The sequence below is a fragment of the Podarcis gaigeae genome (assembly GCF_964106915.1).
Source record: "Podarcis gaigeae genome assembly, chromosome: 7".
Taxonomy (NCBI): Eukaryota; Metazoa; Chordata; class Lepidosauria; order Squamata; family Lacertidae; genus Podarcis; species Podarcis gaigeae.
In genome coordinates this window covers 54,446,931-54,507,878 of record NC_139683.1, presented here as the reverse complement: position 1 = coordinate 54,507,878, position 60,948 = coordinate 54,446,931, and the positions used below count along the sequence as shown (strand labels likewise).

At 43.2% G+C, this 60,948-nt stretch overlaps 2 protein-coding genes and 1 long non-coding RNA gene across 7 annotated transcripts; 2 read left to right on the top strand and 1 right to left on the bottom strand.

Moving 5' to 3' along the window:
* Positions 1 to 10,099: 10,099 nt before the first annotated feature.
* TIMM21 (translocase of inner mitochondrial membrane 21) lies at positions 10,100 to 17,506 on the bottom strand. The gene is made up of 6 exons (XM_083747065.1): positions 16,917 to 17,506; positions 12,967 to 13,029; positions 12,763 to 12,860; positions 12,226 to 12,299; positions 10,669 to 10,774; positions 10,100 to 10,576 (listed from the first exon to the last, which is right to left on the bottom strand). The coding sequence occupies exons 1-6, from the start codon at positions 17,215 to 17,217 to the stop codon at positions 10,484 to 10,486; spliced, it is 735 nt and encodes a 244-aa protein (XP_083603191.1). The 5' UTR covers positions 17,218 to 17,506; the 3' UTR covers positions 10,100 to 10,483.
* Positions 17,507 to 18,419: 913 nt separating this feature from the next.
* On the top strand, positions 18,420 to 31,335 carry FBXO15 (F-box protein 15). Of its 4 annotated transcripts, none has more exons than XM_083746944.1 (11): positions 18,420 to 18,724; positions 19,702 to 19,831; positions 19,913 to 20,020; positions 21,131 to 21,235; positions 22,505 to 22,747; positions 23,536 to 23,745; positions 24,630 to 24,759; positions 25,735 to 25,814; positions 27,548 to 27,693; positions 30,099 to 30,223; positions 30,882 to 31,335. In XM_083746944.1, exons 3-11 carry the CDS (start codon positions 19,917 to 19,919, stop codon positions 31,149 to 31,151), a joined length of 1,413 nt encoding a protein of 470 aa, XP_083603070.1. In that variant the 5' UTR covers positions 18,420 to 18,724; positions 19,702 to 19,831; positions 19,913 to 19,916; the 3' UTR covers positions 31,152 to 31,335. The 4 variants fall into 4 exon arrangements, with proteins under 4 accessions (XP_083603070.1, XP_083603069.1, XP_083603071.1 ...); XM_083746943.1 differs by having other exon boundaries at positions 18,420 to 18,811; positions 19,706 to 19,831; XM_083746945.1 differs by lacking the exon at positions 19,702 to 19,831.
* An 8,444-nt stretch (positions 31,336 to 39,779) lies between these two features.
* LOC310848284 lies at positions 39,780 to 45,717 on the top strand. Of its 2 annotated transcripts, XR_014566272.1 has the most exons (3): positions 39,780 to 40,139; positions 44,450 to 44,582; positions 45,097 to 45,717. It is a non-coding gene; the product is annotated as an uncharacterized lncRNA (long non-coding RNA). The 2 variants fall into 2 exon arrangements; XR_014566273.1 differs by lacking the exon at positions 45,097 to 45,717 and having other exon boundaries at positions 44,450 to 44,987.
* The last annotated feature ends 15,231 nt before the right edge of the window (positions 45,718 to 60,948 follow it).

Sequence of the window (60,948 nt, the reverse complement as noted above, 5' to 3'; positions counted from 1 at the left end):
AAAATATTTTGTTATCCAAAAGCTATCTCAATCCTGTCTAAGCCAAGGACAGCAGCACCATATCATTAGCATAACACAGTAAGTTTACTTTAGAGGACACCATTGACACAGGGAAAAATATATATCTTTGCAGTCCTGAGAAAAAAACCATTAACATACAAATTGAATTTTTTAAGAAGAAGAAGACAACCTGGCTCCACTGTTCTTGCAAAAGGAATTATCCTAGAAAAGCTTTATTGTAGTGATTATTAGTATTACAGCAGATGACCCCAGTTTCTATAGGTTTTGTTCTGAGAAATAAAACAAACCATCCTCTCCCTCTTGCTTAAAAAACAACAAACAGAAACACATGAATGCAGCCAATTCCACCCCTTTGTTATAATTACAGCTCACATTTTAACATAACAATGAGCGCCCTCTCCTGACTAAATATTTAACTGAAGATTATAAATTAATGTGTGACAGTAGTATTTATTTTGGAAGTGCAGAGACTTACATCTAAGACAGAAAAATGTTGTCTAGAGGGGAAAGCTCATTTCCCCGCTACACAATTTTTAAAAATAAGAGCAGAGTTCATCACATTATATTTCATAATAACAGAGAAATATAGGGCTGTGCTACAGATCAGTTCTCTTGGGAAGTGTTGGGATGGTTTAATTTGTTGCTGATCTCCAGTTCTGAGAAACCCAGAGCCATTTTCCTCCTCTCCATTCTTTGCATTCATACAACTCAGAGTATAATGATGCTTTAAAATGGACCCTGTTAAAATGCACATTAACTAAAATGAAAGTGTCCCCCAATCTGTTATATTTTGATGGCTACAGTTGTAAAATGGCAACATTCTCCCTTAAAAGGGTGAAAAAAAGATTTCTCTTTACAAACCAGATTGGTCCCACAATACTATTCCAGATTATATTTATGTAGAAATAGAAAATGAAGGGAAAGAAACCACAACAAATGGCAACCAAGATTTCCTTCAGCTTTTTTGGCAAAGAAATTGTGATTGCACAATAGTTCTTAGTAGCCAGGGTTTTCAGACAGCAATGCCAGCATGGTAGCCTCTTATTTAATATGAAGATTGGGAAATGGTCTAGATTAATTGCTGCAGTATAGAGACAGCCAGTTTCTGTGTCCTCAGGGGTTTACTACATCTTCTGTCCTAAATGCTGGGATTATTCAGATTCCTCATGTGTTGTGTGGTTTCATAATAAAGTTGGCCATCACCTAGCAATGAAGATGAAGGCTTGGTAGGACAAATCAATTGATCGGGAAGACAGAAGAACAAATGTACTTTCTTAAAATAGGCAGACCATCAGTGAATAGTCGGAACAGGGAGACTGGGAAGTGTACACTCAGTCTGATCAGCTTCTATCCGAAGAGGAGGCGGGGGAAGTTTCACTCCCCTTGTCTACACCAGTTTTAGGAGGAGAAAGTGAGAGAGAGATGCTATATCTTTCAAGGAGGAATTGCCTAGTTACAAGATAGTGGAGGGAGAGGGGGAGGGGAGAGCGCAACCAGCAGAGACCTCCCTGGAGAGTATAGGGGATCCTCCATCTCTACGGGCCCATCTGTCCCTCCACATCCTAGAACAGAGAAGGCAGGGGGGGTGGGACTACTGGGACTTCCTGCTGGCACTCAGGATGTTGTTGGGGATGAAGAGGCGGGGCTCAGAGTAGCCAACGTCTCTCTTTGTGTGGAGACATGGATTCTTGTCGTGCAACAGATGACTGAATAAAAAGGACCATACAATACGAACTGCTTGCTATTCTTGCCTTTGATGCTACCGGAGGGGGAGAAGACTCTCCATGCCTGACACAGACCAGCAGTGATCTTCTAGCTTTCTGCCACATGCGCGAGTAAGCAATCCAATAACATTTCTATGAAATATCCACAGAGATGCCTTGCTTTTTATCTTTACAACTGAAACTGGGCAAAATGTTTTAGCACAACATAGCTGAGATCTGGTAGGATTAGTGGGGACAGATAAACATGCTTCTTGCCCAGGATATGTCTTCTGGACCAAGGCCTGAACATGTCCATCCATCCCTGATCTAGGCAGATGGAACAACGGTCTGACAGTATAAGGCCGTTTCCTATTATGTGCACTATTCTGTTGTTTATATCTGTTGTGGATTATGTAGTCAACTGTCTATTAGGATTATACATAAGCAAAAATATTGCGTTCCTTATTTTAAAACGGTCTGATTTTCTGACCGGTAGAGAAAAATGCAATTGAGGGCTACAGGTTCCACATCACTGCTTTAGCTGGACCAGCTATTCTGTCAGTTCAAGGGTCGGATCAAGAGAATGCAAACTGCTGAGTTTCACAGGCCTCTTCATCAGGCTTGCATTCAACATCTTTCCCCGCCTAAATCCTTTCCGATTAATTTGTTATGCAAACATTTCCATGAGCATATGCTGTGTTGGAGTCACTGCACATGAAGAATGAAGGGGAGAAAGAGTTTTGCATTTCTAACAGTTAGTCCTCATTAAATGTTTATGAAAATACATAATGTTTACAACAAATACATTCAATAAAGATAAAAGTGCTGAGGATCCTTGTGAATTTTTAATCTGCAAATAATGAAAGTTATTTGAATGCCTCATTCCATCATTAAATATTTAAACAATTTTCTTGTCTAAATGTCAGCGGTAATTAAAATCATGCTTGACTTTTAAATGAAGCTATAAGGATGGCATCTTCCCTCTTAACAATTAATATTATTTGGGTCTGGAAATCTAGGACCAAAGACCCAGAGCCACCTGCACAACTGGGATTTTCTGTACCTGTGTTCCATCAGAAACTTCTTTTGAATTTCAAGGTATTTCAGGGAAAAAATTCAGTGTCCTCTCATTGTGGGAGAGTGTGTGTAAAACAAACACGTACATACATATTTTTTAAAAAATGATATTTATCCTCTCTTTCATAAGGCATGAGAGGCACTGAAGTGACTAACAAAAAGTTCTCAAAATAAAAGTGGTATCTGCTTTCAGGAACAAAAATGTCCTAACAGGATTGTTCAGGTGGAGTTTCCTGCCCACAGGGCTGGTTTTGTCCTCCAAGGCAAGAGAGGAAGGTTGAGCAGCTGAATCTCACTCAGTCATAATATATCTGTGTATGCATGTGTTGTATCCAAGAGTGTCACTCAGCTGACAGAAAGACTTTCATCTATGAAACAGGGTCATGTGTAGCAATTTTCAGCAGGTTCCCAGGTTTAGTCCTAGGCACTGGCAGAGGAACGGGGGGGGGGGGGGAAGAGGTGGGGGGAGTGCACCGCCCCGGCACCATCGGGGAGGGGGGTACCATTGTGGCCACCCCCCGACACGCACCGTGCACCCCCCCCAGCACTGGGTGCCAGCCCCTGGGACGTGCGCCAGCCACACCCCTGTCTGCTCTCCGCCCCCCGGTGCCGGAGCATGCAGCTTCACCACTGGTCCTAGGCATTTTCAGGTAGGATTAGATACCTGTGAAAACTGCTGTGAAAGTCAGTGCAGATAATACTGAGATAAATGGACCAAGACAGCTTCCTACTGTATATATTCCAGCTCTCCGTCTTACACAGCCCAAGGTACCTCTTGAAAGCTTCTTACTTGTTTGGACCAAAGTTCTGCAGTGTCCTTTCCAGACCAATTTTCTATTTTTCGTCTTTCATTACAGGAGCCCCCCCCCCCCCACTGAATTTGTGTTATTGCAGCTATAAATGCCTATGAACTTAGCCAACCAAAGCTCACAACACAGCGATTTCATGGTTCACAAACATGGCAGATACATCATTCCATATCAGTGTCCTCCTCCCTCTATTACTGGCCCCCTTTTGGTATATGACATTAACACTGGGAAGAATATGGGTGCACCTCAGTCACGCAGTTGCTCAAATTATATATGTGTTTACACACAGCATACCATTCAAGGAGGAAATATACATGCATGCACAACGCACACATACTGAGCTGTTTCAGACATCGAGGGATAAAATGAAAATGTGACAGGAATTCTCGAATTCTAGAGTGGTAATAACAGCCTGACTCAATGAAGAGAAAGGGCACACTTAGACACTTTTTAGTTCCCACTAATATATATAGAAAATACTTAAATTCAAGGCTGCAGTGAAGATAGAGAGACTCGCCTTCAGCAGATTTTTTGATTAACATACTTTTGTAAACTCTGTGGCAGAGTGCTGATCAATGACACCAGGAGTTTACCACATTTTAATGAAATTGTTTGTGAAATAGATTTTTGTGGCCAGAAGGTACTTTGTATGGTCAACTTTAACATTTATATTTGGCACAAATGTCTATTTGCCTTGCCTTGCATAGTATGAGAGAGAGAAGTAATTATTCTAGAATAAAGAGGCGGTGTTTGGTTATAAGAATCAGTTGAAGGATTATTGAGTGAAAATAGAACCACAGCACATGAAGAATTTGAGTCTAAACCAAACCACTTCAGAGATTAATGACTCTATCAATAGGTCTCCTCACAACATGCTGGTCCAAATGGGAAATAAAATTAACTAGGGCACACAGTGTCCTGAAAGGATCTGTTATGATTAATCCTCTTGCGGAAGAAACTCCAGATGGAACTGTTGAAATTCACCTTAGATGGGATGCTTTAGATATATGATGGACTTTCCTTAGCAGGAGTTCTGACAGTCCATCAGCATTGCTCTTCTGGTAAAAGAAACGTGCTATAAACTCTGTGGTCAGAACAGTGAAATATGTTTCCTAGCCTAAATGACTCTTATCAATCAAACGGAGAAAAAAATTGTGGCTAGCACATAGCTTTTTTGTTACCGGTTGAGATTTATTCCGTTCCCCTTCCCTTGGCTTGCTGGCAGCCATCCTGAATCTTTATAAAGGTTGGAAGATTGCTCTAAGTTGGCAAGGAAAATAAAAAAAAAACAAAAGGATGTTGAGAGTGAGGATTTTGTTGGTGGTGCTGGGAAGGAATTCTATAGTTCTGGATACCATTCAAGTGCAGAAGTAATCCACATTTACGGAACAGAGGGGCAATGAAAACACACAGAAGCAAAATATTGCTCTTTATTCCTCTTGTAGCTTGCTGTTTGAGATTGCCTGAGCTTCTACAGGCAGGCTATAAATTCTAAAACAACAAAAGATTTAGTATGAGAGTTTAGTAAAGCCTAAATAATAGATGATGGGACTGACTGTATATACTTTATCATACACTAAAGTGCTACAGCAGTTTCCTTACTAAGCGGAATGGTTTGGCTTGCCTGAACATCATGCACCAGGAATGGGTGTTAAGTGGAAGAAGAGGCTTGTGCAGTGGCGTAGCGTGGGTTGTCAGCACCCGGGGCAAGGCAAGTAATTTGCGCCCCCTAACCCGTGGATTTGCGCCCCCTAACCCTAACCCCCAGATGTTGCGCCCGGTGTGGCCGGGCCCCCCTGCACCCCCCATGCTACGTCACTGGGCTTGTGCAAAGCCTCCCACACTTGTGCCAAAGCAGCTCTTATCACGTTGGTGTGTGTGCTATGTAAATTGCATTATTGTTGTCGTAATCTGAGCCTCTGAAAAAACTGTTGCTCAACTGATGTAAAACGCAGTGATCTTGCATTATTGAGGATATGAAGTGGAACCATCTGTTACTAACCCAACCACAATTTTTTGCAGACTATATCTATTCTGTTCTATTACAACAAAATGCTGCTGTTTGTGTTCTTCTTCTTTTTTTAATCAGGCGTATAAAGTTTATGTAAAACAGATGCCCACAAAATGAAACTAGTTAACTCTTGTGCTAGAGGGGCATACCGTGAAGGGCTTTCTGGAAGCTGGTTTGGCAATTAAATGGTTTATTATACTTATTAGATCACATCACACATTAGTAGAGTTAGTAATACATGCTGGGATTGGCAGGACAGCAGCTTTTCTCAGTTTATGAATGGATAAAACCACATTGGAAACTGTCCCCTGGAACCGAGTTCGATTGTCACAGCTTGGCATTACAGCACAACTTCTGTCCAAAATGGCATCCATCTGGCACCACAAATGAATATGAGGGAGGATGATTTGCATCCTTCAAACCAATCTCAGAAACATTGCTTGACTGCCAATTTTTATACAGTCTACTGCAGAATGAAAGCACTTAATGTCTATTTGAAATGGCAGATTCAAACAATCCAGACCAGACTATATCAGCGCTGAGGCAGAATTCATGCGCTGGTGCAACACTGAGCGTGTTCCCACTCTCTATATAATTCAGTGCAGGTGAAGGTTGTGTGTGAATGGTGGAAGCATAGGGATGAGACAAACTCTGTGGGAAAGACCAAACTTATCAAAGTGAGTGCTCATGTTAGTGTTCTCATCCCTAAATGACCGAAAAAATCCCCAAATCTCTGAAAGAAAGGTTCCATCCCTGGTGTTTGACACTTGAGATGTGTATTTTTAGGAGCCACCCTATTCTTTGATTTTAAGTTGCTTACCATTGTTTCCAATGTTGTATTTTAAATTGTGCTGGCTAGGGTTGATGGGAGTTGTAGTCCAACACATCTATATTCTACCACCATGGCAAAGGCTTAGACTAGGAATCTCTGCCTGCTCTTTTGAACTCGCTAGCCAAAGAAGCAGGTCCTTGAGTATATTGACACAAATTGGCAGGTGATAAACTTAGGTTCTTCACCGAGCATGGTATTTTACATTTAGCAAACCGATTTCTTTTTGATGTGCCCTTCAGTTCCATTTATACTGCCATAGATTGTCTGCAAATTAGCAAGCCATTGTCCGCCCTGATCCCGCATGCTTGATCAGGACATATAATGTATTGCCGGACATCAAGTCAATAGGCAATGAAGGGGAAAGCTTAATTCAGCCTCAAAATCAATCTCAGAATCCTGTGCAGAAGCCAGCTCGCCTGTGCTTTATTCTGATAAATTAACTCTGCAACCAGAAACCTGCCCTGTCAAAGCGGGGGGGGGGGGGAGCAAAAGTTCCCCAATGTGCTAGCGCAGGCATCTTACAGAAGGATGGCACACAAAGCAGGAAAGAATTACAGCTGCTGTGATTTCTAGCTCACTTTCTCACACAAAGGGACAAGGCAGTCATCAGGCTGTATAAATATATAATACACAGCACTATATTGTTATGAGTTGGGGAGGAGGGGGAGTAGGCTGTGTGCCGAGACCCTTCTAATTCCTGGGTCCAGCAAATGTTAAAATCTAAGCAAGGATTCAATTTCCTGGAACAGCCAGGCTAGCTTCTTGGTCCTCTAAATGATTCATTAAGGTAACAAAGAAAGTGGCTCTGTGCCAGATATCAGATAGGGGGGCCCCACTGACTCTCAGCTTGCTAGTAGTTAAAAAGATAAATGCTGAAGTTGAGAGCTAAATTATGTGAGTTAGAGGTAGAAGCTGAAGCAAGGCTGTGAAGGCAGAGGGAGAGCCATGCCTGATCTCTGCTTGAATCCAAGGCTGTGGCTACGAGAGAAACAAGACCCTCTTGGGGGTCTTAATGCTGTGAACTCCCCCATTGTAGACTCAGGTTGTATATATGTGTAAATAATCCGTATATCATAAGGACACCCGTCTCTGCTGTGCTTCGTTCTGAAGGAAACACAAACCCTGGGTAAACGCCTGGAACCCCTGGAATCTTGCACCGCTCGGAAGTTGGGTTGGCATTCAACAATATCTTTAACTTTTCCAGGTGGTGCCTCAAATTCATCTTGCAGGTATATAAATTATACTTACTTTAAACCAGGCTCCCAGCAAGTTTTAGCAGCTAATTGATGTCAGTTGCAGAACTGGCCATTTATCACCATAATGAAAGTAGATCAGCATCTCAGCCCTGGGCTGGTCCCTACGGAATGGAAGCTACAGAGCAAGGAAAGACTGGGTCATGCCTTTTATTGGACTAACTAGTCTTTAAAATACTGGGAGTTAACTTCTGGAAAAGCACTGCCCCGCCCCCATGTATTTTTTCAGTGCAAGTATTTAATTTTTTGAAAACTGTGACAACATAAAATATCCAATTTATCCATGCTTTTGGAGAACCCATAGAGACTGTTGGTCTTAATAACAAAGAGACAGGAAGAAGAATTGGATTCATATTTGCTCTTCTGTTCAAGGAAGGCACTCAGATTCAGTGGAGGTTCCTGCTAGAGGAAGAAAGGGGGAGAGATGATGTTCCCTGCTTCCCCCTTCAGCTTCTAATTCCACTTTCCATCTTGTTCCAGATGATCTGCTGACTTGCTACAGGAGCTTTTTGGGGACACAGAGGGAATTGGCAAAAAACAAAACAAAAACCCACCTCCCCTTTCCCCCTGAACAGCAGAGTTTCACCTGCTGGTTATCTGGATCTAACCCAGTGGCTGGCTCTGTACTCAACATTGCAACCTTATGCATGTTTACAATAAGTATAGAATCATAGAACTGTAGAATTAAGGGACCTCGAGAGTCATGTAGTCCAACCCCCTACAATGTAGGGATCTTTTGCCCAATGTGGGGCTCAAACCTATGACCCTGGGATTAAGAGGCTCATGTTCTACCAACTGAGTTATCTTCCCAGGTGTCTGACTTGTGTTCATTGCAGTTTACCTCCAACCCTAGAAGCTATAGCTTGGTTCTTATTTCTATGTGCCATGCTTGCAGGTAAGTACTCTGTGAGCCTGGATGCTGAATGATTTCTTATAGTGCAAGCCCGTTTTATTTTCCTATAGGAACTGAGCTGATCTGCATGTTCATTGAGCACAGTTGGTAGAAATAGTGTCATCTTGGTAAAGCTAGGTGTGTCCAAGTCCAGCCAGTGTCCAAACAGAAGACTGCTCTGCAAGCTCATTTCAACATAGCAGAAAAAGGAAGAACAGTTTACATGAGAGTCCTGGGCAATCTTCCACCACCAACACTGATATCCATTTCTAGCATCCACAGGGTCTCACCGCCTTTGTAAATGAGACATCAGGCAAGATAGAACAAACAGCAATTATATTAGTTAATGTGGAGCTTAAATTTGGAAAACACAACAAGAAGGGGATATGTGCAGGCAAAATTCAATGGCGTTTGTAGTATTATAAAGATGATCTAGTATTCTAAATTGTTGACATTTTATTGTATGCATCTGAGTCTTCTCAGCATGGTCAATAGGCATTAAGTCATGCCTACTGACTTCATTCAATTAACAAAATGGGGAATTTAATCCATAGAACCTTATGGTATTATATAGCATTACCTATTCCAAAGCATAAACCTGAATGGCATGTGATTTGAATGCTATTATAAAAATCAAAGGGTGATACCTAATGACTGAGACGGATATCACCCTAGTTGGTCAGTAACTCAACTCATTCACTATCAAGATTTGATGAATACTTGTAATACAGTGCATTTTATGTTAAATGAACGATGAGCTAGAAAAGGCTTATGTGATGCAATCTGTCAAAAAGCCCACTAGATGGCAATATTATTTACCTTTAGCCAAACAGAGAAACATACTGTACCAAGTTTGTTGGATACTGCAATTTGTTCCCCAGCTTTCAAAGGAAAGGAGAACAGAACAGACCCTGCTAGGACTGAGCTGAAGTTTGGAATGGTTTTTGCTAACATTTTCAGCCATATCAAAACATGTGGAGTTTATTTGGCGGCTGCATTAAGAATGGGTGAACATGTTCTGGCTCTTCCTCTCAGTGACATCAGCATATAAGCCAAGTCCAACTGACTGCATTGAGCTGTGATGTCATCCTGTGCACTATGTGTTCCCTGACTGACTGTGATCACAACCAATCCAAGAGTCAATGAAATCTAGTTGGCTACGGATAGTTCTGATGTCAGCCTGACTATTAATGGTATTGCTGATGTGATTGAGGAAGATGATGCAGCAATAAAAAAAGGGGGTGGGAGTGGCAGCAACGTGATGGCAAAGCAACCAAACTACAGCAGCGTCCATGCCTAAAAAAAGGCAACATTTTTCACAACAGAGGGGTATTCCTTTCAACCCCAAGATTCAAAGTAGAACATTCAGAGGAGCCTTAGATCCTGCTAGGAAACAATTTATAATCTGTGACATTCTGCCTTACAGTCTGTAAACAATACAGAAACAGAAGCCACACACCTCTTTATGTACGTGAACTCTGTGCACAAAAGGACAAAGATATTCTGTATGTTTTGTATGTCTTCTTTATTGTAGCACTTGCATGAAATCCAAATCCAAAGAAAATTCATCCTGAGAAGAGTGCGTGTATAAAACTGTGATTCACCACAAACAATCTTTGCTAAATCATATTTGCCGCTGCCACAGCTGGCTGCCAGTTTATATTAACTGCGTCAACCCAGTTTGCATTTTCTATTAACAACAATGATTACCTACTTCCAGTATTTACCCGGCAGAATTACATATAACCTCAGTGGCTCCACTGCCTTCACACGGGTATGTTGTGAGGATGCAAAATGACCTTTCAGCCAACTTTTTCTTCATTACTCCCATTTTTGTAAACTACAGTATCACGAACTGCAATGAAAGGTCACTTCAGTTGTTTCTCTATCTGTTGTCTTCAACTATTATGGTTCTTCGAGGGTAGACCTCAATATCCACAAATATGTAACGATACTCGTATTTTCCACTTTCTGGATTCTGCAAAGAGAGGGGGTGGGAATTAATTTCCTTGCACACACTAACCTAAGCATTAAGATTATGGTTGATGTAGGTCACAGAGGCTGTCATACCTCTTTCACTTCCAGATGAACTGTTCCCTGCTTTCCTTTTTCTGAGCCCTCAATGTAAAACTTTAGGCGCATGTATTTCAGTCCATCTTTTACATACTCAATGTGGCTAAGAAAAAAAAAGAGAGGAAAGGTTTTGCAAGGCCTGAATGTTAATGCCAGAAAAATTAATAGTTATACACTATATTTCTAAGAAACAAAAACTTTACATGGACAATCTTGTCTTAGTTCCAGAATTCAATTAAACTTGCCTGGTTACAGTTACACTTGGACCACCCTGTCTGAAAGCTTCCTAACCCACAAACAAGTGAATTGGGTCTAAAACTCAATTTACATCTGATCCTGAGCATGTTTTCTCAGAAGGAAGTCCAAGGATGCATGCACAGGATAGTGGCCATAAATACGGAACCAAACAACATCATGAGTCATTTCCATTAATTTAAATGGGTCTACTCTGAGTATGTCTAATGCTAGACACAACCCAATGAGATTAATCCTAGGCATGAAGCAACTTTGAGAACATACTATCAAGGGGCAGCCAACATGATACACTCCAGATGCCACTGGACTACAACTCCCATCATCCCTGACCAATGGTCATTCTAGTGGCTAGTAGTAGTTGGGAGTCCAGCAACATCTGGAGGGCACCATATCAGCTATTCCTATGTTAAACCATGGTTTAGCATAATGTGCATGGGTAATAATGAGCTGTAGTGACCTTAGGATTGCATGCTACCCTCTATCCTCCCACAGAGCCAAGAGGAGTACTTAGGAAGCACTTGATTTTGCTTTTGGTTAATCCTTGTTTGTTATGTTACCTGAAGGGGCAAATCCTGGCTAACACCGACTATGGTTAATTTTAAACAAGCTAACTTCAAACCATGTGTTATGAAGCTGGGTTGTTGAAGCTAGCCATCATTTCATAACTAACCATTACCTCCAATTCCAGATCCAGACATCGCAAGCAACTGTGGTTAACTGAAAACAGGAGCTAAAGTCCCTCTTTTCAGCCAGGCAAGAGGAGGAAAAGGAGAAGCATGAGCCTGAGGTTCATGCAGATCATGCGAACCCATGTGAATGAAGCCACTGTGTTGGATGAGCATAGTCTGCTCCCATGACCAGCTGGTACCTGAATGAAGTTCTTCTGCACTTGTGGAGGAATCATGTCCCACCTCAAGAGTAACGATCGCGGATATAGTGTTCTGAGTGTTGCTGTGGCACATTTGTGTCAAATTCATGTACTATAGGTACACAAAGCTCCACACGGGGGTAAGATGGACCAGTGTCCCTTTAGCATTCTTGTTATTCAGCATAAATGTATGCTGGCAATCGATGTGACTAAGGTGGTTTCTTGGCTATCAGGTGCATTTGCAAGGGTTATTGTAGGCCTTAAATTCAGGCTGCTAGCCTAGGCCCCAAGGTATTTTCCCTTTTACCTTCTTGGCAAGACAAGTGAATATGACACGTGTCAAGTGAGATGAACAGAGTAAGTAACAAATCCACAGAGAATGTTAGCAGAAAGAGAGCTGGTGCTTCTGTAAGCGATGCATTCATAGGTACCTGACCAGTTGTCTTCTCCCACGGCGCGTTGCTTCACCGTAACCTTTTATGGGTTCACCAAAAACACCTATTACCTAATCAGTAAGGACAGGATAGGGTGCTTAGTAGTTTGTCTTCTATCAAACACTAGGTGCACAGTTCCCTCAGTTCAATCAGTAATACTATACGACCTTCTTCAACACATTACCTAGAGAGCTGGTGGTCTCTCTCTCTCTCTGGAAATCTTCAGGCAGAAGCTGCACAGCTGTCTGCTGGGAATGGTCTAGTGCCAGATTTCCTGGGAGTGGATGGCCTACAAGACCCCACCCAACTCTTATGATACACTGAACGCTCACCCACTATCACTGATCTTTCCCTGAAGCACGCAGCAGCAGGAAATGTTAGAAATGTTCTAGGATGCATTTCCAGGGCAGGGGTGCATGGGCTAGTCAGTACCCAATGCAAAGTGAGTGATCGTCCCTCAAAAGATGCCTCAGAATTCTCTGTAATGTGCTAGGGCTCTGTGGTAAGGAGAACATTCAAGACTTGAAAACAAACCTCAGGGTGAGCTCTGCATTTCTCCAGGGCATCTCCATAGATTTTACTGGGGCTGGAGGAAGAGAACAGCTCCTTAAAAATCACATAGAATAAACCACCTGAAATGGAAGAGGAAAAATAAAATGTAGGTGAACTAAGAACCTTTCTGCTGAAGTGGTCAACAATTAAAACAGTGAGGAATATGTTTTCCCCTGTCTCAACAACCTGTGACACTGATGCCGATCACCACCACTATTAAGTAGGTGAAATCTCGCCCAGCTTCTTTCACTGAAAGAGAAAACAAGACCAAAAAAATTAAAATTATTAAACGGTGGTTATACATTATCAGTCTCCTATAGCTCTGTTGGTTAGAGCAAGGTTTCTCGACCTTTTTCCGACCGTGGCCCCCTTCCAACCTTGTTTCATTCCTGTGCCCTCCTCATGGTTGTAGCCAAGGGGGGGGGGGCAGCTGCCCCAAGTAAGTAAAAACCAATACAAATCAATATAAATCTGAGGTTCTGCCCCCTAACAAAAATCTTGGCTACGTCCATGCCCCCCCACTGGTAGAAAGATAGCTTTTTTTTGGTAAATATAAAATGTTTTATTTTTAAAATAATTTACACAAAATACAATGACATAAAATGATAGGAGCATAATGAAATATTGTTGAAGCAGAAAAACATAGAACCATAGAGCTGGAAGGGACCCCAGGGGACTAGATATCCTCAGGGTGCATTCCAACTCGACAATTCTATGACCTCAATCTACATTGTTGTCCTATGCACATATATCCAATAGCTCCTAAATGCTTCCTCTAAAATTGAGAAAGATAAAGACTGAGTCAAAACAGCTGTTGCTTTCAGAATAATGGAACATTAAAAGGATTTTACATCTCTTCTAACCCCTAAAGTCCTCATTCCCGCTCTTTCCATGGGAAATTTAGTGATGGTTTTCTGTCAAGGAACAGCCAGGGTGTTTAACCTGTGCCCCCCCCCAATATGTTGTTCGACTCCAACTTCCCTCAGCATCAGCCTGCATAGCCAATGGTAAAAGATGATGGGAACTGTAGCCCCACAACATCTTGGAGGGCCACAGGTTAAGTGAACAGGTTTTGCTTTCACAAGGTCTATTTAGGCTAGATTTTACAAGACTTTCAGTGGCTTTTTAGTATTGATTGAGAGTTATCATTTATGCAACACGTATTTAATTTATTCTAATTATTATTTAAACAGCTTTTAACAATGGACAAGTGATATACACATATTTTAATAAAATAAGCAACAATTTCATTTCTCATTTTCAAGAAGTACTCTCACAGCTCAGCAGAGAGCCCCAGTGCAGAACTTGAGAATTACTAGAGTGGATACAGTGTTTATGGCATTTGTTTTTGATCCAATTTGCGTTGCCTTCATGCTCAGGGGCATTGGGCCAACTTGTTCTCTCACCACCGATTCTCTGCTTGTTTCAAACACCAATGATCTATTCCTTTTTGTTATTAGTAACAAACATGTTAATGACTGTTGTACTCATGCTGTAAAGTCATTAATCAATATTGGACCAAATCCTTTTGGACTAGTCAAGGGCCTAATTCTAGCCTGTCTCCAGCTTCAATGGTCTCCCAGCACTCAACCTTTCACATGCTAAGCTAAAGTTGAATAAAGATTGTGGAGAAATCTTCCAAAACAGTTTTTTTTTTAAAAAAAATGCTATAGCCAACTGCATATATAGCAGCCAATTTTATGCCTTCGTTCATTAAATCCAGCCAGGCTTTTAATTTTTATGAAATGCCTTACAAAATAGATTATTGTTCATACGGTTGAATGGGAAACCCATAAAAATGTAAAAATGATCAATGAAGTGCTTTATGCATAACATTAAAAACTCCAAACATATAAATAATGCAGTGAGCACAATGTATTTAAATGGTAGAACAAATACACTGATATTTACAGGAAGGTTCTGTGAAGAGTTAGGCATGGAGTCTTTTGAAATCAAGGGCTTTGCACAGGAAACTCTGCATAAGATTGCTGCCTGAGGAACTCATGAGGCCCAAGACATAGTCCTGTCACACATTCTAAGTAAAGGTAAAGGGACCCCTGACCATTAGGTCCAGTCGTGGCCAACTCTGGGGTTGCGGCACTCATCTCGCTTTGGCCAAGGGAGCCGGCGTGCAGCTTCCTGGTCATGTGGCCAGCATGACTAAGCTGCTTCTGGCGAACCAGAGCAGCGCACGGAAATGCCATTTACCTTCCCGCAGGAGTGGTACCTATTTATCTACTTGCACTTTGATGTGCTTTCGAAATGCTAGGTTGGGAGGAGCTGGGACCGAGCAATGGGAGCTCACCCTGTCGCACGGATTCGAACCGCCGACCTTCTGATCGGCAAGTCGTAGGCTCTGTGGTTTAACCCACAGTGCCACCTGCGTCCCTGGGTCACACATTCTAATTAGGTGCTAACTGAACATCCAGCATACAAGAGTCTATTTGTCGGGATGAGTGTGCTAGCACTGCTGTCCCTACTGCCATTCCATTTGCTCACCAGGAGTGACACTATGAACTGGGGAACCTCCCAGTGGCGGACCCTGGGGTCTCAAATTTCAGCTTTTCCCTGTGCAATGCCAAAATTTGGCACCCTCTGCCTCTTGTGCTCTATTCTAAATCACAGTTGCGGCACCCCCAAGTCTCCGCGCCCACTGCAACCAAACCAGTTGCGCTCCCCTAAATCCGTCCCTCAGGCTCGCCACTCATTTTAGAACTCCCTTCCCATATTAACAAAAAATCAGAATGCCTGAAGAGCACTATCTGTACACTAGTTCTGAACGCTGTTGGTGGCATTCAAACCACAATGACATGCAACTGCTTGAATGTCTAGGTGTTTTCACAGAATAACTTAATTTTTGAAAAGAGAAATAGCTGCAAAGACACTAAACCCAGCATGTAAATAAATAATCACTCCCTGGCTTGCCAGTGGCAAAAAATTATTGGCTATGGTGCAGCAGGTTAGTAAGCTTTGTATGCCCGAGAAGGACTGTTCATCCATATGGCACAAATAGCTGACATAGGATCTTGTACATTAATGAGTTATAAGTTCTGATGAAGATTCCATAATTCTGGGGTTCTTGAAAAGAGTTGTGGACTAGGTGGGCCTTGCTATGATCCACCAAAGCACTTCTTATGTTAAGAAGCATAAGCACATATTCAAGATCACTTGATTTGTTTTGTGCTAATTGTCAAGTGATCTTGGGAACACACTCTAGCTTTGTAAATGTAAACAAAAATACTTGTGGATCACAGGGATTCCAGAAAAAAACATGTGTAGACCACACAATACTGCAGTCAGCCCACCATGGTCTTAGAGCATGCATAGACACCCTCTCACTAGGAAGCAATCACAGCCAGCTTGGTGAAAGGACTCCTGAAGCAGAAAATCCCACTTCCACACAAATCTGAGTGCTGGGCAAGCTCTATTATAAATCAAACACAGCTAATGATATTGTACCACACTCAGGGTTGGCGCAAGACACTTTGCTCCCTGAGGCAGAACAGCAAATGGTGCCCCCTGTCCCAAACCAAGGTGCATGGTATCCAAGGCTAACCAAGTTATTGGGTCATATGAGACAGAACGCTTACAAGCATCTTTCCTTAAATGTAAAAATACAATAATAAAAAAATAACACTTTGCTGCCCTTCCATGATAGCCAAAATCAGTTGCCCAAGGCAGTCTCACTCTGCCTGTCCCATTCATCAACTGGCTCCAGTCAAACAACTGTCAAAAATTGTCTCAGAAACAAATCCCCCAATAATCTGAGATCCCAGTAGAACATGAGACTCTTGAACTTAGGGTTGTGGGTTCAAGCCCCACTTTGGACAAAATATTCCTGCTTTGCAGGGAGTTGTCTGTGGTCTCTTCCAACTCTACAATTCTATGAGCAGTACAATCCTAGCTACATCTACTCAGAATTCAATGGGGGCTGACTCCCAGGTAAGTAGGGTTAGGACAGCAGTGCAAGTTTTGTAGGATACTTCAGATTATGGACTGAAAAAACGCCACTAGGCTCAACAGAAACACGTCTCTATATATTCAGATATACCTAAAAAGTTGGAGAACTGAAGTTTGGGAAACGAATTTTACTTGCCAAGAAATCTTGGCAGTTGCTGGAGCCTCCCGTTCCTTACCTTTCTGAGCAGCTGACAGTGATGCTTCTTCTTTCTGGCCTCTTTGCACAGACACTTGCCTGCCGCTGTTTTCAGTTCTCCCAGCTCTCCGGGCCCCTTCGGAAGTCCAGATGTGTCGCTTTGGGCTCGCAAATGCTGCATCAGGGCGCGGGGCTGGTCGCTCGGCTCTCGACCCTTGCCCGAGCCTGATGCACACGCAAGTCCTTAGAAGCGCCTTCCTATGCTGTGCAAGGAGCCCCCACTTCGCGCAGGACCCCAGGAGCTTGCCACTGCAGGGGATTCCTCGCATGAAAGAAAGCATAGCGAGGCGACGCAGGGCTTCACTCTATAACCCCAAATACAAGGTCTATCATACACTGAATATGTTCCCGTCCTGTGCAAAGAATCGGATTCATCGTCCCGCAGTTTCCTCTCGAAGCAAAATAGCCATACCGTTAGAAAGATACATCTTACTCAAATCTTTCCGCCGGGCTTTTACCTGTTGATGCACTTTTAACAAGCCCAAGGGGGACACGACCCCTTCACTCGCTGATGGCAGCTATTTGCCCCGCCATTACGTTTGCAAAGCCCTCTGGGAACTGTAGTTTGCAAGGTAGCAGAGCTGCCCGACTACTCCGGTAAAGTACTACAACTACCACAATGCAAAGCGCCTCGCGCCTAGCCTTGCTGCTCAAAACTACAGTGCCAGAAGCCTCCTCCTTCCCGAAAGCGTCTGTCTGTATATTGAGCGTACGTGCTCTGGGACAAGTCCACCCTTTATCGTTTGCATAAAAAATAAAAGGTTAGGTTCGTGCTGTATGCATTGCTCAGAAATAATTATTTGCCCTTTAAGCAGGGTCTGTAAAACTTAAAGAGGGCTATCGCCATCTGGGAAGGTCAGACTCGTGGTGTGCATTATGTGTGCAGACGTCTGCAAGAAAGACGCGTGCACTACCGTCAACTCAGAATGGCGCAGCTTTCGTGTGCAAGAAGCAAACCTGTATTTGGGCTGCGGATGCTCACTCACGTGGTAGAATGCCCCCCCCCCCAACTGTGCCCGGCATAAGGAAAGCTAGCAATCCTATACATTTATCTAATAAATCAGTTCTACTGAATCCAACGGGGTTTAACAGGAAATAATCTAGCTGGGTTTTAAGGGATTGCGCTGCAAGGATGCCATCCTTTGCACGTTTTAACAACACGCAAGCAAAGCCCCATGAGGGCACAGTGTGGGGCTTGCTTCCGAGAAAACATGCATGGGATTTCCTCAAAATTGAGGTTACCAGTACATTTGGTTGTCTGTGCACGTTTACCTGGGAGTGAGGCCCATTAAACTTATGAGGAAACGTGTATTGGACTAGATCAGGACCAGCCCTATCGGCCAACTCTCCCCGCCCCCAGGACAAAAGCAGCAAAGAACGAGTCTCCGGCCTTCTCCTTTATTTTGGCAACAGGCGACCCCGCCCTACGCGCGTCCGTCTCGCCACGACCCGCCCCTTAGATACTCTACATTGACCCAAATGCGGGAAGGAAGCGGCTTGTGGGGAATAAATTCAGGAGCGCCGGCGGAAGAATTCTGCCCGGGGCTACTTTGTGTTGGGCTTCGTCGCGTTCTTTGCAGACGCGCTCGCGGCCTTGACGGGGCGGTAGCGAAGGGCCATCCCACCCCCCGCCCCGTTTCGACCACCGTTGTCATGGCGACAGGACGCGGTTGGATTCTGAGGCAGCACAGCTTAGGGGTTTCGCACTCGTTGTCCGCCGCGATCCCTTCTCCCGGCGTCGACTCGCGGTCGCCATTCTTAGTCGCTCCTTCAGGCGCTACTGCTGGGGTGGGTGGGGGATCACGGGGCGTCTTGTTTGAACGCCCTAAACCCAGATCCCCCGGTGCCTTTCTCGAGTCTCACAGTTTTAGGCAGGTTTACTCGCTTTCTCTCACAGAATATACAGCCTAAGTCTTCATTTCAATGGAAAAGTGTGTGGGTTTTTTTTTTTTTTGAGGGGGCGCTTACCTATTTTTCTGCTTGTTATGTGACCATTATGTGGCCCTTTTAAGCTGATTGGTAGTGTTGCTGTTTCATTCTTGAATTTGCCTCGTTTTTTAGGAGCAATTGTAGTATAGTGGTACCTTGGTTTGCATATGTCTTGGTTTGCATATGTTTTGGATTACAAACACGTCAAACCTGGAAGTGCGTGTCCTGGTTTGCAACCTTTTTTTGGATTACAACCCATTTTTTTGGATTACGAACAAATTTTTTTGGAGGCCTCATTGGCGAAAGCGCACCTTGGGGTACAACCTGTTTTGGTTTACAAACATACCTCTGAAACGGATTATGGTTGTAAACCAAGGTACTACTGTAATATGATGTAGCGACTCATCCATAAATACTCCCTGGTTGGTTTTCAGACGAAAACCAACAACACCAGCACGACAACATAATTACAATAAGAAAGAAAGATGGTAGAGAAAACGTTAAACAGCCTATGCTTAACAGTTTTTCAAGTGTTGCAAACCTTGGGCCATAATCCTGTACTCACTTGGGAGGAAGACTCATTTAACTTGGTGGGATTTATAAGAGTTTATAAGACAGCAAGAACATGAAAAACCCAACGAACAACAGCGAACAAATAATTTTGCAAGCTTATTGGGCTGTATTCCCCTTGCTGGCAATCTTCTGGGGACCCAGTGGTGGGAGTGTTCAGAGGTAAAAGTGAGTGGAGCAACAGGTGATTTTTACCGTTGGATAGTATGCGACTTTCTACCCAAAAGTTAGATTTCTATATACACCCATCGAATCTTTCCATCCAGGCAGGCAAGAGGCATCATCACAGTACTGTACAGTTCAAGGATGCATCCCAGCCTGGCCAAAATCACTCATGGAGGGCATGAAATAGGGTTGGTGAGAACTGTGGCCTGGGACTAAAAACCTGAGAGAGAGGTTTGGAGGATCACATTGGACCTTGGGCCTAAGATTCCCACCCCTGATGATGATGATGATAATATATGTTGTTTTTTATAGTGCTATGTCAGAATACCCAGCAGCCATGCAACTCAAAAAGACACACACTCGCAGGATGTGTATGAGGTCTACTAGTATCAAGTCAAATTCTGCAATTGATTTTGACAGGTAACATACTTTTGATGCTTTACAGATGCATGCTTACCTTGTATGTAAATCTCACTGAATTCAGTTGTACTTATTATCTAGCAAGCATGCTTAGGATTGTAGACAAGTATTTATCTTTTAAATACTTAGCTGGACATTTATGATTTCAAGAACTGGTTTAATTGTAAACATGTCTTGGTGTGTAACCACAGATTCTTTCACATGACCCTGAAGGTAAACTGAATTCTTTTGGTGATTGTACATTGAAAATGCTAAATCGCTAAATCGTATATTTTCATAATAACAATGAGGCTTGTACCACTTCATAAATGAGGGTAGAAATTTGGAGGCTGCTGAGAAACCTATATGTGTGGTTGAGGCTCAGTGTAGTAGTCATAATGTATGAAATGAAATTGGTCATCCTATGTACAGTGTGGATCCGTGCTACATGATGCAGACAGCTGAGACCTAGTCAAGTGTTTTAGTTTATAACATGATGAGAGACAGTGGGGATGAGCATCCCTATCACCCTACATGAATTGGAGGGATTACTTCTGGGGTGAGGAGCCTTTTCTACTCAAGTAGGTCCCCTATGTAATTTATAACCCTGAGTTCATGTGAGGAAGCCTATATTAATAGAACAGACTCTGTGTTACAGATGTTTGCCTCCAACTTGGGGAGGTTGACAGGGATAGACACCATAGAGTTAGAGCTAGTGTGCTTGTCATATTTCCCCTCACACAATAGGGACCTTTTCTGCACTGACATAGACCTTCCATGGAACAGTGCTGATCCATGTCGTGAACTGTTGGTATATATTTTCACCTGCTAAAACTCTTCTGGACTTCTGTGTGCAAGGCAGGAGTGACACTGATTCTATCACTAGAATGAAAAGTTTTTCCACTTAAGTTCCTTTAAATGAGTGAGAGATGCCCATTGTGCCCTAAATTACATTTACCTTCTTCATATTATGTTTGTGGAATTCTACAGGTTATTTCTGCTTTTGTTTTCACGTAGACAGATTTTTGTGTTCCAGATTTATGAAGCAGGGATAGATTTCATTCTGATATATGCTGCTGTATGTTTCTTCCACTCAAATAACTGCATCACTTTTTCATCTTCATCCTCCAGAATGCCATCAGAGATACTACTGAAGATATTATCCTACCTGAATGCAGAGTCACTGCTGTGTACTGGCTGTGTGAATAAAAGTTTTTATCATCTATCCAATGACAAGTAAGGGACAGTAAAATATAGCCAGAGGTTTTTAACATGACAGCAGTCATTATAATCTAATTTATATTATCCCTTTATGTTTGATCATTGGGAGAAAGCAAGCAAGTACAACTTACTGTACTAATTTTTTCTCATCGTTACAGCAATTTACATGAAATAACTTATATAGTGTTATTAAGCTATGCGGCAGTTTGAATCAGTCTGAATGTGATTTGCCCCAGTTTGGGGAATAAAGCAAGTGCTGCCCTGCATCAGAAACACCTCTGCTTCATCTACTGTTTTGAGAACTGTTATGGTAGAAATATGGTATATAAATATTGTAAATAAATACTACACATTTACATGCTCATAATATTTTGTATATATTTTCTGTATACTGTAGTACTCCCCCTTCCCATCATTGGCCTTGAGGATGTGGTTTGAAAAAGGATTAAGGATAATAAGTGAATAAAAGTATAATAGTAAACAAGGACACATGCGTATGCCAGTAAACTTTTGTTAGGTCTATAAATATCAGATGTTTAACTGCTTTTTAGGCACTTATTTCCCCTCTGTGCATCAGAAAAAATGGCCTTAGTGGGTGTGCAGGGAGGTTATACTTAACAGTGATTATGTATGTGCCATTTGGATCTTAGTGGCTCCCAAGTTGTTCTGGGTACAATTCAAATTACAAACCTCCTTAGGCACTTGGGCCTTTTTACAGGTGCTGCTATGAAAGTAGCGTTGTTTGATGTTGGATTGGCTGGCAGAAGACACGGGAGATTCCCTTTGATATAATTTGTTAAGAAACTGTTGGGGTTTTTAATTTAGTTTCTTAGGTGGTCACCTAATATCTTATTCTAAGGAATCCAGAACAATCATAAATAATTTGTAGTCATTTATGCTCTTTTAATATTGATTATATTGATTGTGTTTGTTAACTTTTCAATTGTTGATGACTGTCCTGAGACTTGTTTTGAAGGATGGTGGGATAAAAATTGAATCTATGAATAAATAATGTTGTGCGCTTATCATCCAATAGTCAATTTTAGTGTTTATTTTAGTCTAACATTAATAGAGAATGACATAAAGCTGGATCATGAGTGCTAATTAACAAAATTTGTAGCAGTTCAGCTACATTAAGATCATTCAAAGTGTTGGCATTTTTTTTGGTAGAAGATAGAATCTGCCTCCTGATACTTAATGATGGCTTAAACATTATCTCAGAACAGCATGCTCTTTAAATATTTCAGTGATTCTTATGTTATTTTATGTTGTATTTTTCTCCAGTACAATCTGGTTCAAAATATATTCTAAGTCTTTTCTGCCTAAAAGAAAAAAATGGAGGATTGAATCTGCCCAGGAATCAGCTGTCTCTCTGAATCTTCCAGAGTTGCAAGATAGAGAGTCAGGATATTGGAAGAAAGAGTACATCATGAAAAAAAAAGCTGCTGGCAAAGCTGATCTGATTCAGCTTCTGAAGCCAATAAATGCCTGTACTGGCCTTCCACTGAAAACCAAAGAAGCTATCAAGTGAGCAGTTTTATATAATGTGTAATATATGGACATTTTAAATATTTTAATGACTATTTATTTGTGAGTAAAGGAAGAAAAAAATGGATCATTCGATAAATATATGTAAAATTGATACTATGATTAATATTTAGTTACCAGGTAGGAAGTTAATAAAACTGAAGGAATATATGGTAGATAATTTTGTTAGCTTTGGATTTTGTTTGTAGAGCATGTTTTGGAGAAAACAAATAGGCTCTGTTTTAGAAACAAAGGGGGAAATGTGGCTCTCTTCTATGAATTTCCAAGCATTTTGATTATAGTTAATTTTAATGTTCTTTATCTGTATGTAGAAGTGACACTCTAAGGGAGCAATCCTACAGCAAGGTCAACTGCGATGAGCAGATCCAGAAGCTCTCTGGATGAGTCAGGAGGTTCCCAGTACAGCCAGGCTACACTGACTTAACTCCATCATCCTCGGCGCAGCCAGAGATATACTGACATATCCCTCCCATCCTGGCTTAGCTAGGACCCTCCAGCTGAGACATGCCTGGTGGACTAAACAGAGAGGATTTAGGCTCGATCCTAAGCTCACCCACCTTGGTCATGTGACCTGACAGCCCAGTGTAAATTAAACCAGCTAACAGGGTAGTGTAACTCAAACAGTATTTTATAGACTGGCTTAGCCAGCAGTAGCCTTGCTGTGGAGTTTGGATCTGTTGTACTTTACACCAGTTTAACTGATGCCGGGCTTGCTTAAGATTGTTACCTTAAACTTTGCACTCTGCCTTTTGCTTTCCCAATAACAGGATTTCTGGTTTAAAATGGATGGTCATACTAAAGGACAGAAATGGAAAGCAACATGTGCTGGAACAGACAGACATCTCTTATAATGAGACATCTGTTACTGTGTATTGGAATTATTTAAAGTGGCCTTGTTTAGACACTTTGTCAGGTTTGCAGATATTTGGAGTGACACCTATACTTCTGAGTGACAGCGAAGTTCATCCTAAGAATAGGTAAGTTAATTCTTTAATTGTGCAATCCTCACCACATCTACTCAGAAGTAAGTCCTGTTGAATTCAGTGGATCTTCTGGATAATGGGGGCTAGGATTGCCACCCAACTTGTGTTCTTAGCATATTGAGCAGTGGTTGCTTGCTGAAGCTTCCTGATGAATAATTTGTTTTCAATTTTCTTAGAATTCTTATTTTCCACTGCTTGTAGTAGAAGGACATTTACCACAGCACTGTACTTTGCAAATCAGTTACCAACCAGTGACAGTCAATTGTGATGTAGTAGCAGACAGTAATATAGTCCAGGGTCATGTTAAGTTCCATATGCAGTGAGTTCTGGACTAACATACCTAACACAGAAGGCAAAGAGATGTATGCATACAGCTATTTATCATAGCAGTATGGTGATTGCTTATTATTGCTTGCTTAGGAGATTTCTGGATCCATGGATTTGGCATCAGACGGTGATTGATTCCAGTGTTCCTCATGTCCTCCATGTACACATTGCTTGTGCAATAAGAAAAGAAGCACAGAAAATGGCTAACCTGTTGCCCTTCGGATGTTGTTGGATTATATCTCCCTTGATTATCGGCAATGCCTGTGGCTGAGGAAAGATGTAGTCCAGCAACATTGAGAGGCCATAGGTTGGACAACCCTGCCTTAGACTTTGAAGCTGGAGGGGACAGGAGTTAACACCCAACAAAGGGGAAGTTGGAAACCCCTTCAGTAATAGTTGCAGTATTGTTCTTATAATTTGTTCCAAAAACAAGTTATGTGCAATAGCTTTTTAGTTGATTATGTCAGCGTTTTGGAAAAGACAAAAACTAATCAAACTTCCATATTAGCAATACCTGTTCTTTTCTTAACTAACTCGATGTCTCTTGAAAGGCCTTTGCAACGTTCCTTAATTTCTGAATATGATCTGGCTAACCTGACAGAAAATGCAAAGATGATTGGCTGTGATGCCCTTGTTGAACTTTACTGTTTTGATCAAGGACTCTTGGTGGGAGTTTGGAAGGTAAGATTACTCCCCCAATAAGATGCTTTCTGCAGTGGCTCTTATTTTGTTTTGTTATATGTAAACTTACATATCCCCCTTTACAAGATGAAAACAATACTGCAGGTCATAAAACCTAAACTAGTTTCAAGTTTCTTATTCCATATGCTAATTAGCTGTTAAGGCTTTGTTTTAAGATTATTCATTTCTTTATTTTCTGCCTTCTTTATCTGTTATTTGGTTAATAGTATGGCTACTCCAAAATGTACTGATAAATTATACAAAGTGGCTGCTGCTGAAAGGTGTATGAAGATTGTGTTATGGTAGATGGAATTACTTCTAGAAGTACAAGGAATTCAGGGACAACATGTTTCCTTATACTGGGGTTGAACAAAGCTGCTTGCCCTTCTAGTTTTACTTTGCCATTGTAGAATAATTCTGGAAAGGTATATTTTTAATTTTCTTAATCGGGATTTCATAGAGTTCCATTTATTAAGGCAGTAGATTTTGGATCAGATTTCCAGTTTATTAACACAAAGAACTCTAGTATTTTCCTATTTTTAATTCTAATTTTCTTTTTGAGTACCAAAAAAAGGACTATCACCAGAGGGGAGAGTGCTGTTGCACTTGATTCCTATTTGTGGGCTTCCCCACAAATCTGCTGGACCACTGTGAGAACAGGTTGCTGGACCAGATGGGCCTTTGGCCTAATCCAGCCAGGTTATTATGTTATTATGACACTTTGCATCCTTCAAAGGCTCCTTCAAAGGGCATTTAAATAATAGATGGGAACTGTGTACAGCAATTGACATGAATTGTAGTCTGTTGTTTCTAAGTTATAAAAATAGTATATTAAAATGCCAGTGATACATGGTTACAATCTGGAGTAGGACAAGTCTTTCTATGAGCTTAAATGGATTTTACTCTTCAAAAGTCCTTTTGGAAAATTAAATACTTCATGCTGAAAATATATGTTCTCTATAATTAACTTTTTAGAAAAGTGAAATTGCTTTTGTTATGGCATGTCTTCATTATCATCAGCTCATTGAAAGAAGCACCCTTGGCTCTGCCACAGTGTAAGTACCGATTTTAGTTGTCTTATGGATGCTGAGTGTAGCTCTACGACTTAAGTTCTCTTGAAACATAACTTCCCTTAAATATGATTCCTTTTCAACAAGAATGTGAATTATGTTGGGCAGTGCCCAATAATTGAATTACAAAGCACAACAATCTGTGGCTTTAATGGTGCATATAAAATGTTTAATTAAATTACTTAAATTATTGAGGTTCCATTAAACATTTGCCTGATACCTTTAACTATAAATGATTATAGAGTTGAGTTTTATATACTCAGTTCTTCCATTTTCTAGAAGTGTTTTCCCTTTTATTTTGGCAGAGGATTTGAAGAAATCGCCTTTTAGAATGTGTTTGTTTAATATATAATGTATTATTTGGGGCTATGTGAAAGGTTAAGTTTGAAATAATGATTGTCTGTTGGTGGCTGGCAGTTAATTGTGTAAGATTGGTCTGAGAAAAGCTGGGTTCTTTTTATACTGAGAGGATTGTAAAATTTCACTTCTGGTTGGCTTACTGGGTAGAAATTCTAGGTCACCCATTGGACCTGAAAAGTGGTTTGAAGACACAGAATTCTATGTCACTCAAATCTGATTGATTGACAAGTAGGCTGGCTGCAACATACAAAGGCCAGTCCTATCACTGTTCAGAAATAGTGAAACTGACTGAGACTGTGAACCAGAAGAAGCGGCTGGGAGAGAAATCTGAAGTCTAGAGCTGAGACAAGTGGAAGATGGGCTATTGAGGCTAAAGAAAGCCTGGAAGTATAGTCTCCCCCAATAGAGCTGAATCAATGGCTTAAGCTGAAGATTGGCAGAGAGGCTTGGTTGTTAACAGAGAGAGAGCAAGTTGCTTCTGGAGCTGACCAGAGAGAGAACTGCCTGCATGCCCGGCTCATAGCAAACCAGCATAAGTCCTCTGTACCTGGCAGTGGAGAGAACTGAGTGACTAAGGGTATTAAGTTTGATAGGGATGGGACCTATGCTTTCCAAGTCAGTCTTATGTAAGTGTATGTATTTGCAAGCAACTGTCATTTATAAAACCTTATTTTCCCTTTATAGTTTATACATAAAGAACATCTTGGTTTTTATTTACTTAAAAGCATACCTGGCTGGTTTTGTACAATGTATAAAGCATAACGACTACCGGGTTATAGTTTAAGTATAGCTATATGGTGGCAGCTATTAGAAGGTTTTGTGTTGGGAGTGGGAGTAAAACAGAAACCCTTCCACATATAAATCAGCAGGGGTAAATAGAAGCTGTTCTCCATATTTAAGGACAAGTGACCCTCCACAGAGAATATGTTGTCTTCTCTTCCTGCTGCTTTACAGTTTAGTGTGTACTAGAATTGAATACAAGAACGACCAAACTACTGTAACAGACATTCAAGCAAAACCAAGATGACAGTACATGGGATAACACCATATGCATTTTGAAGCTGATTTCACAAGGAAAAGTATTTTAGAAATTAATCTGTGTTACTGGGATCTTGTTATCCAGTTCAAACATGATTGAAAACTGCCAGAGAAATTCACTTACAAATATGTTTAAATCAAGGCTGTTTAAATGTGCTAATTTCTAAAGGCTGCTCAGATGATAACACAGCCTGAGTAGGAATATTTGAAGCTGAAAGTAGCTATGAAAAATGGGAAGAAATTTACAAGCATTTTGTTTTATGTTTTCTTAACTTATTTTTATACACTATGCCTTATTTCTTTCCTATTCTTTGTTTCAGGAGATATGCTGCAGCCCCAGATAAGGCTATCTTGGATGATATTGACCCAGAATATGGCATGCATGGCTATCAGCTGCACATTGACTTACACAGCAGAGGAAATACTTACATGTGTGGCACATTTCGTAGTTTGTTTTGTAAAAAAGGTACTTTGAAGGCATCCTTAAGATGGTTTCTGTTGATCTAATTTTAGTATGTGTTCCTAACCACAAGAATGATCCTTCTCTGTAATTATCCCCCCCCCCCCAACCTGGACACATTGTCTCTTCTTGGTCTGCGTGGAGCAAGATTGCAGCTGCCTGGGGAAGCCAAGGGGATCCCTGCCCAAGGCAGGAGTTGTAGATTTCTCTGGCTGTTCCCTGGGGGCGAACAGGAAGGGACATGGACAGGAAGGGACATGAATAGGAAGGGACATGGTTATGATAGATGTGACTTTGGCCAGGTACTGCTCATTTGATAGTAGCAGTTAACTATTTTTGTTTTACACAATGGCTTCTTAGCTGACCTCTACCCCTTGATTGATTTTATTAGAACTTTTGATTGGCCTTGCAGGAAAACTTCTTGACCATTGCACATTAACAATTTAAAATTCCTTAATTGTTTGCTGCATGTATCTAATAAGTTGGAAGGATAGGCCAAGTGTTAGTCAAATAAATTATTTTCTAGAACTACTGACTGTGCCTTTCTCAGTAGAGAGAAGCTGAGTGGAGATCTCAATGTCTGATACCACACCATTATTTTAGATAAGGCTTCCTCAACTGTGGCCCTCCAGTTGTTTTGAGACTACAATTCCCATCATCCCTGACCACTGGTCCTGCTAGCTAGGGATAATGGGAGTCGTAGGCCAAAAACATCTGGAGGGCTGAGGTTGAGGAAGCCTGTTTTAGATATTGTTTCCTTTCTTCTCATGATCCCTCATCAAGCAGAATATTCTGTTCCAATTGCTCAGGTATCAGAAAATGGTGACTAGTGCATTGGGGCTAGACTGAAGGAAATATAATAGGCAGGAGACACAGTTAACTCTATATTTTGACATTTTATATTCTCATATCTACTTACGGCAAATTCAGTTTTGTGATAATGAATCTTTTATGTAGCCAAAATGGCATCATACATGCACAAGATGGGAGCATCAGTAGGCTTGCAGAAACCTTCAGGTTTTCAGACATACAAAATAGTGCTGGAGGGGGCAGCCTAGGGTTGGAAATAACTCCCAAAGCAGCCCAGTGAAAATTGAACTTTCTTTGCGGCTATCTGACTGGTGGTGGAGTAAATAATAGAGGCTGAGGAGGAGAGGATATAAAAGAACGGAAAACAGAACAGGAATGTTTCATACCACACAGTTTCATTGTGGTTCCTCTAAGTCATGTAATTCTGAGGTTGGCAATAACCTAAAAGATAAGGTTACATCTTAGAATATAACATGTCAGCCAAATATGCAGGTGAACCTGAAACACTGTGGAAGTATCAATAGTGATATTTATAATAAGAAATATTTTGGGTAAGGATGAATCAGCTGATTATCATGCAGATTAACTTCTGAAAACTTTTGACATAGACCCTCATCAAAGGTTATTAACAATTTTAACAGCTATAGCACAAAAATCATCTTGGAAAATCAGTACTGTAGATGAATTGATAAAGAAACTGAAGTGGACATAAATGGTCAGTTTTCATAGTGAAGAGGGGTGATTAGTGGAATTTCTTGTTCAACTTGCTATCTAAGAGCATTTAATATGATGTTTGGAGGCCATTAAAAGATGAGCAGTGTAAAGATTATTAGCAAAGGGGTAGAAAATAAATGTAGAAGATTGCATAATACAGTTTGATCACTTTAGCAGCCATAGTGCCCTAGGAATCTTTCAGGCCTCAGGACATCATCTTGAGCATCCCTGACCTTTACAGTGTTAACAGTTGGAGTAATAATAACAACACATTGTTGTTGTTGTTAACAGTAATTGGAATGTGTTAGACGCTTTATCTTGCCCTAGGCAACCCAAAGCAATGGACAACCAACCAAACAGGCAGACAAAAACCCCAAACATAGATACATTAAAACCAAGAGGAAAAAAGAAATACATTAAAAACATCTCACCCACTTCTAAAAGGCTACAGATACTAAAGGCCAGAAGCCTGGTTATAGAGGAAATATTTAATGATGGTGCCAGGAGAGCCTCCCTGAGGAGAGCATTCCAAAAATGGGGGGGGGGGGGGGCAGAAAAGGCCTGTTCTTGTGTTGCCACCCTCCGGGCTTCTTGTGGAGGTGTACACAAAGAAGGGCCTCAGATGATGATCAGAGGGTCTTGGTAGGTTTATTTTGGGAAAGGTGGTTCTTGAGGTATTGTGATGCTGTTAGTGTTGTCTTAAGTTATACACTTTTAACCTCTATGTCCATGTCACAATCAGAAAGCTGTCTGGTGGACTGGCTGTGACTCATTTTGGATCTTGTATTCATAGATGACATAAATCTTATTTAGAGGAGAGTGAAGAATGTTCCACTTACTGTTAATCTGATATGAGGTATCTTTTTATGGCTTGCTGATTGTTACAGATTACATTAGAAATGGATACCTGAGGTTTACTGTGATAAGTTACAAAAAAACGGCCCAACATCTACCTCTTGTTGGAAACATTGGCTTATCTTGGATGACAGGTGTTTTTGAAGGCAATATTCAGGTAAAATGCGGGGGAGGGGGGTGGGAAGAGAGAGAGAAGGGAAAGCTGGTAAAGGAATTTAGGGATCCGTAATGTGGTAGATTGGAGTTGAGGGATATTTTTAGAAGTTAATCATTGGTCTAGCAAATACTGCTAGTTTTGTTTTTGGTGACACCTTTGTGTAGCCTCTACACATCTGCTTAATGGGAAATTAGGCCTTATTGAGTTCGCTGTTGCTGATTTATGATGTGATTCAGAAGGATGATGTAAATATCTTCTGTGCTATTTTGCTGATAACTATAAACAAAAACAATAGGACAATAACATGATTGCCACAGCCACACCTTAAAAATATGGCTGTTTTAAAAATACAAGTCTTTGACCTTGGCTGTTATACAATCAAAGGAGATAAAGATGACCTACCTTAATTTTGTCACACTTAATTAATTGAAGTGTATCTGGGTTATTAGGATTTTGTGTTAGAAGGACTATTTTACAGCTAATCCTGTCTGCTATATTCTGTGTAGCAACAAAAGCCAGCTATAGCTCTGTGGGAATAAGGATTTTGTAGATGCACCTTTGAATGAATAATCATTGTGTTATTGGTATCATGTGCAGAGTATGGAGACTGATTTTCTTTCTACTTTTTTCCCTTCTCGTTGTCTGTTGCATGCTTTAGAATTGTTTCATTATGGATGTGACCCTTCTGGACGATTCACAAAAACCATATTGGTGTTTTAGTGCTCCAGTCAATATGGTGCTGTCTCCCAAGCCATCCGGTCTCTATCAATATTTGGGACCCAGTTATTATTTGAATTACATGGATTTGACTGGAAAAGTACATATGGAGCTGGTGTGGATGGAAGAAACAAATGAATACTGTATAATCAATCTGGTCCTTTATTTGAGCACTGAGAAAGTTAATAGCTGGTTTGGTACAAATTACTGAATTTAGTTTTTTAAACAGAGTTGCTTTACATGAAGATGATTATTTTGAATTTTACCTTTAAAATCTCTTTAAAAATATGTACCATAATTTACATGTAACAGAAACTCTTATGTTAGCTGTCTGTGAATTAACAAGAATAGTTTATTTTCTGTAAACATGTAAAATAAATTACTTTGTCTTTGAATAGACTATGTGTGTTCCTGCAGAAATTAAGCATTCTTGTTAGATAAGGGAACGTATCCTGATAACAGGAGTGGCTAACCTGAAGCCCTCCTGCTGCTGTTCAACCCAAACTCCCAGCAGGCCCAGCCAGCATGGCTAATGGAAGTTGTAGTCCAAAAACTTATGGAGAGCAACAAATAAACATGAAACAGTATCTCATAATGTAAGAATATATTGTTTAACAGAGATATCAGTGGAAGATGTTACAAAGATTCTTGTGGGGCCTTGATTACTTTAGTAAAACAGGATGACTTCTGATGTACTGTTTACAGACTGTTATCTTTGTTGGAATACAAATCTAGGTATGTTTTGAAGCATTGAATCATTGTAAATCCAAAATGATTCCACCTAGTCCAACATTGTGGGATGTATTCAGCTAAGTCCTCCTTGGAGTAAGCCTATTGAAATTAATGAGCCTAAGTTAATTAACTCCAGGGGACCTCCTCTGAATATGACTTGCATTGAATACCATCCTGTGTTTTCAACAGTGACCATTATATGCTGCCAGTAGACCACCAGTAGGACTCGAAGGCCACTCAGCAACTCGTATTCAGTGGATTTTTGCCTCTGCACATGAAGGTTTACATTTAATCAACATGACTAATAGCCATAGGTCAATAATTTCATAGAATCTATATCTTAACCTCCACTTGGAGTCATATAAACCAAATATGCAGTAGTTCTCATGCATGTACATTCTGTCATTGAACTTAAATTTAAGGACTAGTGAGATTTTTTTTTCCAATTCAATGGAAATATGTGTAAGCCACTCAGAAGCCATTTTGGAATGTAAAAGCAGTATATAAATTAATAAATATGAGAAAAGTGGAGTGGTGGAGATGAATGAAAACAATTGCAGATATATTCTGAGACAAAAATTCATATGGGAAAATATTCATGTATTTTCCTTTATATTTTGTATCTGAAATTGTGTTTCGATGCTTTTGTCATAGCCTTTGGCTAGCACAATAAACTTACTGACGATGGCATTGATTACTATCCTGAGGATTAGATTCAGTAGTGGGTGAGTGCATTTGAATTCAAAAAGGCAATGAGATTTCAGCTGGTTTTTCATCTGCAGAACACTTAACAAACAGACCAGAATCTTTGCCTCTGTCTTCGTGCATTTTTCTCTGTCATTTTGTCAGCGGGAGGGAAATAGGCAGACCCTACAGAATGCTTCAGATCCTATTTGATCTCATTCTTGAGTCTGGAACTGAATATTTCATAAGATGGCAAAGAATTCAAAACAATAGTGGACAGAGTGTTTGCAAGTTAGTCTAGTCCTAGAGGTGGAAATGCTCCAGCTACAGTTCTGCAGAACTGCAAAGCAGGTATAGCTTAACTTGAGCTTGATTAATCCTAGAACTTGTTTGTGTTGCTTAAACACATCTGTCAGGGTTTCAGGGACAGAGAGCGAGGGGGAGGGGTCCCAGGGTGACGAGGAAGAGGACGACGATGACCTGAGGTTGTCAGTGAGTCCGTCAAGTGAATCCGAGGATTCCCAAAAGGGAGCCCCCCTGGTCAGGCCAAGGGGCAGTAGAGAGGGAAGCAGTCAGAAGCAGGGGAACGAAGAGGGAATCCCCAGTGGGGGTTGGAGATCGGGACCGGCCTCTCCGTCGGAACGGAGTGAAGGGGGTGGAGTTACCAGTGTGTCAGAAAGAGCAGAACAGGGAGCAGAGAGGGGAAGGAGTTCGGAGCAGAACATCCTGCCGGAAGGGGAGGAGTGTAGTACCGAGAGTAGCGTAACGGTCGAAAGGAAGGTCAGAGGCAACGTACGCGCGCCAAGTTCAAATGTGGAGGCGCGCGGAAATGAGGAGAGCCCTGAGGAGGAGCCTGGTCCCAAAGCACGAAGGAGGGGGGAGCAGGCGTCAGAAGACTCAGCCTCGGGGGAGTCCCGAAGGGAGGGAGCACAGGGGGGCAGGAAGACCCTGCGGAAAAGGAAGGAGAGGAAAAGGTGGAGCAGTACAAGCCTCTTAAGCTGGTGCAGGGGCGGGACTGACTCAGAGGGGACTTCAAACATCTAAGGGTAAAAGATGCTGAGCCACGGAGCTTGGATGTAACGACAACAATGTTCTTCAATAAAACCTTTTGTATATAACTTGGACTGGATTTTGGTCTCTTGTGAGCTGGGACCTCGGGTGGCTTTGACAGTAAGTCCCCTCCCAAAGAACGCAAAAATTTTTTTTGCAAAGCTCACAAACGGTGACAGCCATGAGTGCGGAGGATCAGCTGACAGCACTACGAACTACAGTTTCCGAACTCACTGCTGCAGTCCTTGCGTCTCAGAAGAAGCATGACGAAATGGAGAAGCGCTGCCAGGACCTGCAAACAAGGTGGGAGCGTGCAAACAGGGAAGGGTTCCCAGGGTCCAGATCAGAGGGCATTGGACTTGGAAGGCGGGGGGGCAGCCTAGTCACCCACTTCGATGGGAACCTGAAGCACTACCCCAGTTTCAGAGCAGACGTTTTGTATGCATTACACTTGCTTCGTCATGACTTTAAAGATGAGGAGGAGAAAGTGGGGTTTATTGTTTCTCACTTGCATGGGCCGGCCAGAGACTGGTTGCGCAATTTGTGGCGTGAAGATGGCCCTGCCCGCCGCGATTCTGATGAATTCATTAAAGCGATGGATGCCTGCTTCCAGTCAACCGTAGATTTGGATCTTGCACGCAGGGAGATATTTGGACTGCGGCAAGGCAAAGCCACTGTGCGTCAGTACCATTCCAGATTTTTTGCTTTACTGACTGCGTTACGCTGGGAGAAAGACTGCACACCTGTGAGGGATTTGTTCTGGGAGGGTCTCAGCGGTCCCATAAAGGACGAACTTGCCAGGGGAGACAGACCTCAGACCCTGGAGGAGGTGGTGCAGAGGGCTCTGGCGATTGGGATACGTCACGAGGGACGTCCTTGGCACAATGAGGAAGAACGTCAGGTGCGTCCACCAGCGAGGACGTCTTCTTTCATCCCCAGGGAGTTCAGTCAGTCACATCCCTCGCCGCTAGGGAGGCAGGGGGAGGAGCCGATGGAACTTGGTGGTGCTAAGGCTCAAGCAACAGCCAGAGCCCCAGTTTCCGGTGCAGTAAAGGCGAAGCCTCCTAGAGGGACCAGGAAGTGTTACATCTGCGACAGTGCACTGCACATGGCGAAAGAGTGCCCCCAGAGGCTCCAGAAGCACACTGCAGCTTTAGCGACGGTAGCTGCAGAAGTGATCCAGGAAGAGGAACCTCAGGGAAACGACAATGCCTGGCTGCAAGCAGGATTGCTGGGGCTCAGCCAGGCGAATCTGTAGAACAGTCCCCAGCGTCTTTGCAACCCACAGACCCTTTACCACCCAAGCCAGCGGTGCAGCTCACTGCAACACTTCAGTTGCCAAATGGGACCACCCTAGAAGTGCCCCTCACGATCGATTCGGGGAGCAACGCCGATTTCGTGGGGATGCAATTCGTCAAGCAGCATCGCATAGCGCTTCTGCCCGCCACAACGCCTCTGAACGTAGTCACGGTGGATGGCAGGAAATTGCTAGGAGGGCAAGTTGTGCAACAGACACCTCCCATGGTGATGCGGATAGGAGATCACCGAGAAGTCATTAGCTTCAATGTCACCCAACTGTCTGACACGCCTATAGTATTAGGCATGAGTTGGCTGGAGAGACACAGTCCTGCTGTAGCGTGGTACCAACGCCAGATCACCTTTTGCTCATCGTACTGTGCTCAAAATTGCATCCAGTCCTGCCAGGAGGAGGGGGCTGAGCACCAGCTGCGACTTGGCATGGTGCAGGCAGTACCTAGCAAGTACGAAGGGTTCCTGGAGGTTTTCTGCGAGAAGGAAGCTGACCAGTTGCCGCCCCACAGACCTTATGATTGTGCCATCGACCTGGTGCCGGGGGCGCAGTTGCCGACTGCAAAACTGTATTCCATGTCTGAGGACGAGATGCAAGAGCTCAGGGAGTTCATAGAGCACAATTTGAAGCGTGGATTCATCCGGGAATCGAAAGCAGTGGGGGGCAGTCCTGTGTTCTTTGTAAAGAAGAAAGACACGCCCCAAAAAAGACTCATTGTGGATTATAGGTTCATAAACAGTATGACCAAGCCCAAGGCCTTCCCCATGCCCAAGATAGATGATCTCCTAGCAACCGTGAGGAAGGGGAAGATCTTCACCAAGTTGGATCTGCGTGGAGCGTATAACCTCATACGCATCCGGGAGGGCGATGAGTGGAAAACGGCCATGTTCACGCCTCTGGGCACGTATGAATACAGAGTTATGCCGTTTGGTCTCCAAAATGGATCTCACGTATTCCAAGCCTTTATGCATCACGTGCTAGCGGGACTCCTCTACAAGAAATGTGTGTGTTTCCTCGACGACATCCTGATCTTTTCGGAGACGGAAGAGGCCCACGAGAGGGACGTAAAGGAAGTCCTGCAAAGACTACGGGAGAACAGGCTCTACGCCAAGTTAGAGAAGTGCCAGTTTGATGTGACGGAGGTGGATTTCCTGGGCTACAAGCTGTCCGACAAAGGGCTGGCCATGGACAGCGTCAAGGTCCGCGCGGTGTTGGACTGGAAGAGCCCACGCAATCGGAAGGAAGTCCAGAGATTTGTCGGCTTCGCCAACTTCTACCGCAAATTCATCAGAGGTTTTGCAAAGGAGACAGCAGCGATCACGGACACTCTGAGTTCCAAGAAGAAGAGGTTCGTGTGGACGGAACAGGCGGAGCGCTCTTTTCGGAAGCTTAAAAGCCTTTTCGCCTCCGAGGAGCAGCTGCTGCTCGTGGATCCAGGCAGGCCCATGCGAGTAGAGACCGACGCGTCAGACAGGGCGGTTGGAGCCGTGCTCCTGCAAGAAGATCTACATGGGAACTGGAGACCCGGTGCCTTTTACTCCCGAAAGCTCAGCAAGGCGGAGCAAAACTACACCATATGGGACAGAGAGCTGTTGGCCATTCACGCAGCGTTCAAAGCGTGGCGACACTTCCTCATAGGAGCCAAGCACACAGTACAGGTCCGCACGGATCACAAGAACCTAGAGTATTGGCGCACGGCGAAGCTCCAAAGCCAGAGACACATGCGCTGGGCGGAATTCTTCGCGGATTTCGACTTCCGGATAGAGTACATCCCCGGAGATTCCAACGTTATAGCCGATGCGCTATCCAGGAAACCGCAATATCTCGATGAAGCGACACCAGTAGCAGCCAGGCACATTTTCGCACCGCAGGCGTGGTCGTGCGCTGCCATCACAGTAGATCTGGACGCGGTGCGACGCGCGTTGCAAGTGGATCAGTTCGCGCAGTCCAAAATGGAGGAGTTGCGCAGAGGTGTGCAGAGTGGCGAAGATTTCCAACTACGCGACGGGCTGCTAACTCGCAAAGGTGCCCTCTACGTGCCAAGCGACGAGCTTCGCGCAAAGGTTCTGCAGCAGTTGCACGACGCCCCCAGTGCGGGCCACTTCGGCAAGGAGAAGACAATAGAACTGGTGGCAAGGGACTTTTGGTGGCCTCGGATGCGTGGAGAGGTAGCGGATTACGTCGCCAGGTGTGACACTTGTCAAAGGTCCAAGCCAGTACACCAGAAGCCAGCGGGGCTGTTGGAACCGCTGGAAACGCCACAGCAACCGTGGGAGAGGGTAGCCCTGGACTTCGTTACTGACCTGCCCAGCTCCAGAGGGAAGACGGCGGTACTGGTGGTTGTGGACCTGTTCACCAAGATGGCGCACTTCATTCCGTGCGCAAAGGTGGCGACGGCGGAACAGGCTGCCAAACTCTTCATTGATCACGTGTTCAAGGTGCATGGGCTGCCGCAGTCCATCCTGTCCGACAGGGGGCGCCAGTTTGTTTCCAATTTTTGGCAGAAGCTTTTAGGTATCCTGAACGTCAAGATCAACCTTATGTCGGCGAGACACCCACAGACCAACGGCCAAGCTGAGAGGGTCAACGCGATCATGCAGCAGTACCTGAGATGTTACGCCAATCAGCGACCCGCAGCTTGGGTGGACTACCTGCCGATGGCAGAGTTTGCCTATAACAACACGAAGCACGCGTCCACGGGGGTGACGCCGTTCTTCGCGAACAACGGTCGTCATCCCAGAACCTTCCCGGGGTTCGGGGCACCGAGAGAGGGGGTGCCGCAAGAAGCCGACCAGTTTGCAGCGGAGCTGCAGGAGGTGCACGAAGAGTTGCGGAGACATTTGGAGCTGGCCAAGCAAGCATATAAGGTGCAGGCAGACAAAAACAGGAGAGCGGGGGAGGAGATCCAGGTGGGGGACTGGGTGTGGTTAGCGGCCCAAGCGATGCCAGCCAAGTCGTTGGCCAAGAAGAAGCTAGGGCACAGGCAGTTAGGGCCGTACCAGGTGGAGGCTAAGATCAACCCTGTAGCCTTTCGACTAGCCCTCCCCGAAGGTTCCAGAGTGCATCCGGTATTTCACAGGTCGGTGCTCACCCCCTACAAGGCACCGCACAGGTTTCAGGAGTCTGAAACAGTCCCGCAACTACACACTAAGTCACAGGAGAGGGAGAGGGCGCCTAGGGCCGAACCACTCAACGAGGTCACAGAAATCCTGGACTCGAGATGGGGGAAAGAGGGGGTAGAATACTTTCTAGCCACAGAGGGCACTCCAGCCAGTGCCAACGGTTGGGTGCCGGGCTACGCTTTAGACGAACCTCTTCTAAAAGACGAGTTCCATGCCCTTTTCCCGCATAGACCCATGCCAGCCGAGTACTTTGATGACTGGCTCTTTACGCCCACACTCTCAGACAGTACTTTCCGGGGTTTTTCTTCAGCCGAGGAGAGAACGCCAGAATCTAGCCCGCCCAGGGGATCGTGCTCAGGGGTGGACACAGAACCCTCTTATTGGTGGGACGAGCAACCAGAGGAGGACTGGCGCAGGAAATGGCTGACGGGACCTTGGCCGGCAGCACCAGACGAGGTACCAATGGAAGAGGGAGAAGAGAACACTTTGGGTCAAGAACCCGAATTCGAACACTCATACACCGAACTGCAAGCAGAGGAAATGGAGGTACACAACCTGTATCCTGCATCCACCTCCGAAGAGCTGCAGCTCCTACAACCTGCACCCGATGGGCGGGAGGGGGGAAGGGGGGGCTTCGAGGGGGGGATGGATGTCAGGGTTTCAGGGACAGAGAGCGAGGGGGAGGGGTCCCAGGGTGACGAGGAAGAGGACGACGATGACCCGAGGTTGTCAGTGAGTCCGTCAAGTGAATCCGAGGATTCCCAAAAGGGAGCCCCCCTGGTCAGGCCAAGGGGCAGTAGAGAGGGAAGCAGTCAGAAGCAGGGGAACGAAGAGGGAATCCCCAGTGGGGGTTGGAGATCGGGACCGGCCTCTCCGTCGGAACGGAGTGAAGGGGGTGGAGTTACCAGTGTGTCAGAAAGAGCAGAACAGGGAGCAGAGAGGGGAAGGAGTTCGGAGCAGAACATCCTGCCGGAAGGGGAGGAGTGTAGTACCGAGAGTAGCGTAACGGTCGAAAGGAAGGTCAGAGGCAACGTACGCGCGCCAAGTTCAAATGTGGAGGCGCGCGGAAATGAGGAGAGCCCTGAGGAGGAGCCTGGTCCCAAAGCACGAAGGAGGGGGGAGCAGGCGTCAGAAGACTCAGCCTCGGGGGAGTCCCGAAGGGAGGGAGCACAGGGGGGCAGGAAGACCCTGCGGAAAAGGAAGGAGAGGAAAAGGTGGAGCAGTACAAGCCTCTTAAGCTGGTGCAGGGGCGGGACTGACTCAGAGGGGACTTCAAACATCTAAGGGTAAAAGATGCTGAGCCACGGAGCTTGGATGTAACGACAACAATGTTCTTCAATAAAACCTTTTGTATATAACTTGGACTGGATTTTGGTCTCTTGTGAGCTGGGACCTCGGGTGGCTCTGACAACATCTCTTAAGGTTTTGAAGTAATAATAAAGGAGAATGCTTTGTACATGTTAGAAAACCCTTTCCTTACTTCTGAGCTGCTACAGTTAGCCTCCTCCAACCCTTTTTCCACAGAAGTTGCTATTGGGAAAGGAGAGGGCACCTTCTTGTCTGTTTTGCCAAGAAACACAGCAATGGGCCATGGAAAACTGACATGAGGTATATTTCTTGAATCTGAAAGCTCATACCTATAGTGTCAGGAAGGGCTTTTTTTCAGCTGGAACTTGCCGGAATTCAGTTACAGCACCTCTAAGCTGGGCTCTATTGCCATTATAAGAGAACAAGGGAAGCATTCCTAGTGAGTTCCAGCACCTCTTTTTCTAGAAAAATAGCACTGGTGTCAGGTGTGAAAGACAGCTAGAAACTCCTACACTACTTGCTGCATAAATGGATTTTGTTCAGCCTCCACAAGAGTAGCTGAATGACAAATTATTACTAAAGCATTCAAAGCGGTTTGCTATTTTAAATGATAATAGTAAAGTTACAGGGCAAAAGAATTGAACAGCAGAGCTGTTTCAGGACATTGGTGGGCTCTTCAGGAGCTGATGGCATCCACTCCCTGGTCTGAGCTTTTTAAAAGCAGCTTCTGGAAACTTAGCTCTTTCAATAAATACATATCTTGCCCAGTGCTGCATAATTGCTTGCCAGCTCTTTTACCTGAAGCCACCATAGTGCTGTGCATTTTCTTCTACTATGAAAAGAGCAGAGTGCTTTGGCTGTGCTTCCTCCTCTGTCAGAAAGAGAGAATGAGAACACATCATCTACCAGCATCATATCCTACTGTTCTGTATACACGCTACCAGGAAGGCTTGCAAGAACGGGCATTTAAGGACCGATGATCAGACACTTAATGGTAGGTCTCTTTATTGCTGTGTTGCTTTTACTAACCTCATAATGTTCATATTCAGGTTCATCCTTGAAATCCTGTATCTAAACCCTGTCAATTTGATGTTAAAATAGAAAAGAAAAAACCTCAAACATGCAAAGAAAAGCTTGCATGTGCATGCATTTTATCTTGCCTACTGACCAAAACTTGGGAGAAAGAATGGGAGATGAATGAAATAGTTTTTTAGATGCTACCATAAAAGGCATTTCCTCCTATGCCCTCAGTGAACCAAGAACCACTTGAAATTTGTTCACCTCATTATAATTCATGCACCTTGCATTAACTGTGATCAGGGCCAGATGTTGTTAATTTTGCCAGTCTTCTATAGAAAATTGCATGGCAGCAGTGCCAAGGTAAGGAAAGGTTTGTGCTTCTGTTCTGGTGGGAAAGGCTGTGATTTTAACACACATGAAACAGATTGGCAAAAGCTGAAGGATAGACACTGTAGTTCTCCAAACGACATATTAATTTATGAAATTGCTTACTCCAAGGTGACCACTAGCAAAAGACCAAATAGACAGTGCAAGAGTCCCTGAGCTAGATCAGGACTATGAAACTGGAGAAGTGGAGGTGATTAACCCTTTGACCTCACGATCCTGATCAGAATCTTCTCCCCATGTCTGCTATTTGCAGTGGGAGGAAAAATCACATTGGCACCCATAAAAGTCTCCTCTCATTGTAGCAGGCACCCCCAGTTATTGGGGGTGAGCATGGATGAAGAGTTTACTACCTTTTTGTCCATTTTGCAATTCTTTGAGGTGGGGGGCAAACTTGTTATACAGACTGACATTCTAGGCTATCAGGCCAGGTTTGGTTTAACTTTTCACTGGTCTCTGCAACATCTGCTGTAGCTGCTTAGCTGTTATGGCCATATCTTATGTTTGCCTTTAGCCAGATGGGTTTTGCTTTAAAAAAAATGCAAAACAATAAAGGGAACTTTGTATCTAAGTTGCTAAAGGCTTCATGTGGTCCTTGCCTCTCTCTATTTTAACACGAACTGTGCACCAGGAGCATTGAGTGAAAAGTACAATCCATTTGTAAGTGGGAAAGTCACTTTGAGCTATTGTTTTGACTAACATGAAAGGTCATTTGAACTACAATTCCCAGAACACTCCTGTAACTGATCCTGCATGTTCGCCAAACAAATGATGATCCATCTTTTGGAAGCCAGATTGATGGATTATGATTCCCTGAGGTTCAAAGGATTGACTCTGACTTTGCAGAGTGCCTCATTATAGTTGTGTGTGGTATTCCCCCGCTCCTGTTTCAAACCATCCATATATTATATTTTTCCCCCTTGGAGGTCTGGTGACTGCATGAACTCCTTGGCCTTCTCTGATGTGTCTGCCTTAGCAGAACAGTACAATACAACTAGAAAATGCTTCTTAACTGTGAAGCATGTCATGATTAGGCTTCTTCTTTTCAGTTTGTATTTGCTGCCAGGGCTAGCTTTGAATTACTTTTTAAAGTTCAAACAGCATTGTCCCCAACCCCTTACCTCCCTGCCTTTTCCCATTTGACAGAGAGACCATGTATATATAGCATATGGTTACCAGATTTTTTTCAATGAATCCAGGGACACTTTTTTTTTTGAAGCTGAGTAGCAACAGGGAATCAGTAATAATAAATAATAATAAATTTGTTTTATACCTCAACCTTCCTGGTTCAGAAAACCGGGCTCAGGGTGGCTAACAACAAATTTAAAACACTTAATTGATGCAACAAAAAACAGCATAAAATACAGTATAAAACGTGAATAACAATAAATTCAGAATTCAAAAATCAATTTAGGGGAAAAATCCATCCAATAAACATTAGATGATCACCAGGGCTAGCTGGCTAAATTAGTCCTATTTGGGCCAGCGAGGAGATCAGGGGAGAATTAGCTGTGGGATCCCAGAGCGGGTAATCTTCATAAAAAGGGGAGGGGGAGGGAAGGAAAGGGAATAGAAGATCAGGCTAAGTTCAAACTGAAAGCCAGGTGGAATAGCTCTGTCTTATAGGTCCTGCGGAAGGAAGTTAAATCCTGCAGGGCCCTGGTCTCATGGGGCAGAGCATTCCCCCAGGTCGTAGCCATCACTGAAAAGACCCTAGCCCTAGTGGAGGATAATCTGACTTCCTTAGGGCCCAGGACCTCTAAACTATGATTATTCATGGACCTTAAGGTCCTCTGTGGGGCATACCAGTAGTGGGGATGGTGAGGCAAAAGACCCTGGGCCCAAGCACAAATACATATCCCCAGTCTTCCTTGATGATCTGCCCCTTCCCGCTTTGTTCTGACAGATCAGGGGAGGCTCGGGAGTCACGGGTGGTGTTGCCCAGGAGGGGCGCAAGGCACACAGTTTCTCTGCCAGGCAAGGTGCAAAGCTCTTCTTTCGCACCCTGTGAAACATAAATACGCAGAGTTTTTTAAAAACTGGTCAATGGGGCACCGCCCACCCGTAACTCCCAAGCCTTCCCTGATCTCCTGCCCCCTTTGATTTGACTGATTGGGGAGGCTTGGGAGTCAGGACAGGCGGCAGTTGCCCAGTTTTGTTAAAACTCTGCATATTTATGTTCCAAAGGGTGCGAAAGAAGGGCTTTGCACCTTGCCTGGCAGATAAACCATGCACCTTGCGCCCCTCCTGGGCAACAGCCGTCCGCCTGTGACTCCCGAGCCTCCCCTGCTCTGTCAGAACAAAGGGGGAAGGGGGCAGGAGATTGGGGAAGGCTCGGGAGTCACAGGCGGGTGGCGTGCCATTGCCCAGGAGGTAACCCTAATTCTGATAACCCTAATTTAGCAGCTTCATGGCAGACAGAAATTCAAAACATGCAATTCTTAGCATGGAGATAGAAAGCTTCACCTATTGACTTTCTCCTGTTCCTTAGGGACCAGACCTTGCAACAAACAAACCCATTTGCCAACTCTGTTCCCATAGTTACATAGTTACATCCTCCACAGTGTCAAGATTGCATTAATTTGCTTGCCTTCTAACATGATCATCATCTGCCAGGAATGTCTCTTGACAGTTGTACCCAAGCTACAGGGTCCAGTGTAGGCATTTTGCCACTTTTCCTCCTCCAAAGCCAGCATGGTGTCAATTTTCTATCTCTTTCTGCCCCCTTGCCACCTCCCCTGTTCAGACTTGATGTTTTAGGCATGTTTACTTGGTTTATTTTTTTGTTCTTCATCTTTTTTGTTTTTATAACTAAAGCAAATATGTACGTACATGCATTTTTTTGCTGCAGTTGGGAGGGGTGTTGTTGTTAATATTTATTTATTATTATTTATTAAATTGGTTGACCAAAACCTGGTATGTGTGTAGATGGAACTATAACGGGCTCATCACTCAAGTTACGTACATCTTGAGTATACCCCCTTGTATGCTGGATGCTGTTCCTTGCACTTCCTAAAAATGTGCCTCAGTTTTCATGCTGAGGTCCATACAGTTCATTTGGAGATCTGCCATGTTCTACAGCAGTTCACAAGTAACCCTTCAACACATCCACCATACGCATTTTATGTTATGAATTGCCCTGAGATCCATGGATGAAGGGCGGTATACAAATTTAAGAAATAATACTACATAGAGGCTAGCACAACCTTTCTCAAACTTGGGTCCCTAGATGTTGTTGGACAACAACTCCCATCATCCCTGACCACTGGTCATGGTAGCTAGGAATGATGGGATTGTAGTCCAACAACATCTGGCAACCCAAATTTGAGAAATACTGGACTGACAGACTTGCCCCATGGTATCTATGCCTCTTCTATTTGCACTGGCCATATGGAGCGTCAGCATGGAATGTATATGTAAGTCGGCTCTCCTTCCCAATTTTCTGAATTGAAGCCATTGGGGATGAAGAAGAATGGGGGAAGGAGCCACAGTCCCACTCCCCTCTAAGCAGTTCTCTCTAGTTTGGTTTGAATCTCCTTGGTTTGTAGCTTCTTTGAAACTTCCCAGGTGACCTTTGGAATCTCAGCATCATAAGCTTATTTTAAGATCTATGTTGTTGCCTGGGCCCAGCAGTGTCTGCAGTCTATTTTTCATTCCCAATATCTTGTTGACTGTCAGGACAACTTATTTTATCTAGCTAAGTGCGATAGATCTGCAGATTTGTCTGGAGTGTGATGTCTCTCAAAGCATAATGCTTGTGCAGGGTTTTAGCAGGCTGTGTGGAAACCAAGTTACTGCAGTGTCATGACAAAGTCACAGTTTATCCAGAGAATTAAATGCTGTGAGCAATGCTGTCCAGTCACAGTTGGGATGTTACAAATTTTACGATTGTTCTCACAGGACTTTTCAGATACGGCTGATGAAAAGCAGGCGGCAAGGCTTTCGCCTCAAGAGAAGAGGCAAGAGGAGGAAGAAATATTACCTATCTTGACCTTCTTTTTAGACTCTCAGCAGGATGTTGGTGGCCATCCTGGTAGGAACCCGAGAATTATGCACCATGCTTGTGATTACACTCTCTGTACTTCCTGCCACCAATGGCAAACCTTGCCGTTCTAATGATAACTTGCAGCTTCAAATTCATGTGAAAAATGACAAGGCCTTCACAGCTTGAATAATCATCATGATGGCTCCTGGGTTTATATTAGGAAAAGTACTTGCTTCTCCGAATGCAGTGCTATCCCCAGCATGTGATAGTCAGGCTACACTTCTTGAATCTTGCCACTAGTTCCAGAATGTTTTATAACTTAAAAGTAGGGATGGGTAAATATGTCAATTTTTACTTCTCTCAGTTGCTCATTTCCCCCATCTTAAATTCTGTTCTAAGCTTCTCCGCATCAGTTTGCACTTTTTCGTATTAAACAGAACTTCCTGTGAAAAATTGGTCAAGCTTTTTTGTGCAAATGTTTCCTACTATGCACATGTTTGCAAAGCAATTTTTGTATGTAATTTTAACGAATACATGTATTTATGTGCACACATTTCCCTAGTATATGCATTTTTGCACCCATCACCTGGCCAGAGAAGTTTGCCTACTTGGGCACCACCCAGTGAAATTATTTCCTCTGTCACTGGAAGACATGTACCTTTTACTGGATGGCTGAAGAAACTGGGACTGTCCATATGTTGCTGGACTGTAACTCAAAGTGCTGGTTTTGGCATTTACCTGTAAAGCCTCAAACAGCTCAGGAATGCAATAGCTGACAGACCACCACTCCCCATATGAACCAATCAGGACCCTGAGATCATCATCTGAGGCCCTTCTTTGTGTGCCTCCTCCATAAGACGTCCAGATGGCAGCAGCAGCACGAGAAGGGGCCTTTTCTGTTGTGCCCCACATTTGTGGAATGCTCCCCCAAGGAGGTTTGCCTGGCACCATCATTATACATCTATAGGCGCCAGACAAAAATGTTCTTCTTCAACTAGGCCTTTGACTGATTAACATTCTATGTCCTTTTATATGTGTTTGTTGGAGTGTGTGTGTGTGTGTGTGTGTGTGTGTTATTGTTCTGTTCTTGTTTTTATCATGTAGTTTGTGTTTCTATTTTGTATTTTTATGCTGTGAATTGCTCTGAGATCTTTGGACAAAGAACTGTATACAAATTTAACAAACAAACAACTAATAATAATAACAATAATAATTTAATTATTTATACCCCGCGCATCTGGCTAGGTTGCCCCAGCCACAGTAGGCAGCTTCCAAGACATATAAAAACACAATAAACATTAAAAACTTGTTGTTCCTGACCATTGGGCCAGGCTGACTAGGGCTGGTGGGTTGAAGTTCAACAGAATCTGGTGGGCTGGAGGTTGCCCACTTTTGTTTTACTGCAACTTCTAATATAATAGTAGGGGAGGGGAGCTTGTAAAACAAGTTTACTGATCAATTAACTATATGGCAGTGAATAACTGTGCAGGTATGATAAAGCACTTTGACTAGGTCATACTAATCTCCTCATTCCAGGTATAGCTTGTAAATGTATGCATATGTATAAGTAAGTAGTGAGAAGTTGAAATATATGCAGGTTATATGCAGTAAATTATATGAGAAAGAGGGAGAGCATGAATCTTATGCTGAATTATTCAACAGAGATTTGCTAGGAAAGGAAATATGGCACATCTCTCACACTGGCCATTCTCTCCTCTCATTACTTTTGAGCACTTAAGCCATTTTTCCATGGAGACTTTCATTACAGAGGTAGTTAACCAAGGGGCTTGGCAATACGTTAAATTCAGTATGGGGAGCATTAATTGAGTGGAATTTGACATGATTGCTCTGTGAGGGAAGGTACCTTTAGTTTATTTTAATAGTGCACATTGATTTTCTGGCTTCTTCTTGTGAGCATGAACCCTAAAGCAACTGTGACTAATATAGTGATCAAGCAAATGCATGCATAAGCAAATATGCAATTCAATTAAAGTCTCTGGAACATCTTCCAGTTTAGGAGCAGCATCGATAACTACACACAGAAAGAGAGTTTTCTGTATGTATAACACCCCACCTCCCAAACTCTATGTGATCAGAAAATCCTGCCTTCTCTCTCCTCTTCCACCTCCATTGCTTTGCTTCAAATTAGTAAGACAAACGTATATTATGCCACTTGGCATTTTGTTCCTCTGGGACTAGGACAGGGAAAGCATAAAATATGCAATCCAGTGGTGGGTTTTAGATTTCATGTGCACCATGGCAAAAATGATCCATGGCCTTTATTGCCATGGCGGTTTCCCACACATAGCCATTGTGGCCAGAAAAGCAAAAGAGGGCAGAACCTCTGCAGCATTAATAACTGTGCTGAAAAAAGTGTGTGTGTGTGTGTTAGGGGTGGGGCAGGTTGGCTGCAGCTCTTTTCACCGTGAAACAACAAGCTGCTCCTGTGGTGATCCACTTTTCCACCTACAGAATTGCATCTGCAGCATTCGTGAAACCTTACCGCAAAATGGATTAGCTGTTGGTTATAAAATGGCGGGACATGGGTGGCACTGTGGGTTAAACCACAGAGCCTAGGACTTGCCAATCAGAAGGTTGGCGGTTTGAATCCCCGTGACGGGGTGAGCTCCCATTGCTCAGTCCCTGCTCCTGCCAACCTAGCAGTTCAAAAGCACATCAAAGTGTAAGTAGATAAATAGGTACCGCTCTGGCAGGAAGGTAAACGGCGTTTCTATGCGCTACTGTGGTTTGCCGGAAGCGGTTTAGTCATGCTGGCCACATGACCCGGAACCTGTACGCCGGCTCCCTTGGCCAATAAAGCGAGATGAGTGCCGCAACCTCAGAGTCAGTCACGACTGGACCTAATGGTCAGGGGTCCCCCCTTTCCCTTTTATAAAATGCTTGGGAAACCAGCTCTGTGCAAACACCTCCAAGAAGTCTGGCCTGCTAGTGGGCTGGCTGCAAGATCCCCACTTGGGTGCCTGGACTGAGCCCTTGCAGCAAATAGAGCAAGAGAAATATGCCAAAATGCTGCAGTTCTATGTTGAGAAGACCTTTATCTATTGACTTGTCTGACAGCGCTGTCTGTGAGTAAATATATCCCTTCCCCCTTGGAAGCTGGCAGCTTGTTCTCCACACATTTGCAAAGCTGAGAGCAATGGCTGGAGCAGAGTGCCTGACCTTTGACAATAGACAACTGACCTGCAAGCTGGTGATGAGCATCTTCTCTGTGGAAGAATAGTGCTCCCCACTGTTGGGAGCAGAGGGTGTTTCCTTCCTCCCCTTTAAATATTTTTAGGCTGCTTTTTAGGGGAAAGACCTCACAAAACTGGCTGATGTAAAACAAATTCATGAAACACAGTATCACAATTACCATAAAGCAACCCTTTAAAAACAGCAGTATACTATGGAAATCAGCTGAAACACTTGAAAAGAATCTCAAACAAGCCGCGCTGTAAAACCTTTGAGAGCAAGCAACTTGAAATAATTGAGTCTTCAAGGCCTGTTGGAAGGTCTGCATTTGGGGGGGGGGGGCAATATGCTCAACAGCCGGGAGTTCACACAAGTGTGGGCCGCCTAAAAAATAGCCCTGTTTCCTGTGCCTGCCAATCTAATTTATCTACAGGTTGGTCTATGAGCAGAGCCTTCCTAGCTGATCTCAGCATCTGAGTAGATTTGTATGTGTGAATCTGGTCCTTCAAGCAACCTGGCCACAAACTAGTCATGGCTTTGGAGGTCAAGACCAGGGAAATGGAACCTTCTAGAAAACCTTCTAGGTAGTCCACATGCCACTGCTGGGTGGAGCCAGAGGGGAAAGTGGGCAGGTCAACAACTGTGCATTTTATCTTTCTTCAGAAGGCTAGCTCTAACACACACTTGCAATCTCCCTCCACCCAGGCAAGCACAAGGAATTATCAGAGTGCAGGGACACACGCAAGCTAAGCAAAAATACCAGCCAAGGGTGCAAAGCAGGGATGTGTGCAGCCTGGGAAGAGTTTCAAGAGCCAGACAGAGAGGCCACATTTGGCTCCCAGGCTTGAGGTTCCTCATCGAGGGTCAAGACCAAGACTTCACATTCAGCCAAGATGCTCTCCAGCAACCAGTGCAAGGGGTACAATACTGTTAGAGTCATACCTTTCAGGAAAGACCCAGATTAGGGCAGACATGGATGGGAGACAGCCATAGCCACTCTACTTTGCTTTGCCGTACGCGTTTTCCACCTTCCCTTGCTTAAATTATTTATTTAATATAAAATTATTTATTCTAAGCACACACAACATAGGGACAGATAATAGGCTCATGCAGCTTATCCAATCCCTGCATTATCATTTCCCAGTTTGGGGCGAATATGCTGGTGCTGGTGTGCTGTAATTGGGTGCTGGGCTACACCACATCCTTTGCTCTCAGTATGGGAGAGGCAGTAGTCGACATGGGGAACAGCTTTCCCCTCAGTTCTTTGCCCGCCTCATTGAAGCTTTTGGTGGCTGAAACATTGGTGTATCCAAAGTGTTCTGTTGGATCTAACATGGCAGTGGTATATCTTTTTTAAAAAATGATATTGCAATTATAGTGAGTCACTTTGAGCTCGACACATCCTGTTGGAAAAGCGGGAATATAAATATTAAATCAAATCAAATATCTGACATTCTGTTGGCATATTCCGGCTTCCACCAAATTCTGTATGTCCCCCAGTTGGTGTTTCCTCAGTGTGAGATTGAGCTCTTTAAAGTACTTATATCCTATGTTCCTGATTAAATGTAGGACTACCTAAGAGGCCTTATACAACAAATTAAAAAGACCATCATAGAAATGATGCAGAACCTATGGACTTAACAAAGGAAGGTAGGGTTAAAAATTGAGTCTTCTAGGCAATATTATCAAGTTAGCAAGCTGATTCCTGCTAAAGATTTTCTCAAGGTTAGGAAAGGAAGCTATTTCATCTGGTGGAATAAATCGGCTTTTTGTTCTCACTTTACAGTGCATGTAATGACATCTTTAACTGGAGCGAAGACTTCTTTGCCACTGAAGAGTTTAATATCTAAGATGAAATTAAATGCCTACCCTGAACAGTAAAGAAAATAGATACTTTCATGTGATTACATAATAATTTACCCAAATGCATGCACTCCTAAATATAAGCTGTTGCTCTACAGCTGAAGAGAAATTCAATTTGATTTCTTCTCCAGCACCACATGCTAATTTTCCAGAAAAAAATTAAATTATTCTCACTTATGAGGCTATAAATGAATTTGCCTAGCTTATTGCTGTCACCCATTCATTTATCATTATTCAGATTGCTTTCCACTCACAGATAGTGTTGGCCTGACATACTGCTTTTGGAGACCAGCCGGTATGAATGATTCAAGTGTAACATTAAAAAACTTTTAATCGAGATTTCCCTGTGCACATAGAAAGGAGCTACTGCAGCTTCAGAAATGAGTGTGTGCTTCTCTCGCCTCCACCAACATGTGGAGTCAATTCAAATGTACAGAGTGACATGTAGAGCAGTTTGCTGTGTTTCAGGCAGCACTCCATGTCTGCGGGTGATCGAAGTCCTGGCTGAGGACGTCAGGACCAGGGGCAAGATGGTGGAGTAGGAACAGGAACAAGAGTCCAGAAGCCAGGAGCCTGAGGGTCAGGAAGCAAGGAGTCAAGAAGTCAAGGGTCCAAGGATCAAGAAGCAGGGAGTCACGAAGTCAAGGGTCCATGGATCAAGAAGCCGGGGTCCAAGCATCAGGAAACAAGAAGCCAAACACAGCAAGGCAGGAAGCGTGTTGCTGTGGCAAAGAGCCGAAGGGAAATGCTGACCTTATATCCCTTTCTGGCTCTTGCCACCAGGTGTAGTGAGTTACCAAGCAGCCTCACCTGTGCGGCTGTGCCTTGCCTCTTCAGATCAAACTGAGGAAGGCCCCAGTCCTGCGAAGCCCTACTGGTCACAGGGCCTGGCTCCTGCACGCACTCCTGACACTCCACACATTATATTGCTATGTGCACTCCAGTCTCCAAGCAACAAGAAACTGAGGGGTTCCAGCATAAGCCTTGGGTTTGATTTCCATGGAATGAAGGTAAGTGGAGACTGTGTTGTCTTTGTGATATATAATTTTATATACATGCAAACATACACAGGCTGAACATCAGGTGGAAGGGCTCACACCATTAACACTCCAACAGTTTTTGCTTCCGTATTAGGTTTCCAGGGAGCAGGGGTTTTCCCCCCAGCCGGAATTCAGTTCTGACACCTCTCAGGTGGGTGCCATTGCCATTATAAGAGAACCCCTCTTCTAGAAAAAATAGCACTGTCAGGGAGGTCTACAAAGCCATAGCTTTGGACTCAACACAGGAAGCAAGTCTAACTGCTGTGGTTTTCTAGCTCTGGACTGATTTTTGGTAGGGCCAAAGCTGTGAGTGGGTAGGGTGGTCCCTTACCCTTCTCTCTCCCCCTTTCTCTGTCTCCATCACCACCATCTTTCTCCCTCTCCATCTTTCACCTTGACAGACAAGCTGACAGCAGAGGGACAGACCACTCTTTCTCATCTGAACTGATTGTATGCTGAGGGCTGCATAAAATTAGGCGACGTGCCACATTTAGCATGAGGGCCGCAGGTCGCCCACCCCTGTTGTAAACATGAGATACACACAGCAGAGAGCCATGACTTGTTGTAGTTCCCTGTTGGGTGTTCAACTTTGGGCTCCTTGGAGGAACGGTGGGATTTAAAGGTAATAAGTAAATAAATGGCAGATCAAAGGAGATGTCGTGAGATATGTGGGCTGCAAGCCAATTAGACCGATTATGGTTGATTGTACCAATTATGCCACAGGTAGCTGTTATTGCAAGCCTTTTTTTATTTAAAAAACCCACCTTACCTTACTTTCTCCTTTCTGATATAGCCTGTTCTTCACAGGCAGGCAGGCAGGCAGGCAGGCAGGCAGGCTGATTTTCCCACTAAAACAGAAGGCTTGTAAAGAACACACATTTCTCATTTATGCTTCTCTGTTGGATACACCTGATTAAAAATGAATTTTGCTTCAACCAATATGGTTTATGGACTTTGGATTGAGCTAATTCTATTTGTTGTTGTTTTGTGTTTAAAATGCCTGCACCCCGCCATCTGAGATATGAATTAGATGAGCAGTTATTATAAATATTGGGCATGGATTTATGGACAGTTTAGTAAATTTCTGACCAGGGCAGTCAGATAATGAAAACATGTCCCCAGGTGTGCCATAAACAGCCCGCAAAAATATAATATGAAAGGGGTTTTGTATCCATTTCCATAAAAAGACCAATTTGAATTTTATAGCGATCTGCATAATTCTGTCCAACTGGCTCTATGCATTCCAATTCTTTTTCTAACAAAGCAGTGAATATGTTCAGTAGGGTGAACAGTTCAATATATTTAGCAAGTGGGATTTAAGCTGTCTATAAAAATCTATTTTATTTCAGAGGGTTCTGGGTGTCCTCTTTTATTTAAATTGCTGCTGTGATAATCAGGCTACGTTACTTTGGATCAAACATTTTTCATCCTTATGCAAACTAGTATTGATAAATTAAAATGATAAATTAAAAATATTTGTTTTAATTAATAGGGATTCCTGGAAATATGGAAATAGGCTAGAGAATGTGAGGCAATTTTTCCAGCCATATTGTCTAGAGACCACTGATGATGATACTTCAATTTATTTGACTGAGCAAAAAAAAAATGTAAGAGCCAAAGGTAAAGCATAAAACCAAAAAATAGTACAACACAATTGTTACAATGGCCCATGAACAGACTCGGCAAAACAGCAAGTTTTTATCAGCACAAAACATCTGTCAAATGCCCAGGGGAGAAGATACACGTTTTTACTTGGCACTGAAAGGTGGTTAATGATGGTGCCAGGCAGACCTCACTAGGGAGAGCATTCCACAAGCAGGAGTCCCTTGTCACTACTCTCTGAACCTCCCTCAGAGGCAGGTGGAGAAGGGCTTCATATGAAGACTATAGGGTTTGGTAGGTTCATACTGGGGGAGGTGCTCTGAGCTATGGAAGCACCCATGTAACGCATGACAACAATGTCACAGGAGAGCTGGTAAGTGTGGGTGGGGACAATGTGTTTCATATAAGCTCCCTCATTTTCCAAAGAAACTCCATCCACATGACAGCATGAAACAGTGCATCCTTCCTCAGTATGGTGCCCTCCGATGTTTTGGGCTACACTTCCCATCATCCCTGTTCATAGCTGTTTTGGAAGTTGTAGCTCCAAACTTCCGGAGGGTACCATATTCAGGAAGGTTGAAATAGTGTCCTGGGGGGACCCAAGGTTGGTGCTGTGAAAATGCTGACACTCATTGGACATTCTGCTTATGCTGTATATGCCACCACTGGAGCCAATGCTTTTTAAATATATATTTAAAACACTTTAAAGCTTTGGGTATTTAAAATAATCTGCCGTGCCACAATTTGGAAGTTCAAAAGCTTACAGTTCCTTGAACAAGGTTTGGGAGAAAACTTAGGCAGGATAACACTCAGTGCAATACATTTCATCTATTTGATTCAATATTCGAAATTAACATTGGCACGGCTTGTTTAGCTGCCTTTTGATGTTTGAATTGGGGCGTGTAATGCTTTCATTTGAAAAATCCTGATATATAATATTAATGAAGTGGGCCAGAAGTCAGTAAGGTAAATGCTGAACTTCAGGTAGTCCTGTTGATTTCTGGTTTAAAAATAGTTGATACAAAGGGGCATTGCCCTGAATAAGTAGTAATATGCAGGGAGTCCCAGGTTCAGTTCTTGGCATCTTCAGGTAAGAGTAGGAAAAACCTCTACGTGAAAACCTGGAGGATTGCTGCTGGTCAGATAATGCTTCGTTAGATGAACCCAATGGCCTGAGTTACTCTAAGCCAATTTGCAAGGTTCTTATAACTTTATATTTAACCTTTGTATAACTTTATATATAACCCAGCATATCTACAGTACAGTTCTAAACATGTCTACTCAGTTCTAAATAAGCTATCAGCATGATTCATTTGTCTCCCCTTAGTGATTTTATTTTCAAAACACCGTCTTGCTAACTGTGAATTCCTGCATTATATTCCTGCAGGCAGTTTATAGTTTTTATTAAAATGACTCTTCATCATCGGATAGGTTTGCAATTGTGTGTTCCTCCCCTTTGGAAAAAGTTGGCGCTCGGCTGTGCAGTACAGCCCCCCGAAGAAATGGCTTGTTCTGCATTCAGCTTTGGCAGTCTATCAGGTCTTGTCTGATTTACTTAGCTTGTTGGCCTCTATGAAGTAGCCCAGTCCCAGAGATGCAGTATGACTCTGAGGAGGTGACAAGGGAGTAAGTCATTTTTACACACAACAAATGATCCACTCAGTTTGTAGAGCAGATGACATACCTGAGTTTCCCCTAAATGCCTCCTTGAGGTTTGCAAACAGGCCAGAGATGAAAATACATCTGCCCTTGAGTTACGTGGGTTCATGCTGCACACATTGTTTGAAAACTTCTGGAAGTTAGAGTGGAATCAGAGTTGAAAGAGAACTCAGAGGTTACCTCATCCAGTTCCTGCTCATGTAGAATAGCCACTCCAAAGAATCAGAGATTTGAAAGGGACTAACTAGGGACCAGTAGTATAATTAGATTTTAGTGTAAAATATGTATTGCATTTAAAAGAATAACCCTGAAACAAATGTCATTTTCTCTTTTTAGGTACAAATAATGAAGTATATATAATGTGATTCCCTGTCCCAATGCAAGATATGATGACAAAACCATTAAAACAAGTGTGTGTGTGTGTGTGTGTGTGTGTGTGTCCCCTCAGAGATGCCACAGATGTGGCTGGTTTTAAGAACACTGCTAATATGGAATCATTATATCTTCTGCTTTGGTTTTATGGCATGGATTGTGGTGATCCTCTTCCTGCTGACTAAACCCTGTTACCTCTTCAGCTTCTGACACCTCCTCCTCCCAGTCTGCTCCATCTTCTCCCTTTGACCGCTCATTGTCATCCCACAACCAATCCCCAAGCTCTGAGCCTTCTTCCTGGGGGTTCCTTTGGGGGTTCCCCAGCTGGTGCTTCCCACCACCCCTTTGCATCCAGCCAGTCCATGACAGCATGGGTGCCCCCCCTTTTTGCAGGTCCCCTGTAGCACAATGGAAGAACACTTGTATTCCATGCAAAAGACCCCAGGTTCAAACTTTGGCATTTCCTGGTAGTACTGTGGAAGACTCCTGTCTAAAACTCTGGAGAGTTGCTGAGTAGACCGGGGTCACCGACATAGCCCCTGCAGGTCCCTTCTGTCCATCACTTCCCCTGCTGAAATTGGGCTTGTAAGAAGCATTGTATTGTAGTCAATATAATAGGTTGTGGTATGTGTCTGGTGCGCACAACACTTTCCCATGTTTGCAAGTGTGCCCACAGGCACCAAAGAGCTTGGTAACTCCTGCTGGCTCTAAATGTTACAGACCTTGATGGCCCAATGGTCTGACTCAGTCTAAGGCAGCTTACTGTGTTATCTCACATTTCTTTCCCCTATCTGGGGAAACCCAGCACCAAACTCCTGCACTTTTCTCGAATCCTTTACAGCCATATTTCCAAGTTGGTGGTGCTACAAGAACCCATGCCACCTGCAACTTCTCCACTAACTTTTACCAACTTTCTTGCATTCTCAAGTGGGGCAAGGCCCGGGACTGATATGGTGATGTGGTAATAAATATGCTGTGTTTGTTCTTAACGTGATTTGCATTAGGGCAACACGACTGGTCATGAAGAACAGAGCAATTTGCTCAAGGAGTTTTGTACCAGAACACTTGCTGCTGCTTTGGTTAACTGCTCTGATCAGTTATAAAAAATTCAGAGTACCGAAGTACTTTTGAAGCTTAGCTTTCATGTAATTTATAGTGGCTTCAACTTCATATATAGTTCAACTCAGTCAGAGTTGGTCTTGATCCAAGACATGCTGTGCCAGAAAAATAATATAAAAGAACTGCTGTGGGTGTCAGGTCCATTTGTGCTCTTTAGCTGCAGTTGTCCTTTACATTAAAGCACTCGCTTCAACAGATGGCCACTGGAACTGTGCAGTTGCCTTTGTAAAGCTAAGTAGGTGACCAGCTTTAGCCTTCAGTGCAGAAACCAGCATGAAACCAGAGGCTGAAACTTGGTCACAGCTGGGGTGGGATGGCAGCAGTTCCTGCCAGAGGGCAGGAAATCATGCTCTACTAACCCAGCATCCAAAGGTAGATGCTCTACATCCCTACTTTGGATGACAACTTATATATTGCATTTTATTCTCTTGTCCTTTTCTTCAAATGTGGTGTTTTCCTGACATGGAGGCTGCAACTTCTGCTAAGCGATTCAGCTGCATGCAATCTAATGCCGCTCGGCTCAAAAAATGTTGTTTGTGAAGTACTAAAAGAGTGTCTCCATTGATTGATAGGCAGTTGTGACCATCTGGGGCTGAGGCATAAGGGAAATAAAATATTTTGCAACTGGCTGAAGTTACTTCTGGATGCAGAATTATGGTTTTATGCTGCGTAGCTTTATGGCTTTTATCCCCTTCCATAATTCACTTTTGACTCTTGTGATATGCTTCAGGAAGTCTCCTGGCTATATGTATGCTTTTCCTGTGGCCTTCTAAGCCTGCTTGCTCAAGTGACTTGATTTAAATCAATGCTGTTTAAATCACCAAGGGAAAAAAAGAGACCAATTTAAATCACCGGTGCACATCAAATTTCCCATTTTGAAATTAATATATCTCCTGAACAAGAATGCAATGCTAACTGGTTGCTCTAACAATTCAAACATAGTGTTATGCACCTAACTAGAACATTTACTCAAACTAGAAGCATAATCCTAGATTTCGTCATTCCACTCATGTGCACTGCAGAAGTATTTCTGTCTTTTATTGACAAGAAACAGATTTTTGTGTTGGCTTTTTCTGGGCTATCCATACACTCCCATCTACTCTGCAACCCTCTGGTTTGGGAAGTGGTGTTCACAAGGCATTAGCCAAAAATCATATTTATCCTGAATTTATCCTGTCATTTCTTATGAAATACTGCATTTTGATGCATTTTCTCCCAAGCCAGTTTCTATGCAAATTGAGAAAAAGAATGACTTAGCTGTATTTTAAGTTGTTAATGTGTACACAGCACTGTGCGCATGCAAGGATAGTAAGCAGGCAAGATCACTTGCTTGAAAGCTGAAGCTGCAGTCTCATACCTGTTTTCTTTTGAAGTAAATCTCATTAAACAAAAGCTGGGCTAGTTTTTGAGCAATCATGCATGTGATCAGGCTGTGTCTAGAACTTTGATAAAGAATGATAGTAATCGTGTTTTTCATAAGAGTACACATTCATGGTGTTTTGTTAGAATACCCACAAATAATTCCTAATTTGAAAACTGAACACACTTCAGAGCTTAAGCAGTTGTATTCTTGTACTTTTCCACCTACCTGTTCAGGCTTCATGGATGACCTTGGCAATATATTGAGAAGATTTTAGGTGGATTTTAGTCATACCTGGGCCTTGACTGGCCTGTTGCAGTTTGGACACATTTCTTTCTCTCCAATCAAATATGCTAGAAATTATGGATATATTTCTACTCAATAGCATGTGGCAAGGTTCTATGACTTCCAAACTGCACATCTGTCCTGTTTTAAGCAGGACACCCCAGAATTACAAAAGCTGCCCTGGCTTCTGACCCCAATCCTGGATTTTGGCTCCTGTGCTGACCGCACTGGATTGTGGGACCAAAAGACATGCATTTTTTGGTCCTGTGCTGTGGCACAAGCCAGATGGATTGTACCAGAGTGCAGAACCAAAAGATGTGCCAACTTTCATTGTCCTAGCACTTTCCCCATTCTTCTTCATCCTTCTGCTGTGGTTTTCCAGCCAACTTACTTCTGGAAACTGAGGCAGCACTTCCGGAAGTGCTGTTGGCTTCTGGACGTATGGTGGTGGTGGAGACTGCGGCTGTGGTTGATGACCGTGGCGGCAGAGGTGGTGGGCAAAGGTGGGAGGAAGCTGAGAGGAAGAGCCAGAGTAAGAGGGAGGCAGGACCAGAATGAGAGGGGGCTCAGCCTCTGTCAAGGTCATGTGGCGATTTCCTCACTCTGATATTGGGTGGTATGGATTTCAGCCATTTAGAGCCATTGCCTCTGTATGCACCTTCTGCGCCACACCTACCCACTCTGTGCATGAGAGAATTTATGACAATTTACCCATCAGCTCTCCCAAAGAGCTAGACAACCTTTATAAATTAACAGTCTGTCTTTTAGATGGGTATTTCGATAATAATAACCTTTTGGAAGCTTACAACTCTAATTCTATGGCGCTATCAGAGAGGTGATGATCACCAATAGAAGCTGGTCCATTAGGTCCAATGGGGCATTGTCCTACCAACCTCAGCCAAGTCCCCCTGCTTTCTTACGATGAGTCCAGAGGGCAGCCCCGACTGCCTGCTTCTTTCTCAGTCCCAGTTTTGTCCTTGTAAAACTCAGCAGGAAGGAGGATGAGGATAAATCTAGACTCAGTTGACTACATGTGTCAATTGGGTCTGGATCCACCTGCTTTTGGCTTCCTTGCCTTCCACCCTACCTGTTGCAATGGACGCCAGCCATCACTGATTATCACAATTATAGTACTGTACATCACCTTGGGATTGCCACCAGAGGGGTGGTTTGTAGTCCTTTAACTTTGCAGAGGAGGAGGAGGGGTTTTGTTGTACTTTTTTTTCCTAACCATGTTTGAAACTCAGGGAGAAAGAAGGGAAATGAAAAGCAGAGGGATGCTATGACTGTGGACCAGAAAATTAATCTTCTGTTTTCATTTCTGCTATACTGAATCCGGTAAAAGCAGTATCTGATGGTCCAAGCAGCATGTTTACCACTCTGTGACAGCAGCTTAAAGAAGATATATTTTCTCTGCAACACAAAAATAATGAAAACACTGAATATTAATGTGAGGCTAAATTTTTATTAATAGGGTTGGCTCAATATTTTTTTTTGGTTGATTGATCAACTGGCTTGTATCCAGTTAATCAATTCATGATTAATTGATTAGATTTTGAAAATATTTGAATATTATTTCTTATATTCTATTATGCTGAATGGGAAGGGCAAGAACATATATGTACACTGAGCATTGCTGGGAATTAACTAATTTAATGAGGTTAACAGAATTAGTTCAAAGATATCTAAGGTACACCTGAAAGTAGTTCCCATAATTGACGGTGAACTGAAAGTGAATGAAGTTGGCTTTAAGGTAGAAGTTGGAGTGATTTCCAGTTCAAATTCAAGTTCATTGTCTTACATGTTTTCATTATCATCACCATTCATCATCATCATCATCATCATCATCATCATCATTTGGACACTTCAGGTCTTTAAGCTTAGAAGTAATTTAGTTAGGTTATGGCTTATCAATGTACCACTTTCTGGGCCAAATACCTCCAAAGCAGTGAACAGAATATTAATATAAAAAGCCCCCCCCCCCGGACAAAAGTAATTTCTAAACAAGATAAAATAGTACAATCACAAAATGTTCACCAATCACACTGGATTTGCATATGTGGGCTGCATGCATGCTGTCACCACAGAATGCAGCTCTCCATTGTTGCATCTCTCATCTGGAAACCAGGTTAATTCATGCACATTGACTTCTCCAGTCTCTCATCCACTACCTCTCACCCTCATTAGATCCTGGAGGACAATGACCCAAAGGGGTGACTCCTCTTTTTGTGATACATGGGGACACACCACCTGGGCTGGCTCACTACCAACAGTTGCCTCCAAAGAAATAGGCTTCTCCCATGAATCTAGCTACATCTATGGCAAAGTTTTTGCTTTTCAAGGGTAGGGCTTGCTGGCTGCCTTGTCTGTCTTCTCCAACAGTCTGCTGTTCTGCAGGTGCAGCAGAAATAAGCTGGGGAGGACAAAGTGTGTATTCACCATCACCACCACCCTTAGCCAACATGGGTCTGCTAATTCTACCTGCCTCCTTTCTGAGACAGTGGCAACAGGCAAATAGGTGTCCTTCAGGCAACAATGCAGAAGATCTTCAGGCCTTTTATAGTAAGGTTACCAGACATCCCCATTTCCCAGGGACAGTCCCCGGATTTACAAATCAGTCCCCATACAAAATCTATTGAAGTTGAAAAGTGTCCCTGGATTCATTGAAAAAAATCTGGTAACCTTATTTTATAGGTAACAAAGCCATTTTGATTCAAATTTCATTTTAAAAATATGCAGGAAGATGTGGCGACTAGAAAGAAAGTGTTGTGCTGTTAAAAACACCCTGGGATTACCTGTATGCGTTAGCAGGCTGCATATTCAGCATAGCAATAGCAAGCTTGTGATTTTTGCCACAAACTGAGGTTTTTTCTGTTTGTGTAAACAAGTGTGATAAGAAATCTTACTTGCCCTATTGCTTGGGTAAGAGCTGTTGGAAGACGAAAATAATAATGCTTTGTGCTAAACAGAAACCCTGGGAAATTGCTTTGGCACTGTGAGATAAAAGAATAAGTGTTTTCCGAGGGAAGCTGACTAGCCTGGCTTTCCTCTGAAAGGATTTGCTGTCCAGTAGTATTGTGTGTTAAGTGAAAACAACCACCAGCAATGTTAGTCTCTCACAATGAAGCCTGTAGGCTCACCCCTGCGTGTGTGTGTTTGATTATGGGGCGAACGGAAAAAGTAAACAATGAATAGCTGTCAGAATATCCGCATTCAGTCGCTGGCCACCTTATTACTTGGTAATAAGCGATGCTGACATTACAGCTTCTGATGGCTCCCAGCACATGATTCTCCACACAGCTAAGTACGGTACTGAGGAAGTTTGTATTGATTTTTCTTTCTCTGCCCTGGAAGCATCATTGGGTGATTATGACTTCTTTATTTCTTTACACCTGCAGCCAGGCAACAGCAAAACCAATGGCAGCATGCTAAAGCAAGAACATAAAAATCTCCCTTGGTGCTGTGTCCTTTTTGAAAACCTCTCCAGGTGTCATTCAAACATTTCTGCAGCACAGCATGGAAGGGGTTCTGTGTTCCTGCTGCACTACCTTAGTCAGTGAAAGCTGTCTGTCTGGATCTGTGGTACAGAAGCTAGCCTGGTTTGGGGCCAGATCTCCCAATTGCTCTCCCTGCACCTGGGAAGGTTGTAACTGAGAACCTCAGTGTAAGGATATCAGGGGGTTACTCAAGAGCAATCAGGCAAATGCCGCCCTGGTTGGCTGTAAAGCCTCATTATTTGTGCCAAAAAACCTTCACCATGCAGAGCTCCACTATTCCGTGGCTGGCTCATTCACTGGCAGAATCTGTGAGTGGGCAGTCCTTAAACCTTCCCCAGCAGAGTAATTTCTTGACGCCCAGTCTGCGCTTCCCCTCTCTGTGTGGAAGCCTACTGTGCAGAGAGGGTGTGGGTAATGGAGGACCT

What these genes read in the sequence shown, in the direction of transcription:
- TIMM21 (XM_083747065.1), bottom strand. Translation starts at nt 17,217, where the DNA reads ATGCTTTCTTTCATGCGAGGAATCCCCTGCAGTGGCAAGCTCCTGGGG. An exon ending in GATCGGCATCAGTGTCACAG is followed by an intron (nt 12,861 to 12,966) that starts GTTGTTGAGACA and finishes CTTCCATTTCAG; the next exon opens with GTGGTTTATTCTATGTGATT. An exon ending in TTCATCTGGAAGTGAAAGAG is followed by an intron (nt 10,577 to 10,668) that starts GTATGACAGCCT and finishes CTCTCTTTGCAG; the next exon opens with AATCCAGAAAGTGGAAAATA.
- FBXO15 (XM_083746942.1), top strand. Translation starts at nt 18,590, where the DNA reads ATGGCGACAGGACGCGGTTGGATTCTGAGGCAGCACAGCTTAGGGGTT. An exon ending in TATCATCTATCCAATGACAA is followed by an intron (nt 21,236 to 22,504) that starts GTAAGGGACAGT and finishes ATTTTTCTCCAG; the next exon opens with TACAATCTGGTTCAAAATAT. An exon ending in GAAGTTCATCCTAAGAATAG is followed by an intron (nt 23,746 to 24,629) that starts GTAAGTTAATTC and finishes GTCTCTTGAAAG; the next exon opens with GCCTTTGCAACGTTCCTTAA.